Raw genomic sequence first — 65,158 nt, 5'->3', positions numbered from 1 at the left:
TTTTTTCACAAATTATTTTATTTATCTTTCATTGACTTTACCATCTTTTGATAAACTATTTTAGATTTTATTGTAATAATTAAATTTATAATTATCTTGTTATTAATGAATTGTATTATTTCAGGGATGAGGTGGAAGTAGCGTGGATTTGGAGCTTGGGACGTTTTATTTCAGACATTAAGTTTTATTGTCTAAACTTCCGGAGACATTTTTTTGTATTTCGGTTAGATAATAAGCTTTTTGAATGAAAGAAACTCCTCGGAGTATTGACGTATTCTCGATACGAGCAAGTGCATTTCTGTCAAAAAAAAAAATAAATCTAATTGTGTTGATGTGTCTCCTTTACAATACAATCAATAATCATGACTTGTGATACGAAAAATATTCCAATCAAAATTCAAATTTTGATAAAGTTGTGCCTGACATTTCTCCTACCGCAATCCAGTTAAAACCTCAACACACAAAAAATAATTAAATATTAAAAAACCATCTGCCATTATCAAAAAAAAAAAAAAAAAACCATCTGCCAAAAAGTATGTGATTGAAGTAAAAAAAGTTTAGGAAATGTCCAATTAAAAATACCTGCCCATTCATTAGCTAATTGACAGTTACACTTACTTTAAACTTTAAAGATACAAAAGCGGCTTTTTAAGGCATAGATCAAAGTGTATATTAGTAATAATCTGGCTATTTAAACTAGTATCTTAATGACTTTTGTCGTTTGATCTAAGAGTCTCGAATCGAGACAGGTTATGTTTTTATTCTCTCGTATCGTTCTGGAAATCTATATTTATGCTCTGTTGGTCCACCACCTTCACCTCTTGATCTAACAAGTGGAAAAGTAAAGATTAGTTTTATTAGTGACTAAGTAGCTCATTAGTAACGAATAGCTATTGTTGTTTTGCATAATTGTGATTTAAGTTTCTACCTAAACAAGTAATGTCTTCGATGGTGATGTGACAATTCTATTGGCGCATATTCATAAGCCATATCGTATCTAGTAAAGTTAAGCAGGTTAGAATAATACGATGAAACACTATGCCCACTCCTCAGGTTGGTTGTGGATTTGTATAAACTTAAAAAGATTATCGTGCACTGCCATAAGACTTAAAAAGTAGTGTTCTGCGGATCGGCTCAGACGATTCTCTGAACATTGTCCAAGCCTTGGACGACAATCAATAATAAAAAAAATTATTTTAGAAAAAATATAATAATAATAATAATAATAATAATAATAATAATAATAATAATAATAATAATAGAGTTAAAGAAAGTAAAGAGTAAAATGATGGTCGAAATCTATTCATGTTTGTGTTTTGATAGTCAGAATTTCTAAATTGCAATTTGATGACTATATATAATATATGGTTTTAATGCATCCATAAGATGTTCAATGACCACTTTTTTTAAAAAAAAGTATATCATTTCTCAAAAAAATGATATTTAATTAGTTTTTTGGAACATAAAAACAATATATGATCATTATATTATAAATTTGAAGTTCTAGCTATTAAAAAACGAATAAAATCCGACCATCACTTTACACTTTACTCAAATAATAACGAGAAGATATTAATTTTTTCACACGGGAAAACAACAGTAGTACTAAGGAGTAAGGAACATGCTAATTACGAAGGCAAGAATAAGCTCTGCAAATGGTCCCAAAATCTTTAAGTTGTTATAGTAAAACTTTAGCTGGATTCAGGAACCAAATTCATACGTACGTGGTGTGTGTCTGATCATTTTTATCTTGTAAGTGGAGCATCTACTTGGCCCTCGATCTATAGCATTTTACAAGAATTATGCTCAAACAAAAAATTCCTAACCAACTGCATGAAGTTGCAAATATATATTCTGCACTTTATGTACCAACAAATTCTGATGGATATGTTTGAGTATCCCCTGTATTGGACTTGGTATTTACCGCGAATAATAAGACCCAATTATATGGATGCGCTTTTGTAATTGCACATGTTAGAGGGATTTATGTAAAAATTCAATACAAAAATCAAAATGGTGCACCCAAATTTATATTTTATCGAGAATCTGTCACTTGTCATGCCAATATAAAGAGCCCATCTGCCCGTGCATGCCTTCTCCAGTGGAATATGCTTAGAAGATGATAGCCTTCCATCACGAAGATGAAGTCACTTCATCAGCAATCAACATATATATCAGATATTGTTTTCGACTCGATGTTTGATAAAAGAATCAGAGCTAGGGCGAATCCAAATCTTGCAACTTGCAAAATAAACATGGTGCCTTCTCGAAGCATTTTTCTCCTTCCATTTCTCTGTAAACAGGACATTGTTGTGTGACTTGTGTCCCACATTGGTCTCACTTTATGTCAAGGCCGAGCCCGACGCCAATATAAACAATTGAGAAGGATAGAATATAAACAATTGAGAAAGATAGAGTAAATATTATTTTAAAAAAGATCTTTCTAAAATGTTTGCGGGCACACACTAACAACTATTTTTTTATGGAGACGAAAGTTTTATTGATCATAATTTTTATGCATGAATGAAGGTTATAATTATTAATGAATTTTAGTTAATAAAAATTAACCATCTAGTCAAAAAATGACGGTTAGTATGTGTCATCTCCACACCTTAAAATCCGTTTTAGAAAATAGAGACCTCCCAATTTCTTTCCATTTATAAGAACGAGAAATGAAAGACGTACAATAATGGCAAGGCCCATTAGCATTTTCTAAAGTTTATTAATGTTAGTGGATGTTGAGTTGGAATAAGTATTAGTTCGAGTACGTCTTACTTTATTTCTTTTTAGCCCACTGTTTAATTGTCACCCACTTTTTGCTTCCCATTTATGCACAATTTCATGTTTGTCAAAACTATTTCCTCTTTCGTTGGAACATAAGTTAATGTGTTTATGGACTTGTAAACAAAAAAAAAAAAAGGTTAATGTGTTTATGGTCACCGAAGTGTGTCTATAACAATAATTTGTTTACACATTTAATATGTTCTTTTTACCGTACCAATGGTTCAATATTAGGTTAATTATATGAAAGAAAACAGCTTGAACAATTTTATCTACAACACATTTCACAATAATTCAATAATTTAAAGTTAAAATTATGTGTAAAACCACATTTATAAATATTTTTGACTAAGTAGGATTGAAAAAGTTACTTTAGGGGTGACTAGTTGAGCTGGACGTGACAAAGTTACTTTAAAGATGAAATGTAATTTCCACTCTTTTAGTGTGAATTGAATTATTTAAGGATAGAATAATTTTGTTAGTAATGCAAATATAGATCTCATTTGGGCTTGGTGGACGCGGTACTGCTAGCAAGTATAACAAAGGTCTCGACTCCATTTCCTCAGTTCACAAATATAAATGCATAAAGCCCACGAAGAAAAAAAGTGAAAATATTTGAGATCGAACTTTCCAGTAACATTGGACAAATTTGACCATTGGCCCAAAGGTCAAACACCACTGATCAATGAGTAAAATTTAAATATATAAACCAACTTTGATGTTTATTCCTTGAAGATGCCACTACAATTTAAAAACTGTGGGGATAGACGATAGTTTTAGTTTTACAAAAGGTTGGACAAGCCACGAGGGATTCCTCGGCCAGTTCCTCAAGACTCCATAGTCCATGGTTGACTTGGGTCAGGGTGCTTTTAGTTCAACAAGTGGAATATCAGCAAATAATTGAGTGGTTTCCAAGAATGCGAGAGAAATAAAGAAAAGGTGATAGACCTCAAAAAATTATTGCAATTTTTTTTTCAAATGATATGTTGAAATCTAATTGACTGCATTTAATCCATAATAATGGAACCTCTTTGTATATTCATTAACACCTAATCACAATTAATTTTTCACTTGTCACATCATTTGTTAAAGATTTTTGGGGCACCTAATGCTGTAATTTTTATTGATTCATAAATTCCGTTTTCTTATCTTTTTTTTCTTCCTATTTTTCATAGCTTGGTAAAAGATATAAAAAAACAATTCCTAATGTTTTACTTCTTTTTTTTTTTTTCGTTTTCCCAAGATATTTTAATTTTCTTCTTTAAATCTCAACGGAACGAGATACGCATAAAAATAAATAACATATAAGCATCATATATTACTAATTTATTCTTCAATTCGAACAAGGATATGGCTCAATAATTTTGAGTTTGGATCTGATATCGCTTAATTCTTTCAAATCCATTTAACTCTTAGTTGTGTTTGGTTGAAATGAATGGAATGAAATGAGTAAAATAATAATAATAATAATAGAGTGTAGGAGAGAAGACTTTGAGAAAAATGAATAAGAGCAAATATTCTATGATAATATTTGGATAGAAAATAGATATGATAAGGAATAGAGCATTCCTTAATCTTTTACAAAATGTAGGATTTGATATCTAATTAAAGGTGATAGGAATAAAATGATGGAAGGAATAAAATTATTACACATTCAATAAAATTATAGTTCAAATCTGATTTCATTTCCTCAATTTTTATTCACCCCATATGAACACATGTAAGTGACCAAGTCTTTATAAGAGGGGATCTTTCCAAGTGACCAAGTCTTTACAAGAGGGGAGCTCCTAACACTCGGTCATTGCAAAGCCATGGAAAAGGTAATCAATCAACTTCGACGAGTAATTCCGAAAGAAAAGTAATTTAAATGAACTTTGACGTTTATTCCTTGAAGAGATGCCACTACGATTTAAAAAAGGCTAAAACACACAATAACCCTCCAAGTTGACACCAATATGCAGGTTAACCCTTAAAGTACAAAAGTGACCGGGCCAGCCACTGAAGTTACAAAAATGTTATCACTAGTCATCGGGGACGGAAAGTGCATGCCACGCGGATTGGCCGAGCGTGAGAGCTATATGCTTTACTCGATGCTTGTATCTTGCCATCTTGCTTTCACCCTTTTTTTTTTTACAATGCAGGCTTATTTGCCTTACACATTACACATTAGTATCTGTTCTAATAATTCTCGGGGTGAGCCAGAGTCGAACCCGGGTGTCCCGAGACAACAGAGGATAAGCCCACCACTGGGCTATCCAATCGTGGTCGCTTTCACCCTTTTAATGTCTCTACAGTACCAGACTACCAGTGCAGCACTATTCTTTTTAAACCACTGCACACAAGAGTTGTCACAAAACGTCCTTGCTAAATAATATTAACTTATAAACCGTTTATGTGATTTATTATATATATTACTTTACTAAAATAATTTTTTTAATGAAAATTGTATTTCAAAATAATATATATTTTATGATCAAAAAGATTTTTATAATTAAAAATAAATGTGTTTGATATAAAATAAAAATCACTGAGTATCTTAAATCTTAAATTTATAATTTATTATAAAGTTAATCTTTAAAAAGGAATAACTAATAAATGAAATGTCAAAGGATTCTCCTAAGGAGCAAACTTGATGCTTTTATTTTCTTGTACTGTTAATACTTCCTCCGTACCCTCCAATTCTTATCGTTTGAAATGGAGTGTTCGGCACGCATTTTAAAACTCATATAAAATACAATTCTATAACTTATTTTTATAATTTTCTTTTTCTGAATAAAAATTTAAACATTAAATATTTATTCAAAAAAAGAACATTCTAAAAATTAGTTGTGAAACTACACTTTATATGATTCTTAGAATGTGTGCCGAACACTTCATTCTAACTGGAGGGGACGGAGGGAGTATATTTTATTCTTTCTTAGAAAAGCAAAGCAAGATGGTTTTCGTGACCAAGTAAAAGTAAAATTTCAATAAGAAAATCTGGTCTCGGAGTTAAGACAACCAGCAAACTCTGAAAGCCTGGTGTAGTTTTAACAACTACAGATCGCACACAAAGTGTATGTCTTGTTCCTCCTCTTTCCGAAACTACATGTTCCCTTACCTGTCTTACCCATTTTGCTAAATGAAGATGATTAGCTCTAAACCGTAGCCCCCTTCTGATATATGCAAAATAAAAACACGAACAATATTTGTGATAAAGCAAGTAAGCAACTGCAGGATACCAGTTAACCACGAACAATATACACAAATTGATAGCTGCTGTGTTTCGTGTTGTTGTGTTTGAGTGTCTATCAGTGGAGGAGAAGGAAGCAAATGGGAATGCTGGTGTTCAAGTGCAGTGCAACATCGCTTTCCTCCGATGTGTTTGTACTTCGGTGCTTTTTCATTCTTCTGTGGGAGGAACAGTGGTTGTGTCTGCTTGTTTAAAAAGGAAAAAATACATGCATCTGAGTGGGAGTTCACTCTCAGCCAGGATGTGTGGCATGCACTCTCCGCCCATTGTGGCCAGTAGTAACATTTCTGTAACTTCAATGGCTGGACCGGTCATTTTTAAACTTTGAGGGTTAATGTGCATATTGGAGTAAACTTGGATGGCAAATGGGGTAATAAGCCTTTAAAAAATGTAGGGGTTTAAAAAAGGTTGGACATGCTCCACAATGTATCCGACAATTTGACAGATAACACGCTTACACGAAATTATATCATATGTAAAAAAAATGGATATGAGTTTTAATTTTCGATACACGAAATACAAAAATACATAATAGATTTCGTGTCGGATATGAGTTTTCATTTTGTATACACAAAAAATAGAAAATTATACGAAATGTCTGTACATAATTTTTATGATATATATGTTATAATATATTAAATATATAATCATGTAAAGTTAGATATTTATATGTATATAGTCGACTTGGGCTAGTGTTTTTTTTTACAAACAGATGATTTTATTAAGATAAAACAACTATGAAACACAATCGGGACAAAAACTCGCACTGTCAACAACTAAACGGTGAACAAATAGTTTGAGTGGTTTCCAATTATTTGGGAGATATACATGGGAGCGGAAAAATTATAAATTTTATTATTTCATAAATTCTATTTTATTCATTTTTTCTATTTTCACGAGTTTGGAGAAAATAACATATAATAAGCAACTCCTGATGTTTTACTTGTTATCACCAAAGTTTTGCATTAATAAATTTATATTAAAATTTGTAAAAACTCAACAAATACAATATTAAATTTTATTGAAAACTAAAGTATTTGAACCGTGAAAACGTGCTATAGTAATACTCCCTCCGTCCCCTTTTACATGTCCATATTGCATTTCGAGGAGTCAAATTGATCAATTTTTGACTATACATTACAAATTATCTACTCACTATTTTTAAAATCTAAAAGTTGCATATTAAAATACACTAAATATACTTTCTATTGATATGATTTTTATTATTTTTATCAATTATCTGATACATATAAAGTTTAGTCAAAATAAAATCAATTTGACTGATCAAAAGTCAAAATCAACATGTAAAAGGGGACGGACTACGGAGGGAGTATTAAAAGTTACAATGACCTGAGTCAACTCGCGGAGTCTTTTGAAAGAGGCCAAAGCATAGCTCTCCGTGGTCTGTACAAGTTACCTCTCTGAAACGTTAACACAAATTTTAAACTTTTGTAGCATTTTTCCACATAATAAAACATTAAGTTGGTTATTCGATTGAATTTTTTTGTTCCTCAGGAGCCGGTCAGCAAAGCAGATTAGTATGCGGCTCGGCGTTAAAGACTCGAATGCACAGTCAGGACTCAGGACTATCGGCTGCACTCTTTCTCTTTTTCTTTTTTCGAGTAAAGGGACTATGGCTGTGTAATTTTTTTTTTTTGACTAAGTGTGTCAATTTGACTAAAATGAAATAAATAACCGAATGAAAAATTATAAAAAGTTTTGAAAAAAGAAGGTGTATAAAATTATAATGATTAAATAGAGTGAGCATAATATTTTTTGATGGAGATTGTGGAGAAATATGATGAATAAATAAAGCGAGCCTTTCTTCTAATTAAAATATGTGGGCTATATTTTTTATTTGAAATAATTTGGAATGAATTTTTAAAGAAATAAAATTTATATATATTTTTCTCCACTTATCCTCAAATTAGAGTACAAATTTCACTATATTCTCAATTGCTTATCATATTTTATCTCATCGAAGCGAACGCAACTAAAATACTAGCATGCGTTAGTTTTAAAATAAATTTAATATATATATATATATATATATTATTAATTTTAATAAAATTAACAGAATATTATTTAATATATCTAATCAAAAAAATTTATCTTTCATTAGATTAAGGGATCCCCTATATTTAGATTTTACTTTAACAACTTAAATTTATTAGAATGATTATTCTTAATCGAGATGGTATATTTATTTGAATATATATTTTATTCGAGACTTCATAGTATAATGTTTTCTATTCTATATTTTTTTTTTGACAAAATGCAAATTCATTCCATTAAATTAAAAACAAGTCTAGTCGGGACAACTCCCCAACTAACAATGCAATCAGGTTGATAAACAATAAAACGAGCTAAACAAATAGCCGCATTGTTTCCAGACTGCTTAACAAACTGAATCCAAAGATTCTTGAAATTGAAAATGAATACAAAGGCTTCTCGAGTAATCCAGCCTACATCAATCCCGAAAATGGTAGCTTCACAATTGACCTTCACAATAGTTCCATGGCTGTTGCGGTGTTCAGACGACTCAGTTGTAAAAACTAAGCAATGAGGAACAAGGGTCCTCGAATAATGAACAACTATAATTTGTGAAAGGTGAGCACATGCGATCGCCACCGTTCCAAGCATACCCCAGCTATCTACATGCCGGAAGCCAGCTATAAACATGCCGAAAGTATTAATGATGCGATAAGCCAGATCTCCCAAAACTCCATCACAATCATTCTCATTGATAACACAGAACGACATATCAACGCAGAATCGCCCAAGAATGGGGTACTAAATCAACACACGCCAAAAGGCGAGACGGGAAAACACAATCGGATCTTTGATTTCAAAAGATCTGATTTATTCAGAAAACAATCAAGCCCAAACTCAAATCCGAAATAGATCCGAGAATAAAACTCGATTGGAATCTTCGAGGTTTAAGCAACACTCGATTTTATTGAAAAACAAAAAACTAGTAAATAGTGGAGAAGATGGGAGAGCGAAAATGATTTGGTGGATGAAGAGGATGAAGGTGAAGAATGGAGAAGTGACGGCTAGTTTTGGGAGTCGACTCTCAAAACCCTAATTTGAGAGAGAATAGTAGAGATAAGAAAATTTCAAAGCGTTCTTGTTACAATATATTTTTCTATTCTATATTTAGTTGTCAAAAAAATTAAAAGTTTTGAATTTATCTTTACTTTGCTCGTGTAGTTTAAGAATTTCTATTTTCAGACATTAATATATACTAGTTTATAACTCGTGCCAAACACGGGATCATATAATTTTTTTAAATTTATTATTTATTAGAAAAATAATTTTTAATATATTTATTTAAACTATTATTACTGTGGCACAAAATTTATGATGTATTAACATATTAATATTTATTCATGTTTCAAATTTTATTTTCTTAAAATAATTAATTATACTCAAAATACATATTAACTCATAATACGAACTCATCTTAAAATGTATGTTTTATTTTAATAAAATCATTATGTTGTTTATGATTCTAAAATGATGTAAAAAAAAATATTTAACACCAAAACATATAAATTGGCTGGGAGGGTATTCAATCTTTAATGCAATTTAGTTTTTTTGATTCATAATTATTTTACATGTCAAATAAGTAATATTATGTGCGACGCTAATTGGACTTTTTGTGAATATCAATATATTTAGTAAATTATTATTGAATAGTAATAGAGGTTTTAAGTTAAAAAAATTAAAACTAATTTGTTATTAAGTTTTTTATAATATCTCGTGAGTCTTTTTGTCATGCCACTGTCACCATCATTCTTTATAACAATTTTGTGAAAGGCAGAGGTTAAATAAAATTTTGTATTAATATTAATTTGGCTAATCATATAACATGAACTCATTATTATAATTCATAATTATTTAGATGTGTAATAGGTAATGCTACATGTAACACTAACTTTAGTTTTTGTGAATCTAATATTGATAATTATTTGGTAAATTATTACTCCCTCCGTCCCTCCCATTTCTTTACACTTTCCTTTTTGGGTGTCCCATCCAATTCTTTACATTTCAAAATTTACCAAAAATAATTAATGAGTCCCACCACTTCTCCATTTTTCTTTCCTTTTCACACTACTTTTATTCCACTATCTTCTTTTTATACATTAAAAATCAATGGATCCCACCACTTCACCCACTTTTCTTCCGCTTTTCCACTACTTTATACATATTTCTTAACCTCCGTGCCCAACCCATTTCTTATACTTTATACATATTTCTTAACCTCCGTGCCCAACCCATTTGATAAGAAATGGGAGGGACGGAGGGAGTATTAAATAGTAATATATTATTTACAAAGCGCTGGTATCTTTTACTCCCTCCGTCCCAAAATACTTGTCACATTTCTATTTTTGTTGGTCAAATTGACTAAGTTTTGACCAAAGATTATAAGTCAATCACTCATTATTTTAAAAAACTGAAAATTACATCTTAAAGTAGATTAAAAGTTATTTCCGGTGATATATTTTTTTTATTTTATCAATTGATAAAATATTAATAAATTCCAGTCAAACTTTAGTCAATTTGACCGGCACAAAACCAAATGTGACAAGTATTTTGGGACGGAGGGAGTATATAAAGAGAGGGTATGCGCGAGCCGTATCTATAAATAACACTACAAGTCTAGTCTCCCGAATATACTTGCAAAGTATAACAAAAATGTACTTGCTTCTTGCCTTGCTTGTTTTTACTGGGAGGCTAGAAGCACAAGAGTTGGCCACTTCAGGTCATACTGCAAACACCAATTACACCATTATGAAGGCTGGAAAGTTTACAAAGCCAGGATGCCCAACCCAATGCGGAAACTTGACAATACCATATCCGTTTGGGATTAACTCTAAAGGCTCCGGCTGTTCCAGAGATTACTTGTTTGAGATCACCTGCAACCATTCTACCAACCCTCCCAAGGCCTTCGTACAAGATGGTAACATTCAGATTTTTGATATATCAGACAGCGAGCTGCGTGTTAGTAATTTTGTGGCTAAATATTGCTATGATCAAGGCTCTCTTGACAGTTGGAATTCTGCATCATTTGATTTAAGTGATACTCCATACACGTTTTCTGACGCCAATGTGTTCACCGTTGTTGGTTGTGATGACCGTGGAAGCATCTACCAGGCTAGAGATGATTATCTCCCTAAAGGATGCATAACCACATGCCACAATGCGGAGGAAGTTCGTGAAGGCGAGTGTTTAGGCACAGGCTGCTGCCAAGTATCCATTAAGGTTCTCAAGTACTATGATATCTACCTTGACAGCTATAACAACCATACAAACAGCACCTCGTCTTTTGATTCGTGCGGCTATGCATTTTTGGCTGAAAAAAACAAGTTCAACTTCGGTGGTCTTTCAGATCTTAATGATACATCCTTCAAAAATAAGACCAAGGCTACTGTCCCTGTAGTACTTGACTGGGTGATTGGTGACAATAAAACTTGTGCTCAAGCAAGGCAAGATTCTAGCTCTTACGCTTGCAGATATAACAATAGCCATTGCAGTGAAGCAGGTACGCGTTTTGGTGGTTACCGATGTAGCTGTAATAAAGGTTACGAGGGTAATCCATATCTCCGCCCAGGATGCCAAGGTAATTATATATTAGTGTTAGGAAGAGGTATAATTGATACCATATGTAGTTTCATGCCTTACAGTCTTAGGAGGATTAAATTGGATCATTTATCTTAAACCTATATTCTTATGTTTTTTCCTCTTCCAGATATAAATGAATGTGCAGATCCAAAAAACGATTGTACGATGACTTGCAATAATACTCCAGGTAATTATACATGTTCTTGTCCACATGGTTATGACGGCGATGGCAGGAAAAGCGGCAGCGGTTGCGTTGTTAGAAGTTCCAAATTCCCCATGCTCAAGTTCTTCTTAGGTAACACTCCTTCAGAAGTTAAAAATTGAGGCACCCCCAAACTCCCACAAACATTAATATACGCATGGGTTAGTTATGGTAGAAATTAGGATTGGCTCTTTTTCTGTTACGTTTTTTGCAAGATCTTAAATAGAATCACAACCAATTTATTCGCATGACAGAAGCAATTATATTACTTGGTATATTAGCAAAATGTTAAAACTCTTATCATTTTTTTTGATAAATGGAACTCTATCTGTATTCTTTACTCAAATTACTAATTAGAAAACACCGCACGTTCGGTGGTTTGCAAGGTATGACAATCGGTTTCACCTCCTTAATCGTTGCAATAAATGGGCTCTACTGCTCCATTAAGAAAAGAAAACACACCCAGCTCAGGGAAAAGTTTTTCCACCAAAACGGCGGTCTCCTGTTGAAACAGCAAAGCATTTTGAAGGAAGGCAGTGCTGTTGAGTCGACTAAACTTTTCACTGATGCAGAACTGAAAAAAGCCACCAACAATTATGCCGCTGAAAGGATCCTTGGCCAGGGTGGTTCTGGTGTAGTGTTCAAAGGAATTTTGCCTGATCAACGTGTAGTTGCTATTAAGAGGTCGAAAGTAATGGAGAAGAGTCAAATTCATCAATTTATCAATGAGATGATGATTCTTATGCAAGTTAACCACAGAAATGTAGTCAAACTTCTGGGCTGTTGTTTAGAGTGTGAAGTACCTCTACTGGTTTATGAGTTTGTCTCAAATGGTTCCTTATTCGATCATGTCCACAGTATAGAAGGAGGCATGTCGTGGTTGTCTTGGGAGAACCGGTTGAGAATTGCTGCTGAATCATCTGGCGCCCTTGCATATCTACACTCTGCAGCTTCCATGCCCGTCATTCATAGAGATGTCAAGTTAGCCAACATTTTACTGGACGATCATCATGTGGCCAAAATATCAGATTTCGGAGCATCAAGGCTTGTACCCTTGGACAAAAACCAAGTGACTACTTTAGTCCAGGGGACCTTGGGGTACTTAGACCCTGAATACTTCCACACAGGCCAGCTGACCGACAAAAGTGATGTTTACAGTTTTGGAGTGGTTCTCGCTGAGCTTTTAACAGGGAGAAAACCAATTTGCATGGAGAGATCCCCCAAAGACGTACATCTAGCTACATACTTCATCACCTCTTTGAATGAAAATCGCATTTTTCAAATTCTTGAGCCTCGAGTGGTAAAAGAAGGGACAATAGACCAACTTGAAGCAGCTGCACAACTTGTGAAGAGGTGCCTTAGCCTTATTGGTGAAGAAAGACCTACAATGAAGGAAGTTACAATGAAACTAGAAGGTTTAAGAAATTTTACTAAACATCCTTGGGCTAATCAGGATTGCTATGAAGAAAATGAAAGCTTGGCAAGTACTGCCGAAGCTCCATATTCAGATTTGTATGGAATCCAGTTAAGCTCTTACAACAATACTGTTCATGACTTGGAACAATATAGCTCGGGAACTGCTAGTTTGTTGCTCCCATCAAGCAGCCCGCGTTGAGACCTCATTGAGATAGATAGATCAATGATCATGATTTATATATGCATTAGTATTATATACAATAAGCACACAAGATGCATTTATATTATATTTTCTATCTCTGGTAGGATTCGGCACCAATCGTGTATGAATAATGTTGTTCCAGTTTTTAGCGGGTTTCAGGTGCACAGTTTAGACAGTTGGTTTAAGAAGTTCAGAAAGTAGTGATGTAGCGGAGTGTTTGTAGCTCTGTCGTTGTATCTTAAACTCGAGTTTATCACATGGGTTGCACAAGATTTTGATCTTTAAAATTATTTTAATAAATTCAGTAGCGGATGATATCGTAGTAGCTATCTCCTCAGATTTACGTGGTCTGGCCTGACCAAATCAAAATTACAGTTTACTTTAAGGCCAACTTTGCACCAATTGTTTGAAAAGAAAAAAAAAACCATTCTACACCAATTGCGAATTTACTTATTTTATCTTACATGAACCACGAGGCCGCTTATTTTATACATGAGGCTGAGGGTCCGTTCTTCTCTCCTCTCAGGTCTCATCACCTTGTCATGTTCAATTGTTTATTTACGCATGTCTTGTTCTTTCAATAATTCCAACATAAAAAATATATGTTGCAGTCTTACTTTACCTAAAGGTAATGTAAAAAACGTCTGAGCATATCATGTGAATGAGATTAGTGTAAGATGACTTGGCAAAAATAAAATAAAATCAAGTGTTTGGTGGATGGCAGGCCATTAGCTTTCGAGTATCTTAAAAACAGAGGCATATTCATGTACCATGCAGCCCTCTCCTGAATTAGAGTTCTGCAAAATAGAGAAGAAATGTACCTGCTCCTTGTTTTGCTTTTTTGTGCTCGGGGACTTGAAGCACAGGCCTCAGGGTCAGGGCATACTGCTACTATGGGTACCAACACCAATCACACCATTATGAAGGTTGGAAACTTTACAAAGCCAGGATGCCCAAGCCAATGTGGAAACTTGAAAGTACCATATCCCTTTGGGATTAACTCTAAAGGCTCCGGCTGTTCCAGAGATTCCTTGTTTGAGATCACCTGCGACCATTCTACCAATCCTCCCAAGGCCTTCGTACAAGATGGTAACATTCAGATTTTTGATATATCAGACAGCGAGCTGCGTGTTGATAATGTTGTGGCTAAATATTGCTATGATAAAGGCTCTCTACTTGACAGTTGGAAACCTGCATCATATAATTTAAGTGGAACTCCATACACGTTTTCTGACGCAAATGTGTTCACCGTTGTTGGTTGTGATGACCGTGGAAACATCTATCAGGCTGTAGATGATTATCTACCTAAAGGATGCGTAACCACATGCCATAATGCGGAGGAAGTTCGTGAAGGCGAGTGTTTAGGCACCGGCTGCTGCCAAGTATCCGTTAAGGTTCACAAGTACTTTGATGCCTACCTCGAAAGCTATAACAACCATACAAACAGCACCTCGTCTTTTGATTCGTGCGGCTATGCTTTTTTGGGTGAAAAAAACATGTTCAAGTTCCGTGGTCTTGAGGATCTTAAGGATACAGCCTTCCAAAATAAGACCGAGGCTACTGTCCCTGTAGTACTTGACTGGGTGATTGATGAAAATAAAACTTGTGCTCAGGCAGCTCAGGACTCTCATTCTTTTGCTTGCAGATATAACAATAGCCACTGCAGAGACGCAGGTAAAAGTTCTGGTGGCTACCGGTGTAGCTGTAATAAAGGTTACGAGGGTAATCCATATCTCAGCCCAGGATGCCAAGGTAATTATATGCTACATGTTATAATCTTGGCAAAAGCTCTCCTCAATCCTTCTTGAAGAGAGTTAACCATACAGTCTTAAGAGTGTTAAATTGGATTTTATATCTTCACAATAATCATTCAATTTTTTCCCGCTTCCAGATATAGATGAATGTGCAGATTCAACAAAGAACGATTGTGAGAAGACCTGCAATAATAATATAGGTAGTTATACATGTTCTTGTCCACATGGTTATGAGGGTGATGGCAGGAAAGGTGGCAGTGGTTGCGTTGCTAAAAGCTCCAAGTTCCCCTTGGTCAAGTTCATCTTAGGTAATACTTTGCTGTCTTTGCAAAATCTAATACGAATCACAACCAATTCATCACACGGCGGAAGTAATAAACAGAACATAATAGGAATCTGCTAATTAAGTCTAATGTGAACACCTTATCTCTTTGCAAAAGCTTTATCACACTATGTATTAGGAAAATGTTAATAGTCCACTTTATATATTTTTTTTGAAATCACTTTACCTTTATTCATAACTCAAATTATTATGCTTTGCAAGGTATGACATTCGGCTTCACCTCCTTAGTTATTGCAATAAATTGGTTATTCTGCACCATCAAGAAGCGAAAGCACACTCAACTGAGAGAAAAGTTTTTCCAACAAAACGGTGGTCTCCTGTTAATACAGCAAATCATTTCAAAGGAGGGCAATGCTGTTGAGTCCAAAAAAGTTTTCACGGATGCAGAGCTGAAGAAAGCCACCAACAACTATGCCGCTGATAGGATCCTTGGCCAGGGTGGTTATGGTGTAGTGTTCAAAGGAATTTTACCTGATCAACGTGTAGTTGCTATTAAAAAGTCTAAAGTAATGGATAAGAGTCAAATCGATCAATTTATCAATGAGATGGTGATTCTCACGCAAGTTAACCACAGAAATGTAGTTAAACTTCTGGGCTGTTGTTTAGAGTGTGAAGTACCTCTACTGGTTTATGAGTTTGTCTCAAATGGTTCCTTATTCGATCATGTCCACGGTATAGAAGGAGGCATGTCATGGTTGTCTTGGGAGAACCGGTTGAGAATTGCTGCTGAATCATCTGGCGCCCTTGCATATCTACACTCTGCAGCTTCCATGCCGGTCATTCATAGAGATGTCAAATTAGCCAACATTTTACTGGATGATCGTCATGTGGCCAAAATTTCAGACTTCGGAGCATCAAGGCTTGTGCCTCTGGATAAAAACCAAGTGACAACATTGGTTCAAGGGACCTTGGGGTACTTGGATCCCGAATACTTCCACACAGGCCAGCTGACTGACAAAAGCGATGTTTATAGTTTTGGAGTGGTCCTCGCAGAGCTCTTAACAGGAAGAAAACCAATTTGCGCGGAGAGATCCCCCAAGGATGTAAACCTAGCTACATACTTCATCACCTCTCTGAATGAAAATCGCATTTTTAAAATCCTGGAGCCACGAGTGGTGAAAGAAGGGACAGTAGACCAACTCGAAGCAGCTGCACGACTTGTGAAGAGGTGCCTTAGCCTTATTGGAGAAGAAAGACCTACAATGAAGGAAGTTACGATGGAACTCGAAGGTTTAAGAAATTGTACCAAACATCCTTGGGCTGATCAGCGTGGCCACGACGAAAATGAAAGCTTGATAAGTAGTAACGAAGCTCCAGTTTCAGATTTTTCTGAAATCCAGCTAAGCTCTTCCAATGATATTCTGGAGGACTCGGAACAAAATAGCTCGGGAACTGCTTGTTTGTTGCTCCCATCAAGTAGCCCTCGTTGAGACCTCACTGAGATAGAAAATCATATATCATCACGATTTGCATAAGTTATATAAACAATAAGTCGACAACGTGCAGTTTACATGTACATTAAGCAGACCTGTAGATGCATTTGTTAAAAGTTATTAGTGCAATTTAATCTAGTTTGTTGTGTTTGAATGATGTTAATGTTCCATTTTTTATGCATTAGTCGAATAAAATAAGGTCTAGCCAGGGCCAGGTTCCATGGGCCAGGTGGAGAAAATTATATACGAATTATTTGTTTTCAACATGATAATGTGAAGCTCAGCTTGATTCGAAATTAATCAGTATATCACTAAATATGGTATTCTGGAATCCCTTGAACAATGAACTTATGTCTTGCTTTAGGGACACAAGAACCATTCAACTCTTTCGTTTTTAAGAAAAAGTTCCATTTACCCATAGTTGAAAAGTCTGCAGAAACTAGTATTGTACAGAGGGTCTACTAAATCGAACACCGTGTTCTCTGAAATTTGTATGAGACAGAGTTGGCCACGAGAGGAATACCAAGTTTATTAAATTCATAATATAGAACTCATTAAACGCTAATGTCTGTTTACCTAATTATTCCGAATCAAAAATAATAGTTTGGTCAAAAATGGCTTCATTGCAAAATAATCAACCAAGAAGCAACACTAAATATAGTTTTGCTTTAGTTGCTAAAAAGTTTTCAAGATAAAGAACTTTCCTGTTAACTTCTACAAACAGCCTTTAATACAAGACCTCAGGAACAGGTAAGACTTTTCTTATCTTATTACTATAAACTCCGAATGTTTATAAATCAATAAACTCGGAAATACTATACTTCTTAAAATGAAAACCGAAATGCGGTTGGTTTTTGTCTTGCTTGTTTGTGCTGGAGTGCTAGAAGCGGCCACCATTGATAACAGCACGAGTCACACAATCATGAATGTCCAAGACATTGCAAAGCCGGGATGTCAAAGTCAATGCGGAGATCTCAAAGTACCCTATCCCTTTGGCATCCAACCAGAAGGGAACGAAGGTCCCAGATGTTTCAGAGATTTCGGGTTTGATATTATCTGCAACACTTCTACTAATCCTCCCAAGGCCTTGATAAGATCCTGGAAGAACATCGAGATTTTTGATATATCAGACAACGAGCTCCGCGTCAGTAATAACGTGGCTGAGAAGTGCTATAATCAGTCTGGCTTGGTTTACAGAGAGTCCCGTGGATCAACTGAAGTGGACGGAACTCCATACTCATATTCGAGTGCCAATTTGTTCACCGTTGTTGGTTGTGATGATGATGCGGATTTTGTAGCAGACGCTGGTCTGCGTAAAGGATGTGGTACTACATGTAGGAATGCGGAGGAAGTTGATAAAGATGGATGTTTCGGCACAGGCTGTTGCCAAGTATCTTTCAATATTTACAATTTCTTCAACATCTTGCTCAAAAGCTATGACAACCATTTAAATGTCTCGGCTTTTAACCCTTGCAGCTATGCGTTTTTGGGGGAAAGAAACAAGTTCAATTATAGTCTTCTTTCAGATCTTAAAGATCCAAACTTGAAGAGTAAGATCGAGGATACTGTCCCTTTAGTACTCGACTGGGTGATCGACAGACCTAAAAATTGTTCTGTAGCAGCTCAAGACCCTGATACTTTTGCTTGCAAACACGCGTATAGCTACTGCGTTGATACAGATGTGAGATCAGGTGGCTACCGTTGCAGTTGTGAACCGGGTTATGAGGGTAATCCATATCTCAGCCCGGGATGTAAAGGTAAGTCAGTGATATGTTTCATATTCATTTGGATTATTTCGTACCTGATTTTATCATAGCTGCATAATATAACATGACTTGAATTCTTACTTCTCCTTTCTTCTTTTTGTAGATATTGATGAATGTGCAGATCCGACCAAGAATGATTGTGTGAAAAAATGCAAAAATGTTGCAGGGAGTTACACATGTTCTTGTCCAGGTGATCATGACGGCGATGGCAGGAAAAATGGCAGTGGTTGCGTTGCTAAAAGCTCCAAGTTTCCCCTGCTCAAGTTCATCCTAGGTAACAATCTGTCATTAATTGCTTTGAAGGGGAGATAAATTCACAATGAGACATTATAATAAATATATTAGTACAATATTATATTCTGTTCATCACCCAAATTATCACGGGTTGCATGCAGGTATGTCATTCGGTTTCATATCCTTAATCGCTGTTGCTAGTTGGATATACTTTGTGATGAAGAAACGAAAATACACTCAATCAAGAGAGAAGTTTTTCCAGCAAAACGGAGGTCTTCTGTTAAACCAAAAAAATACGTCAAAGGAGGGTGTTACCATTGAGTCATCAAAACTTTTCACTGATGAAGAACTGAAGAAAGCAACAAATAATTATGCCTCTGACAGGATCCTTGGACAGGGGGGTTATGGTATAGTGTACAAAGGAATTCTACCAGATCAACGCGTAGTTGCAATTAAAAGGTCTAAAATAATCGATCAGAGTCAGATAGAGCAATTTATCAACGAGATGGTGATCCTTACACAAGTTAACCACAGAAATGTTGTTAAACTTATGGGGTGTTGTTTAGAGTGTGAAGTACCTTTGTTGGTTTACGAGTTTGTCTCAAATGGTACCTTATTGGAACATGTCCATGGCAGAGATGGTGGCATGCCATGGCTGTCTTGGGAAAACAGGCTAAGGATTGCTGCTGAATCATCTGGCGCTCTTGCATACCTTCACTCTGCAGCTTCCATACCCGTCATCCATAGAGATGTCAAGTTAGCCAACATATTACTCGATGATAATCATGTGGCTAAAATTTCGGATTTTGGAGCATCAAGGCTTGTACCTTTAGATCAAACTCAAGTGACAACATTAGTCCAGGGGACCTTGGGGTACTTGGACCCTGAATACTTTCACTCAGGCCAGTTGACAGATAAAAGTGATGTTTATAGTTTTGGAGTGGTCCTTGCGGAGCTGTTAACAGGGAGAAAACCAATATCTATGGACAGATCCCCTGAAGAAAGGAACCTAGCTACATATTTCATTACCTCTGTAAATGAAAAACGGCTTTTTCTAATCCTGGAGCCTCGATTAGTGAAGGAAGTGGCAGTCGAGCAACTTGAAACAGCTGCTCAACTTGTGAAGAGGTGCCTAAGCCTTAATAGTAAAGACAGGCCAACAATGAAGGAAGTTTCAATGGAAATAGAAAGATTGAGAAAATCTACTAAACATCCATGGACTAATCAGCATGCCAGTGAAGAGACCACCAGTTTAATTGGTCATACTGAGATTCAGTATTCGGATCTATATGAAATTCAGTTAAGTTCTTACAGTAATAATGGGAGTGAATCGGAACAATATAACTCAAGTACAATCAGTTTGTTGCGCCCATCAAGCATCCCTCGTTAAAATGTAGTATTTATCTAAACTTCTGTGTTTTTGAGCCATAAACTTATATTTCATCAATAAGTTTACATGAAGAAACATTTTTTATTTTGTAATCTAGTTAGGTAAGTGTATTTGATTAAAAGGTGATATATAGTCAGATGATTGAATTGTAATTTACAGTAACTATTATACTGTACATTGTTCATTTTTAAATTAAGTTATGCAGAAGTATAGTTGATCATGAGGCATTAGGAGATAACTGCGATACAACTTGAAATTCTTTTTAGAGTAGATGAATCAAAGTATATAAATACATGTTTCGTTTAACACTTCAACTCATAACAGTTATAGTTGAATCTTTCTCTTCAACCTTGCTAAACATATTTTACAGTTTTCAGATACAGAAACAAATGCAGTTACTAAAATACACTAGGTTTAAAAGTCAGAATGCAATGAAAGTGAAACGCACTACGCATTTTGCATCTGAAAGTGAAATGTATTATGTATGATTAATCCATGAACGTATTCTTAATTTTAAGTCTTCATAACCGATGCTCCTCCAATTAGTATTAGTAGTCACTTGATAATATTATACAACGAAGATTCGTCATCAACTAAATAATCTGTACTTCTTCCGTACATTAAAAGCACCTACTCCAGTACTCCTGCTATAGTTAACTCCAGTGCTGATGCAAGCTCATGCATATCTTCTTCATTGACTCAGTTGTTTAAAAAAGTCTTCAAATAACCTTTGCCTATATAAAACACCAAGAGCATTAGTGAAATCTATGTATACAATACTATAAACATCGAAATATTACCCTCTTTACAATAAAAGCAAAAATGTACTTGCTTCTTGTCTTGCTTGTTTGTGCTTTGGAGCTTGAAGGGGCCACATCCGAATGTAATACTGCCACTGAAATCGACAACAGTCACAGTATTATGGACGTTGGAGCCTTTGCAAAGCGGGGATGTCAGAGCCAATGCGGAAACCTGAAAGTGCCATACCCGTTTGGGATCATATCAAAAGGGCACGAAGATCGTAATTGTTCTTATAATGAGTGGTTTGGAATTACCTGCAACACTACTACCAACCCTCCCAAAGCCATGATGAGTTATTGGGATATTGAGATTTTTGATATATCAGACACTGAGCTGCGCGTTAGCAATGATGTGGCTGAAAATTGCTATGATAAATCTGGCGCTATTTACAGAACATACCAGCCGTCAACTGATTTGGATAGTACTCCATACGCATTTCCCCTCAACAATGTGTGGACCGTTGTTGGTTGTGATGATTATGCAGAAAACTACCAAGACGCTTTTGTGCCTAAAACATGTAGTAGCACATGTAAGAATGCAGAAGTAGTTGAGAAAGAAGGGTGTTTTGGCACTGGCTGTTGCCAGTTATCTCTTAATGCTGTCTGGTTCAGTACAATCGTACTTAAGACCTATAATAATCATACTAACACGTCGTCATTTAACCCTTGCGGCTATGCTTTTATGGGTGAAAAAAATAGCTTCAACACTAGTCTTCTTTCAAATCTTAGCGATGCAGCAATCAAGAACAAGATCATGGATACTGTCCCTAGAGTACTCGACTGGGTCATTTATAAAGAGTCTAAAAATTGTTCTGAAGCAGCTCACGACTCTAGTTTTTATGCTTGCATATCTGCAAATAGCACTTGCATTGATGTAGAACGATCTCGTGGCTACCGTTGTGTCTGTGAACAAGGCTACGAGGGTAATCCATATCTAAGCCCAGGATGCAAAGGTAGTTATTACTTGCAACTCTTAGAATTCACTTATTAATTGGTACATGAATATTAGTATAGCAACTAAATTCTACATGTCCATCATTTTTTTATTTTTTTTCTAGATATTGACGAATGTGCAGATCCAAAAAAGAATGACTGTCAGAAGACTTGCACTAATGTACCGGGGAATTACAGATGTTCTTGTCCACCTGGTTATGATGGTGATGGCAGAAAAAGTGGCACTGGTTGCTCTGCTAATCAAGTTTCAATTGTAAATTCCAAGTTCCCCCTGATCAAGGTCATCTTAGGTAATATTCTTTCACAAGTAAGAAATCGAGTCCCTGTATATATAATGTAGTATGAGAACTTATCTCGCTCAGGCGATTTGCTGAATTAGTTGTTCAGAGTGCACTCAGTTTGTATATAGTTTTCACATATATGTATGGGTTAATGGTTGGAAACATGGCCCCTAGTTGCTTCTTCAAACTACTTAGAAGAAAGATACAGATAGAACTAGATAATACTACTATGATTGAAGTCATAACAAGCACATATAGCAGAATTCCTGATAATTAACTAGAGTGTGTATACTTTATTGGAAAAATGTTAGCAAATCATAAGCAAATTTATTTTTATTCATCGCCCAAATTATTATGGCTTGCATGCAGGTACGTCATTTGGTTGCATCTCCTTAATTGTTGGAATTAATTGGTTGTACTGTATCAGCAAGAAAAGAAAACATACACAAGCAAGGGAGAATTTTTTTCAAGCAAAATGGTGGTCTCTTGTTAAAACAGCAAAGTAAACCACAGGAGGGTGTTACTGTTGAGTCAACAAAAATTTTTACAGATGAAGAACTGAAGAAAGCAACAAATAATTATGCCTCTGATCGGATCCTTGGACAAGGTGGTTATGGTATAGTGTTTAAAGGAATTTTGCCTGGTCAACGTGTGGTTGCTATTAAAAGGTCTAAAATTATAGATAAGAGTCAGATAGAGCAATTCATCAATGAGATGGTGATTCTTACTCAAGTGAACCACAGGAATGTGGTTAAACTTCTGGGCTTTTGTTTAGAGTGTGAAGTGCCTTTACTGGTTTATGAGTTTGTCTCAAATGGTACCTTGCACGAGCATGTCCACAATGTAGAGATGTCGTGGTTATCTTTGGAAAATCGTCTGAGAATTGCTGCTGAATCTTCTGGAGCCCTTGCATATCTTCACTCCGCAGCTTCCATTCCCATTATTCATAGAGATGTCAAGCTAGCCAACATTTTACTAGATGATAATCATGTGGCCAAAATTTCAGATTTTGGAGCATCTAGGCTTGTACCTCTAGATCAAACCCAAGTTACGACATTAGTACAAGGGACCTTGGGGTACTTGGACCCTGAATACTTCCACAACGGGCAATTGACAGACAAAAGTGATGTTTATAGTTTTGGAGTTGTACTTGCAGAGCTCTTAACTGCAAGAAAGCCAATTTGCATGGAGAGATCTCCAGAAGATCGAAATCTAGCAACATATTTTATCACTGCTGTAAATGAAAATCGACTTTTCCAGATCCTAGAGCCTCGAGTGCTGAAAGAAGGGACATTAGAGCAACTGGAAGCAGCTGCTCGACTTGTGATTAGGTGCCTTAGCCTTAATGGTAAAGAAAGACCCACAATGAAGGAAGTTACAATCGAAATAGACAGTTTGAGAAAGTTTCCTAAACATCCTTGGACTGATCAACATGGAATTGAAGAGACAACGAGTTTAATAGACCATGCCGAGGTTCAGCATTCAGATCTGTATGAAATTCAACTAAGTTCTTACAATAACTTTGGTACTGACTCTGAACACTACACCTCAAGTACTACTATTAGTTTGTTGCACCCGTCAACCAGCCCTCGCTGAGATATTTCAAGTTTTGTGAATTGTGTAATATATATACATAATAAGTACCCATTGCACATGTGCATTTGTATTTCTTTGTGCAAGTCCTATACAGCTTTCTAGTTTCTAAGTTTACTTTGTGATACATTGTTCATTTGAATCAAGTTATGCTTATGTAGTTGATTAAGAAGTGATGCATTTGGTTTTAATTTGAACTTCTTATGGAGTGTGTGAAATATCAAAGCAAGTAATACTATTTGAATGTGATTCTAAATTTTACATTTGAATCTTTCTGTTCAACCTCAGGTAACATGCTTATCAATTTTAGCAGGTACCTAATTATATAATGTAGTTATAAGAAATATATTGATCAGCAGTTGTAGAACACGATGAATGCCGCTGTAGTAGGTAAATTGTACTCTTTAGTTGCAAGTTGCATCTGAAAGTGAATTGTTTGATTGAATTATATGAACAATATTATTCATATCAAGTCTTCACAGTTGATGCTATCACAGTAGCTGACCTAGCTATAATATTTTTCATAGTGCTATCAACACAAATTTTATACGGTTACTATAACACAAATACAGTTGACATCAATCCAGTTGGGACTTGAAAAGCGATATTTCTGTCATTCCACCGGCAAGCTTCACGAAAGAGAAGTCTAATCATCTTCTACAAAACTATATTAAATTTATAAAAATTAACACACACACACGTTAATCTTGTTGAGAAAATAAAGACTCGCAACTTATTCAAGTTTGCATATTTTGGATTGTCTTTTATCCAACCTTGACACATTTGAACCTTTATACTTGCTAGAGTACTTGCTCAAACCAAGATCATCGGCGTTTTTAAATCGTCTTGATAAACATAAAGAAATTCTAAAATATAGACTTTTCCAAACCTGCGTCAATGAATAGGGACATTTAACGGGAGCCATACTTTTAAAAAGCGGAGCCAAATTTTGGCCACCTTTTTGAGAATTTGAAACCATGACCAACGTTTTGAAAATCGGTGTAAACTTTGGCGACAACTCTGAAGTTCACTCTATTATTGCATGTATTATTGCTCTTGGAATAAATATAAGAAGAAAATACTCCATTCTTTTAATGGAAATTTATCGTTGAATACAGACTTTTTCAAATGTGTGTTAATGAAGCTTTAATCCTATACGTGATCTGCGATTTTTGTGTGGGCACACTTGCGCACAGATCAGACGAATCTTTAACATGAATCCGCCAGCCTACCTGATGGGATTGTTCATACTTTTCAACAATTAGTGGCAAATATATAGTTAAATGTCTGCATCCCAGTATTGATTAGTTCACCATTCAAATTCTATCAAGAATCGGTCCAGTTCTGTCGAGGGCTTTTGATCAGACCACTATTGGAAGTGACTAGTGAGTCGTTCGTTAAACTAGTGATACCAGTTCTGTTGTAGCTGAGTGATACTATTGGAAGTTCAAATCATTGGGGCCGTTTGGGTTAGCTTAAAAGAAGTGACTTCTTGCTTATAATATAAAAGTGGAGTAGAAGTGAGAAGTAAATAAGTTAATAAAGTGTTTGGAAAAGAAGCAGAAGCTGTGAGAGGGAAGCTAACATTCTCAGCTTCTTAAAAGTGCTTCTACTTTTTTACACAAACGGGTCATGAGAAGCAGAAGCCAGAAGCAGCTTCTGCTTCTCTAAACCAAACAGGCCCATTAATTAGTGGCCGATGGCAGTTAAGCATTCATTACTTCCGCTTACTTGTTCAATTGTTGAAAAATCTTTGAGATAAGAACTCACCGATTATAAATCATTTAGCAAGTTAGCTCTTAGCTATATCTCTATACAATACTCTGAAATTTCAAACTCGGTAAAATGACAAGAATTAAGCACATGCTTGTCTTGCTTGTTTGTGCTTGGGAGCTGGAAGCTGCAACTTCTGAATATAATAGCACCAGGATTGATACCAACACGAGCAACACTATAATAAACGGTGGAGTCTTGGCGAAGACAGGATGCCCAAGTCAATGTGGGGATCTGAAAGTACCCTATCCATTCGGAATCATATCAGAAGATTCCAAAGGCCCGAATTGTTCCATTAATTCCTGGTTCGATATCACATGTAGCACCACTACCAACCCTAAGGCCGTCATAAAACTAAACGATGTGGACTACGAGGTTTTTGATATATCAGACTCTGAACTGCGCATTAGTAACCTTGGAGCTGAAACATGCTATGATCTCTCGGGCTTGCTTTACACAAACATTTACACGTCACTTGATTTGAGGAACACTTCATACACATATTCTCGTGCAAATGTGCTGACCGTGGTTGGCTGTGATGACTGGGGAGACTTCTACCAGGCCGATGATGAAGTTTCGCCAACAGGATGCACTACCATATGTCGCGATAAGAAGGAAGTTAAGGAAGGCGAGTGTTCGGGTGCTGGCTGTTGTCAAGTTTCTGTGAATGCTCTCAAGTACTATTATGTCGACCTTGGTACCTATCGCAACCATACTGACAACATTTCATCTTTTAACCCTTGCGGCTATGCCTTTTTGGGTGAAAAAAAAGCCTTCAATTTTCGTGGCCTTTCAGATCTTAAAGACATTGGAGCCTTCAGGACTAAGATCGAGACTACTGTACCTATAGTACTTGACTGGGTGATTGATGAAAATAGAACTTGTGCTCAAGCAGCTCAGCACCCTGATTTTGCTTGTAGATATGCACATAGCTATTGCATCGACGGAGGTAAAAGTTCTGGTGGCTACCGATGCAGCTGTAATCAAGGTTACGATGGTAATCCATATCTCAGCCCAGGATGCAAAGGTAACCGAATGCTACATGCGTTCCTTTCTTGTCTGGTTCCTTTTATCGATTAAATTTATTTATTTTTTGTATTCTTGTTTCTAGATGTGGATGAATGTGCAGATCCAAAGTTGAATGACTGTGAGAAGACCTGCATTAATATTCCAGGAAATTACAACTGTTCTTGTCCACACGGCTACCACGGTGATGGCAGGAAAAATGGCAGTGGCTGCGTTGCTAGAAGTTCCAAGTTCCCGCTGATCAAGTTCATCTTAGGTAATATATAACCTAATGCTTTATGTTATGTGTCCAGTTAGGTAATATATAACATATTACTGACAGGAAAATGCTTTATTTAGCAGCATGTAAGATTAAATTTTATTCGTGCACAATTTCTTACAAGTTACATGCAGGTTTGTCATTCGGTTGCTTCTTTTTATTCGTGGGAACTATTTGCGTATACTGCATCATCATGATACGAAAACATACTCAGTTACGGGAGAAGTTCTTTGAGCAAAACGGAGGTCTGCTATTGAAACAACAAAGCAATGCAATGGATGGCAGTGGTGTTGAACCAACCAAACTTTTTACAGACAAAGAACTGAAGAAAGCGACAAACAACTATTCCTCTGATAGGATTATTGGACAAGGTGCTTATGGTATAGTGTTCAAAGGAATTTTACCAGATGAACGTGTAGTTGCCATTAAAAGGTCAAAAGTGATGGATATGAGTCAAGTGGAGCAGTTTATCAATGAGATGGTCATTCTTACACAAGTTAACCACAGGAATGTTGTCAAACTTCTTGGTTGTTGTTTAGAGTGTGAAGTACCTCTATTGGTCTATGAGTTTATTTCAAATGGTACCTTATTCCATCATGTCCACAACATTGATGGAAGCATGCCATGGTTATCCTTGGAGAATCGATTGAGAATTGCTGCTGAATCTTCTTGCGCCCTTGCATATCTTCACTCGGCAGCTTCCATACCCATCATTCATAGAGATGTCAAGTTAGCCAACATTTTACTGGATGATAATCATGTAGCCAAAATTTCTGATTTCGGAGCATCGAGGCTTGTTCCATTGGATCAACCCCAAGTGACTACATTAGTCCAAGGGACCTTGGGGTACTTAGACCCTGAATACTTTCACAAAGGCCAATTGACGGACAAAAGTGATGTATATAGTTTTGGCGTGGTCCTTGCCGAGCTCCTAACTGGGAGAAAACCAATTTCCTTGACGAGATCCCTCGAAGACAGAAATCTGGCTACATTTTTTATCACCTCTGTGGAAGAACATCGAATATTCCAAATACTAGAGCCTCGATTGGTGCAGGAAGGGACGTTAGAGCAACTCGAAGCAGCTGCTCGACTTGTGAAGAGGTGTCTTAGCCTTTCTGGTAAAGAAAGGCCGACAATGAAGGAAGTGACAATGGAAATAGAAAGATTGAGAATATTCAAGAGAACTCCATGGGCTAATCATCATGTCAATGAAGAGGCCACACGCTTGTTGGGTCGTACTGATATTCAGCATTCGGATCTCTATAAAATTCAACTAAGTTGTTACGATAATGTTGGAGATGACCCGGATCACTATCATTCAAGTACAAACAGTTTGTTGCAACCCTCAACCTACAGCCCTCGATGAGATATATCAAGCTTTGTGATTTGCATAATATACTACATGATAATAAGTATATAGGTATACCACATGATACAATATTGTTCACTTGTCTCACTGAAATATTTATCTGCATTCGATCAATATAGGATAAAAGGTGGTCTATGCCGATATATTTAGAGCTAGCTTGCGAGTAATGTAAAATATGTATGGAGTACATGAATCAATTTAAGCATACTTCCATATGTGTGTTAGATTGTCTTGAATTATTTAAGCACTTTGATAACGTGCTAGTCAGTTTGTTCCTAGGTTTGCGAATGAGATAGCTCATAAGTTAGCTAGAGCCCTCCATTCTTTGTCAGGCATTTCCAGGAGTGGGTTGATACTCCTCCGGATTTTCTCTCTGATGTTTTGATTGTGGATTTATCTTAATGAAAGCAAGTATGTTTTATTCAAAAAAAAAAAAAACTGCTTCAGCAAAAATGGCATCAGACCAACGTTTGGAAGGAAATGAATAGAACTTAGAAGGAAATGGATACAATGAGTTACGGTTATGAAGTTGCTTGAAGCACACTATCAACATGTAACCAAAGGTGCTAAATCCCCTAGTTCATTAGAAGCTGATCCTAAAGGAAAAACTGTTAAAAGCGACCGACGATATATGGCGGCTTTAGGCTACAAGCGACCGGATGTAGTCGCTTTTGATCAAATGGCCGCTCCTGAACCAAGTTGTTTAGCTCTCCTCAGTTCTCATGAATGCAAGATCGCGTAAAATGTTAAAAATAAACCACCATGCACACGTTAGTAGTTAGAGTAGTGCGCAGTTATATTTACAGACAGGATTGTAAAATACTATCCAATCATATCACGCTATAACAAAGTTGTTTTTGATTGCGTTCGGGGGCCATTTGTTTGTCTCTTAATTATTAGTGCTGAATGAGCCATGTTGCTGACCGCAGGAGACATTCAAATTACTTGGGAAGGATTTTGAAATAAGCAGTATGAATGAGACAAAGCTCAACGATTTTGAAATAAGCAGTCAGACAAAGCTCAACGGTTCAATCATAAAACTACAACTCATTCATTCAGCAACTCTTTTTTACCTGTATAAGCAAAGAGCAGTCAATAATTTTATATTCAGAGTACTGTATACTTAGGAAAGAATATTATTATACATAAAACTAACCCACTAAAGCATCAAAATTTTGTAAAACCGTGGAGTTTAATATAAAATTTGAAAGTTTGAAATTATCTAATCAATACCCTTTATTAATAAGCGAAAGCACGTTTCGATGGAACATCAGTGCAGAGTACCAAAATTTGGTCATCATATATTATACTTAATTATTATTATTATATTATCATATATTATATTTAATTTTTATTATTATATCATTATTAAACTCCTATTAAAAGTATTATACTCCTATTAAAAAATATAAGACATATATATTGATCAGGACTTTTTGACATAACGATTATTCATGATATAAAATTCTATCCCAATATAACTAAATATTTTAATTTTTAAAATCGAAACAATTTAACTTAGAAATTAACTCTATAAAATCCTTATCACATAAATTTGAATTCTCTATAAAATTTCTATCAGATAAATATAGGGAGTCAACAGAGCTTTTGTGCGGATCCGAGAACATAAAATAAATTAAATATTTAAATAATGAATTTTATTTATAAAACATATTTAAGTTATTTAACTTAAAAATTCTTTCAGACTTCTATATTAGTTTGTCATACAAACAAGTAATACTCTTAATTCTAAAAGAACTTCATGTTAGAATTACCTATTCTAAATCTAAAACAATTACAGATTAAATATACGCAACACATATATATTATAACTCTAAATTAATCACAAATTATAGATTTATCGAACAATTTAACATAGGAATTAACCGTCTAAAATTTCTATCAATTAAATATGAATCAACTCAATAAAATTAAATAACATTAAACATACCTATTATAAATCTAAAACAATGACAAATTATTAATATAAATTTTAATTTATTCCATACTCTTCATAAGATTGCGATAAAGATGAATAAGGAGGGGTAACACTGACTTGACAAACAGAAACTCGAAGAGAATGAAGTCATTGTCCATATTGCTAACATATAATAAAAAGAATCGAAAAACAAGACACCCGTTAATTTGATATCAAATTAGTTTTGAAAAGTTAATTAACTTCATCAAACTACAATATTAGTTTGTCAAACAACGACAACACCAATGTTATATTTACAAAAACTCCAAATATAATTATATATAACGTTTGCCTATTAGATTGAATATAACAATTACGACTTAATATTTTGAATTTTATTCGAGATTAAAGACGCTATAAACAGACTTATGTGTGTTGATCTTGAATATTATTTTCACAATTTAAAAATCATCAAACAATATAATGATTTTACTAAAATAAAACATATTGTCAAAGTTAAGTTCCATAAACTCCACATTTAAGCTGTAGTAAGTACCGGTCATAATCTTTTGGTTTAGTCGAAAATAATATTTTTAATTATTCAAATTTATATATAGTTTATCATCTTTAAGTAGTTTTAAATATAATTATCAATTAATCATTAACATCTTTCAACTCCAACAATCATTAAGATCATTATTCTCTTATGAGTTATATTTTAGAACATATATAGTGTTTAGTGATTTATAAAATAATTTTTTTTATTTTTAGATTGCAACAATTATATCGTAGAATATAATCTGCAGATTGTCAGATATTTATAAATATTGTAGACTAAACAAATTAAAATTAAAATGAATATATTATTTTTAAATAATTTTGGACTCCAATACTCCTTATTTTGTAAACTCCATAGAATGGGGACCCATATTGTGATGAAATAAATTTAAAATAAGATCAAATTTTAATATATAGAAAGTCTTATTTTTAAATAACAATAATTTAAATATAATTTAAAAATAGTAATTTAAAATTATAATAAAAATATGATAATGTAATTAAAAAAACATTATACTTTCAATAAATAATAAATTTTTAAAAATTTATTTAAACCCGTGCTTGACACGGGTCATAAACTAGTTATATTATAATGTCAAATGTTAATTTGTTTACATATTTTAATTCTGACAGAAAAGATATTTAATTTAGTTTGACTTTTATTGGTTTATAATCAATTAAATTCAATGTCCTCTTTAAATACGATATTATTAGATGTATAAATATTTTATATAAGACACATTTATTAATTTAACAAAGTAAATTCATAAATTAATTTCATTCAGATATTTTAAAAATTATTTGTCAAATGACATTATTGATTTTGAATTCAGATAACTTATCAACTCACATGATTCAGATTTGTCAAATGAGCCCCGCAAAATAAAATTTCAATTTTTGGAAGTAGTTTTCCTCAATGAAAGTTCACATTAATTTAATTTTTTAGTTCAAGGGTCAGAAATGCATAACATTTTAACGTATGCGTTTGTAGTTTTCGCAAATATTACACTGCCGTTTTGGTACGTGTCATTTTCATCCATTTTATAGTTTTCTCCGCGCATTATCACATGCTATGCCATTTAGCCATTTACTCAAGTTAACCAATGGTTACTTGTATTCATAACATAAATCAAACAAATATATGTTGTCAAAAATGACTCGGTTGCATTGTAGTCGGCCATAAGCATACAAAATGGTCCATTGAATACTCTTCCAATAATCTAATTACTGACCTTTGTCAAGAAAAGAACTTCCCAGTTAACTTGATCCTACATGCAACTCTGGACTAGTATTCCATACGAGATGAGAAAGAAAATGCAGCTGCTTCTTGTCTTAATTTGTTGTGCTTTGGTCTTGAAGCTACCACTTCAGCATATAATACCACCAGTCACAGAATTATGAATGCTGGAGACTTTGCCAAGCCAGGATGTCAAAGCCAATGTGGAAACCTCAAAGTACCATATCCCTTCGGCATCCAATCACAAGGCCAAGATGATCCAACTTGTTCCATAAATTACGAGTTTGAAATCATCTGTGACGCTTCTAGTAATCCTCCCAAGGCCTTCAGCAAAATTTGGAACAACATTGAGATTTTTGATATATCAGACAATGAGATGCGCATTAGCAACGTTGTGGCTGAAAGCTGTTACGATGAATCAGGATCTTACAGGAATAATTCTGTGACAACTGAATTGGATGGAAACTACGTACACGTTTTCTAGCGCAAATGTGCTGACAGTTGTAGGCTGTGATGACTATGTAGACATCTTTAAAGGCTCTTCTCTGCCTAAAGGATGTGGGACTACCTGTCAGAGTGAGGAGGAAATAGATAAAGATGGGTGTTTTGGCACTGGCTGTTGCCAAGTATCCATTAATGTTCTCGATTTCTATATAATCTTCCTCCATAGCTATCAGAACCATACTACAAATAACATCTCCTCTTTTAACCCTTGCAGCTATGGTTTTTTGGGTGAAAAAAACAGCTTTGATTTTAGTCTTCTTTCAAATCTTAAAGACGCCGCCTTGAAGGATAAGATACTGGATACTGTCCCCATAGTGCTGGATTGGGTAATTGATAAGAATAACACGTGTGCTCAAGCAGCTCAAGACTCTGATACTTTTGCTTGCAAATATGCAAATAGCTATTGCATTGATGCAGGGATAAGATCTGGTGGCTACCGTTGCAGTTGTCAACAAGGTTACGAAGGTAATCCATATCTCAGCCAAGGATGCACAGGTAACTAATTACCAAATTTTACAGGTGATGGTCAGTTTTTATCTGAATATATAAATTCTGCTAATGAGAAAGGAGTAACCCTGAGGCTACCAGCTAAAAAGATCCCCAAAGAAGAATCAGAGGAAAAGACCAAAATAATAAACCGACCAAGGCATCTTTCAAAGTCTTTTTATAGTAACATGGGCTAAAACTGAACCTAGATTATGCTGCAATAACACATTCCTGACCATCTTAATGGCTAAAGAAGCAAACCACAACCAGTTCCTTACTCCCAGAAACATCCTGCTACAACGAAATTGCCAAATTTATAAACCTGGACAGCCAGATTTTGACTTGTGCATAAATTTTTGTACAGCAACTTAATTTATATGGTTAAGAATCATTTTTTTCTTCTTTTTTAGATATCGATGAATGTGCAGATCCTACCAAGAACGACTGTCAGAAGACTTGCATTAATATTCCAGGGGATTACAACTGTTCTTGTCCACCTGATTATGACGGTGATGGCAGGAAAAGTGGCAGTGGTTGCGCTGCTAGAAAGCCGTCCAAGTTTCCCCTAATCAAGTTCATCTTAGGTAATAATCCTTCACAAGTGAGCAATTGAGTCCGCATATTTACAATATCTATAGTCACTGAACTCATCTATATCAGATAAATTAAAAAAATCCTGCTATTCTAATGACACTGGCATTCACATATATGCATGGTTTAATTGGAGCATTTTTAAAAATAAATAGATTAAAGAGTAAAAATCACATGGAGCTTGTACTATGATACATAAAAAGGAGCCATAAGGAGAATATAGTAGAAATTCAGATGAGTAATTGCAGTGCAGATCCATTATAGGAAATATATAAGTAAAATGTCAAATTCCATCTATATTCATTACCCAATATATTGTGGTTTGCATGCAGGTGTATCACTCGGTTCCATCTTCCTAATTGTTGGAACTAATTGGTTATACTGTGTAATTAAGAAAAGAAAACATACTCAATTAAGAGAGAAGTTCTTCCAACAAAATGGCGGTCTCCTGTTAAATCAACAAAGCATCTCGAAGGAAGGTGTTATTGTTGAGTCAACAAAACTTTTCACAGATGCAGAGCTGAAGAAAGCAACAAATAATTATGACTCTGATAGAATTCTTGGACAAGGTGGTTATGGTATAGTGTTCAAAGGAGTTTTGCCTGACCAGCGTGTAGTTGCAATTAAAAGGTCTAAAATAATGGATAAGAATCAAATAGAGCAATTTATTAATGAGATGGTGATTCTTACACAAATCAACCACAGAAATGTGGTTAAACTACTAGGATGCTGTTTAGAGTGTGAAGTACCCCTGCTGGTTTATGAATTTGTCTCGAATGGTACCTTATATGATCATGTCTACAATACCGATGGAGGCATGTTATGGTTGTCACTGGAAAACCGGTTGAGAATTGCTGCAGAAACTTCTGGTGCCCTTGCATATCTTCACTCGGCAGCTTCCATACCCGTCATTCATAGAGATGTCAAGTTGGCCAATATTTTGCTAGATGATCGTTATGTGGCTAAAATTTCAGATTTCGGAGCATCAAGGCTTGTATCATTGGATCAAACCCAAGTGACTACTTTAGTCCAAGGGACCTTGGGGTACTTGGACCCTGAATACTTCCACTCAGGCCAGTTGACAGACAAAAGTGATGTTTATAGTTTTGGAGTTGTCCTTGCTGAGCTTTTAACCGGGAGAAGACCAATTTGCATGGACAGATCCCCTGGAGATAGAAACCTAGCTACACATTTCATCGCCTCTGTGAATGAACATCGTATGTTTGAAATCCTAGATACTCGAGTGGTGAAGGAAGGAACATTAGAGCAACTTGAAACAATTGCTCAACTTGTGAAGAGTTGCCTTAGCCTTAATGGTAAAGATAGACCTACAATGAAGGAAGTGGCAATGGATATAGAAAGTTTGAGAAAATTTACTAAACATCCGTGGAAAAATCAACATGAAAGTGAAGAGACCACAAAATTGATAGGTCATACTGAGGTTCACTCAAATCCGTATAAAATTCAACCAAGTTCTTATAATGGTACTGGGAGTAATGGGGAACAGTATAACTCCGGTAATATCAGTTTCTTGCACCCGTCAAACTGCAGCCCTCGTTGAGGTATTTCATGTTCAGGATTTGTCAAATATGATAGAGAGCACATATTTTATCACCTCTTGTGAAACGTGATTCTTTCCGAATCCCGGAGCCTCAAGTGGTGAAGGAAAATCATAGCAACTCACTTGAAACAGCTGATCAACTTGTGAAGAGGTGTCTATCAGTTATATTGTTACTGAGAAGTGGCTCTAAATACTAATGCTCTGGTTATTCCTTTTGGTTCACCTTCTAGAGATATACTGTATATAGCAAGAGAGAGTGTACCTACTGTTCTATAATGTCTCTTTCCCTCCAACCTTCATCTCTAATCTGCTCCTATTTTCAATTGTAAATGTAACTCAAATTCTCATATTCATTATCAATTTTGTGCACGTAGTACTACTCTATTCATAAACTCGTCATCACGGGTTTTGGTTGTGTCAATTCATTTAAACTGGCACTCTGTTCTCTTTACTCGATTTACAAAGACAATCCTAGATAAACAGGCTCCAAATTCGAGAAATTTATGGATTTTAGTGAGCATCCTGTCCAATTACCATTCTTGCAGATAAGTTGTACATCAGGTCTAATCACTTGCATTTTCAGCCAAATATACTTCTATGGAAGTTTCAGATTATTGATTATAATTTGATATTAAAAGAGAAATCTAACAAGTGATGTGAATAATGTCATTGCAAATCCATATCTTAGTGCTATATAATACACACATTATTCCACCGCCCCCCCCCCCCCCCCCCTCGTATTATTTTGGTCACATGATATATTATAAAAGTTGTCGCCCATCACCTCAGTGCTACATAATTCACACATCACTTTTCCTTTTAACGTTAAGTATATTGGAAGAATTATAAATTTGTAAGTATTATTTTATTATTTCATATATTTTTGTAAACACATTGGAATGTTTAACTCGAATTTCAAATTCAAAATACATGGATGGATTATTTCGAATATATATACACTAACTTAACTTTATTTGCACGAGTAATCTAGGATGAAATCTAATAACGTATATTATTTGTTCATATAAAATCCGACTATAACATATAAATATAGAGTTAAGATGCATTACATGTATCAGTAAAATATTTCAAAATGATGCACAAATAATATTTTTTAGGGAGGGGTTATGATGTCGCATAACGATACTCTAACTGTTATCTGTCATTTATTGAACATTAAAAATTTGAGTTGTATAATTATTTTGGTGGTTCTGCAGATACTCCATTTATTAATATCATTTGAGATTCGTATAGGGCTGACTTATTAATTTAGTTGCGTTACACTAAATTCGCCTTACTTTTTTACACATATATAATTAGAAATTTATTATGTGTGTTTGTATCATATCATTGATGTATTCTATATTTAAATGAATTCTAATTTTATGTTATCACAAATTTGATGAAATCATTTCATTATATAAAACCTATATGAACAAATAACAAGTGATGTTGACGAGCCTAATATATTGACACATTTACACTTTCGACTTGAACTTTTCGTTGTTTTATATTGCGAAATTAATGTTAGGCCATTGACAACTTCTTCAACAGCTTCACATCATGATATTGAAGATCAACACAAAATAAATAATCTCCGAATGGACAATTATAAATTATGTGTGATATGATGTGTTCCCCGTAAGAAGATCCAAGTAGTTAATGATATATCTTTGTCATTCTATATTTTTGGTTTGACAATCATTTAACTGTGAGATATATATTGAAATTAATTATATTTTATAAGTTTGTAAGCCCCTATTGTCAATATAAATCAACAACAGTCATGGTTTGACTTTATTTTATGTTTTATTATAAATTTCTAGATTTTTTGCTAATAAAAAATTTATAAAAAAGGAAAACTCTTATACAAGATCCAGAAGGAGCAAATCCTTAAAAAAAAAACACACACACACAAAATTCTGCCTAACTAGAAACATGTAGATTACAAACAACAAGATGATTAAGTACTCATCAACATAACAACATTACAGCCGACCATCTAATAGTTTTCATAACTAATAAAAAAAATGGGACGATGCATGGCTGCTTAGCAGCCATTTAACACACATCTGGATTATCGCTCGATAGTTATATTTACTAACATTATCAATTCTGAAATTTCTCTCTTTTCAAGTGTGGGAATAACAACGGCAATAAACAATCCACATGTCCTTTTCCAAATTTTGCTAGTGTTACCACTAAAGAAAGCACCAGTTCTACTTAAATTCCAGTCAGCATTGAACTGAATTGGACTCTCAGCATGCAAGACCGCAAAGAAAGAACATATTGAAAACAAATGGTGCGAAGATTCAAAACCCCCATTGCATAGAACACATACAAGATCAACTTGCATCTCAAACAACTTTCATTTTATCCTTAGTTAACAAGCGATTCCTAATGGCCAGCCGAACGCACATTATAAAGTAGTCCCCAACAACATTGGACCAAGGACAAATCTGATCAGAGGTTCGAACAGATTGATAAATGACATCACGGAAAACAGATAGCACGCAGATCATCCAAGTGATTTGCTTCAATAAATTAAACAAGTTTATTACATTGATTAAATTTTGCATCGATCTTTTATTTTAAAACTATCTCTTATTTCTTAAATAAGTTTTTTATCATATTATTAAAAATATAGTCAATTTTTAACTTATAGAAGTTCACAAATCAATAATTTAATAAAATTTACGTCTATATAAATATATGTTATCTAAGAATTAATTTTGGCATCTTAGACGATTATCTTATTCATTGTCTAATTTATTATTAAGACATATTTTTAACTTGTTTTAAAAAAGACATATTTTTAACAACTCGTATAATAACAAAATTTTGATTATGAGTTAAGTACATTTTCTCGACAGAAACTTGCCCACATATCAATCCTTCATATATTATAACTAAATTATTTTTTCGAATCTTACTATCCTTCTCAAAAATTTATATACTTTAATTTCACCGACTTTCTAATATATCCCATTAATTATTATTTTCCAACCCTAAAATCCAATTTCTTTAATTATTGTATTAGAAAAATAAATACATACATACATACAATAATACAACAAAATAAAATAAGTTGCACGGTGAAGGATCGATACATTGATTGTGTACAATATATAATCCAAACGCTGCCCTCCAGTCCCCTGAAAAGCCCCAAACCCTAACTCACCTCCCTGCCCTTTCACCCAAACAGACCCATCTCTCATCTCCTCATTTCTAGGTTCATTTCTTGCCCTCGATTTTACCCTTTTCACTTTTTAATCTGCCATTACAATCTGGGTTTTTTTTGTTCTAATTGTTTTGTTGTTCTCTTTGCAGGTTGATTAGATTGATTGAACAGAATCAGAAGCAGCCATGTCTGATGATGAGAAGGAGCTTGATCTCACCTCACCTGAAGTTGTGACCAAATACAAACTTGCCGCTGAGACTGTTAACAGTATTTTCTCATCTTTCTCGTCTACATACACTTATCTATGTGTTTGTATGTGTGTGTTGTTGTATAGTACTATAGCTGAAATGGGATTTCTGAGGATGTTAATTAATTAATTTCGTTTGATGTATGTGGATAGATGGATATGATCATGTGATGAAGCTGAATTTGGGTAGTTTTGGGCTTTGTTGTTTTTGGGTTTTTATGGGTTGATTGATGTTTATGAATGTGTAGATGTTGTGATTTATTGAATGTAGAAGTTTAGTGATGGTGGTGGAAATGGATAGTTTAGGGCTTTTTTTGTGTATTTTTTTTTTTTTAAATTTATGTTGGGTTTGTTTTGAGGTATTTTTATGAATGTGCAGAGGCTATGCAATTAGTATTGGCAGCATGTAAGCCGAAAGCAAAAATTGTTGATATTTGTGAGAAAGGGGATGCTTTTATTAAAGAGTAAGTGTTCACTGTTACATGTGTGTTTTTTCTGTTCTTGGTAATGAGCTTTTCATGTATGAAATATGTTGGTTTATAGGCATACCGGAAACATGTATAAGAATGTGAAGAAGAAGATTGAGAAGGGTATTGCGTTTCCGACTTGTCTGTCTGTGAATAATACTGTCTGTCATTTCTCACCGCTGGCTAGTGATGAAGCTGTTTTGGAAGAGGGTGATGTTTTGAAAATGTGAGTTTTCTTGAATCGTTTGTTTTGTCCCGACTGTTTACCTACACCTTCTATGTTATGTTTGGTGTTTTTTTATCTCCAATTAAGTCATTAAATTTAATTTATAATGTTTGTAGTGATATGGGATGCCATGTTGATGGATTCATTGCTGTAGTTGCACACACTCATGTTCTTCAGGACGGAAAAGTGACAGGTAAAGCAGCTAATGTTATCGCTGCCGCAAACACTGCTGCTGAAGTTGCTCTAAGGCTTGTCAGGCCTGGGAAAAAGGTAATAATTATTTATTATTTATTTTTATAAACTGTTATCTGAACATTTTTGCTTTCTTATCAGTTTAATAGTCTCTTGAGAATGTGCATGACTCTACATGAAGAAGATACTAACAGGCAATGGAAATTTTATTTCCCGTGAAGCCAAATACGTCATAGTTACACTGATAGATGTCATGCTTTATGGATCGGGAAAATGTGTTATTCTTTATGTGCATCTTTCCTATTAACTCTTATAATTATCATCCTACCGGAATCATATGTGATATTTAGAAGCTTCAGTGGCTGTTGTCAAAAATTAGGTAGTGCTTAATATTCCTGGTTCGGTTATATTAAATATTGGTGCAGGCACTTATTTCATTTTTTGCCGACGGTTATATGAAAATTGAGTAGAAGGTTTCCTTATATTACTATTTTCCAATTATTTACGCTAATACTTTCCTGTGTGGCAGAACAAAGACGTTTCTGAAGCCGTTCAGAAGGTTGCTGCTGCCTATGACTGTAAAATTGTTGAAGGAGTTCTCAGTCATCAGCTTAAACAATTTGTGATTGATGGAAACAAAGTTGTTCTGAGTGTCTCAAACCCTGATACAAGAGTTGATGATGCAGAGTTTGAGGAAAATGAAGTTTATGCAATTGATATAGTTACCAGCACAGGAGAAGGGAAGGTAAGATTTAATCTCAGTACTCTATGAAATTGGTATGCTGTGTACAACTTCTTAGTACTTCTCAGATAGTAGAAAACAGATATATGTGTTTTCTATAAAGGTAAAAGCATGAAATTCGTAAATAGGTGCCCTAATTGTAGATAGGTTCCTTTCTCATTTGCTGACATAGAGAACTTAACTGGTGAATATTTTTTCCTAAAAAGGTGTATCTGATAGTAGTTATTTGCGCTGAAAGTTTGTATCTTCTTTCACTTGGAGTAGAAAGTAGTAAATCTTATATGCTAACTGCCGTTTAATATTTTATTGCTTCTGTAAATGCCACAACTTCAGATAGGGCCCTCTCTTGTCATTCCCTGATATAGTTTAAGTGTACTGGTTGGATATTTTAGCTTAAAGCAATATTATCCTGAAGTAGTTATTTGCTCTGGAAATGGAACCCCAACTATCTAATTGAGTAGGAAGTAGTTGTTCTTCCATACTGATAACCGTTTGATGTTTCAAACTTGTATTTGTTCTTTGCTTACACATTGCAGCCCAAGTTGGTGGATGAAAAGCAGACAACTGTCTATAAAAGAGCTGTGGACAAGAATTATCACTTAAAAATGAAAGCATCAAGGTTCATATTTAGTGAAATAAGTCAGAATTTTCCGATTATGCCGTTCACGGCAAGGTTGGTCTCTTTTTCACACCTTCCCTTGCTATAGTTTTCATGTGTTTTATTGACATCATGAGTATCACATAGTAGACCACTAAAATGATATTTGACAGAGCTTTGGAAGAAAAACGAGCTCGCCTTGGATTAGTCGAATGTGTGAATCATGATCTTTTGCAGCCATATCCTGTTCTACATGAGAAACCAGGTAACATTTTATAAGACTGATGTTGCAGAATCTTACCCTTGTAAGCCAGCTCAAATTGGCTTGTTCTTTTCCATGATGATAAAATTTCTCGCTTTTTCTGGTGTGCAGGCGACTATGTTGCTCATATCAAGTTCACTGTTTTGCTGATGCCAAATGGATCAGACCGGATCACTTCTCACCCTTTACAGGAGTTGGAACCTACGAAAGCCATAGAAGATCCTGAAATTAAAGCTTGGTTAGCTTTGGGGATCAAGACAAAGAAGAAAGGCGGTGGGAAGAAAAAGAAAGGTACCAAAGAGGAGTCACAACTTACAAATGTGTGTGTGTGTGTGTGTGTGTGTGTGTAATTTCTCTTTCACGTCTACTTATTATTTCGTTGCCTCCTAAGTTACCCTGCTAATATTAGGATTAAAAAATGGATATTTATTATTGCTCCCCATACAGGGAAGAAGAGTGAAAAATGTGATGATTCGGCCGAGCCAGGGCCAGTTGATGCTCCTCCAACAAATGGCAGTGCACCTCAAGAATGAAGACATAGGTTTTGTTAACCTTCTGTAATTTCAGTTTTTCCTTTTTTCTTTTGTGCCCTTTTAAGGCCACATCAATGTACCTGGTACTGTTGCCTATGGGTTATTCTAGCTGGTACTGGAACGCCAAGTCCCAACTGTACCTGGATTGCCTAGTTCTTAGACACAAATGAATTATTAAGCCTTTTGGTCTTGAAAGACATGCTTTTTGACCAATAAGTAGAAAGTGAGAAATATGAATTTGACAGAAGATGGAAGTCATCTCACTGGTATTAGGCCTTGCTCCCGAGTTTTTTTAGGAGAGAAAGCAAGTGAAAGCAAATGTGTTGTCACTTTCATCCCACTTTTGGAGTGAAAGTATGCTATATTTGCATTCACTTTCACTTGCTTTCCTCTTTTTAAAAAACTCGGGAGTACAAACAGGAGTGAAAGTTACCTAACTTTACTTCCTTTTTACTTGCTTTCCTCCCTAATTATAACTTGGGAGCAGGTCGTTAGAGTAAGATATTAATCAACATAGGCCTTTAAGTGATGAAATTTCCTTGAGAGCATATGGGGTTGTTTGGTTCATGGCTAATGAGTCCGGTTAATAGGAATCGGAATCTAAAACTCATGTGTTGGTGTTTGGATTAGTCATTTTGTGGTATGAAACGAGAATCTCATGCCCACTTTGTGGACAAATTATTCCTTCTATACACACCTTGGTTGTCCATTCTCATATCACTTATTTCTATTTTTAAATTCCCATTCTCATCTACCATCCAATTACCTCCTATATCTTTAGGGAAAGATAATGTTGCTTCAAGTTTTCTAGCATGAACTCTTTAGTTTACGAAATCACACCTCTTGTATCTTGCCTGACTTTAAGTTCTCTCTTAAATTAGAGGCATTTTTGTCGGGCAAACTATTGTTTGCTCTCATGAATTTTGAGTAATATTAATAATAAAATTAAACAAGGAGTGCATACAAAATCGTATTTTTGAACTCGAATACTCAATGGTCGTTTGGGAACCTAGATATAATTTGAAATTCTAAATTTGAATAAATAACATATTGGGAATATGAACGTGGATTTCATTTGGAATGCAAGACATTCAAATATTAGTATGAACATGAGAATTTGAAATGACAAGTAAAGTCTTTTTTCAAATTCAATTATTTGAAATTGAAATGAAATACACATTTTCCTCGTAATTAAATGGTGTTTAAAATTACTTATCTGTTCCTGTTTGCAATGCACGGAGATGCTATAAAATGAAACCTGGCTGATGTCATCTAAATCTTTTCATAGTATAGAAGTGATTTAAATCAATAGACATGTATCAGTACTGTTAAGTTATTTGCTAGGAAACATATAACAATTAAACTTGTCACTGGAAAAACGAAAACAGCAAACGTAAATGACACTAAGTTTAGTGTTTATATTTGTATTTTAAGAACACAACATGAAAGATATACAAATACGAAACACACAATCGAGATGCAGTATTAATTTTGAGTTTATATTTCAGATAGACGACACGAGTTACATAAAATAAATAAATAAATAAAAATCAAAATTTAATATTCAATTTTTATATAGGGAATATAATTTATTGTTTTCAAAATATAATTTTATAAATTGTGAGGTGTGTAAATATGAGTTGTGACAATCAAACAAGTCAATATTTTTAACAATGTAGACCCATCAATTTTGACTGAACACAAATATACAATATATAAATATATATATAATATAAATACACAAATTTGTACACAATTATACGCATATATAAACATTTAATATATATATATATATATATATATATATATATATTATAATATAATACATAAAAAATTATTTTTTCAACATATTTTAGTTAAAATTTTATTATTATATTTATATTAAATGTACACGAAAAACATATGACACGTTTCAAATGAATATAGATTTGCGAATAAATACACAATTTCTAAGAGAAAAGGCCCCAAAATTCACAACTACCACCCAAAATAACATAGTTTAAAAAGATGACCACAAATAACATTTATTAATACTGGATAGCAATTTTAAATTTTTTGAAAGAAGACGCTAGATCATGTGGCGTTTTAATCTGAAAAGCAATACAAAACGTAAGACAATTTTATGTTTTGGGAGTAAAACACTACATTAACTAGCGTTCAAGATTTTAAACACTAGATCACGTAACGTTAAAAAATAACCGTTATACAATCCATTGTTTTGAATTGCAAAATAATAACTGACAGTCATCTTCTCCGACATTGATATTTTAAGTCATTTTCTTCCAATACATGTCCATCAAGACCAACACCCAAATTCTAAACTGAAATGATTTGTCAGGTTCAACTGATTTTATATCCATTTTTCCCAAGCTAAATGTCGGTGTCATATCTCCTGTATAGCTCTCTGTCCATCGTGTTGCAGTCGGTCTTTCTTTTTTTCTGTTTTAACAATTTCAGATTGTAAAAGTCTCTTGCTATAGAATATGTGTAGTGCGTTAATGATAATAACAAAACTGAAACAACAGAACATACAACAAAAAACTGTGAACACTTGATCATTTCACTGCCTCAACTTCCAAAATTTTGTTTAAAGTACATAAATTGCACAACAAAAATCATGGAACTGATCATTGCCAATGTATACACTCGACAGCCCTACCCTCCAACACATGTATAAAACTTGAGAAACTCAGATGTGCAAATCCCCGTATGCCTTAAAAAATAATGCCAAGAGGACCGCACTATTTACAATATATTGATTTTTTTCAAAGACCTGTACAGAAAGCAACTTTGGTCGATGAAAAAAAGAAAGAACAAATCTCAGACCAACCAATTAACGGATATCCAAAACTGTGGCAAACCCATGCCCAAGCCAAAAAAAAACTAGTTGCCACCTGGCAAAATTGTAAAATAAATTTTTCATCAGATAGATTACTATTCTTACCCGTATATGGACTCAGAAAGTGAAAATGTAATAAACCTTAAATCAATAAAATGCATAAGTCATACTCAATACGATTTCCAGAAAATTAAAATTCTAAAGCTACTCCCTCTGTCCCAACCAATTCTTTACCGTTTCTTTTTTGAAATGTCCAATCCAATTCTTTACGGTTTCCTTTTTGGAATGTCCCATCCAATTCTTTACATTTCAAAACTTACCAAAACTAGTCAATGGGTCCCACCACTTTTCCTCCTTTTTCACACTACTTTTACTCCACTATCTCCCTTTTATACATTAAAAATCAATGGTACCTACCACTTCACCCACTTTTCTTTCTCTTTTCCACTACTATATACATATTTCATAACCTTCGGCCCAAACTAAACGTAAAGAATTGGCCGGGACGGAGGGAGTATTTTGCAAGTTGCAACAACAAAAAACCTGACATATCAATGTCGGACAAGAGCCCCATTATTTTAAAGAAAAGCTTGGCAGGAAAAGGTTTGCACAAAAATCGTATCAAGGCAGCAACAGATAGCTAGAATGCATTTACAAGACAGACATGATTATGCCAAGGACTACCGCATGATCATGTCAAAAACAGAATTTCAAGACAGACATAATTATGCCGAGACTACTGCATGATCAAATGCCAAAATAAGATTTTCTCAATGTGCATCCGTTGGGTTTTGATTTGTGGTGCATGATCATGCTCAAAGCTGCATGGTCACACTGTTTTTATTGTTTATTGATTTTAATTAGGATTTGTTATAAATTCGTTTTAGGATTTTCTGTCCCTATATAAACAATATAGGATGTATTGTTCTATAATCTTTGATAAATAAATTTAAAAAAGAACAAGAGAGATTTCTTATCTTTTTTGGTGGATTCCAAATTTATCTTATTCGAATTCGTGTTTACGGATTCATGTGTTCTACTAAGGATTTGAGTTTGTCAATCCTAACTTCCTTTCTGTGTCATATATACACGAGAATATTAAGAGGAAAGAAAGTTTACCCCCATATGAAGTCCTTTATACGATGACAGAAACACTGGAGATTGAAGACAACAAAAACACAATACCACCAATTGTCTGGTATATCAGCCAGCTTTGGCTCATGTCATATTTAAAGCCTGCTTCAATTGAGAAAAAGCTGCAGGATGCATCCTACCAATTGCGGTATTGAAGGACTCCCCATGAATGGCAGCACATGTTTGAAGGTTTTCTCGCACAGAGTTCTCCAGTGACGAATGGTGTACAGGGTCAGATAGTTTGATCTACAAAAAAGAAACCCAAAAAGTCCATAGATTACACAAGATATATTATTTCCGATGTGTTAAATTTTGAATATCTACCTGTCTCTTTCTGTACTCTTTGCTGGGGAACTGAGGTCTGGTAGGGCTCATATTGTCGCTACTGTTAATTGATTTCATATAATTTGAGATATAAAAACAGGGAAGATTTTAGTTATCATTCTAAAAAGAACTAACCCGAACATTCATGGAATAGTTAAATACTTTAAAATCTATCCAACCTGGACTCTTCTTCACTTATGTCTTCGCTTCCACCCAGTATAACACTTGTACAAGCACTATTAAATTCAAGATGCAACGAGGTTTTTAAAAAGAAGATATGTCTAAAACTTGAATGCAAATGCACACGAGTAAGAAGCAAAAAACATATACTTTTACAATTTAACATGCAACAAATTTATAACATCTTAACAAGTAGATTATTGTTATTTTTCTTTGCTTAGATGAAAATGCCTACAGAATAACAAGATTAACAAATACCTCAAGATCTGATCAAGCTTGTCAAGTACTTGAGGCGATCTTACAGTCAATATAATGGAAAGTGCCAAACCCAATGTCTTTCTCTGAATCAATGTTGCATTGTCAATCTGCAGTCGAGCAAAATGTATAATAAGACCATAGTAATATATAACTAAGTGCAGTATCATGATGACAATAGAGCTTGGAATAACTCCAAATACAAGCAGTCAATGTTACAGAGATGAAGAAAAATGATTGTAGCGTATCCTTTAAGAGGTATTGCAGCAAAGCATACAGGTAAAACATATATCTCTTGCATCAACTGACCTTGTCAAGCCATACGTCAACCAGACAAAGAAGTATGTTTTCTTCAATTGGGAAGCCTGCTTGCTGAAGAAGTGCCAACAATACTGGCTGTGATGTTAACTGTGCGAGGTAGTTGGTGTTCATTACCAAAATCCTTGCCAGAATGGCTGCTGAAGATGCTTTCACGGCTGTCTTGGAAGGATCATGATCATCTCCACCAATTAAGCATATAACAATCAATTTCTACCAATATTTAGCGAAAACACAAGTCAGTGAAAGTGCATATGTATGCAGAATATGTGAATGGTACAAAATAATTAAGTCTGTACAGATGGGAGTACAGCAACTACCTGAAGAGTGCTGCTAATTAACTGGGGTACCTCCAAAGGGAAACACTGCAAGAAAACATATGCAAATAAACAATGTGGTCATTTAGTGTAAAGAAGCCGAATATTCTGCCAGGATCACTTATTGCTCTTTAATATGTCCTAATTTGAATGAGTTGGTTCTAAACTTATTATTCCTCTCACATGTCTTTGTTTAAAATATTACTTTTATAATGCTGGAGATATGCATTTTAATATCACTTTCCAATACAAAGATGTTATGAAGATTTCAACTTTCAACCAACTCAATGGTAGTAGTGGAATTGTATTACAATTCTATAATTCCCATACTTGTTAAAACTGGCACCAGCCCAGAGAAGCATCTGGTATCCGCTTCATCATTAAAAAAACACATTCACACACTATTCGTCTTAGAAAATGGTTTGAATGTGTTAAATAAATTTCTGTACAGAATTCACTTTGCTTTGCACTTAAGCTATCCAAGTCCTATTCTTCACAGTTATTCCTCAAATTCGATTTGGGAAATCTACAAAAAGGAAAAGGAGATGCTAAAATTCGGGACTTACGGCATCTCTGTCCTTTGACTGGGTAAAATGTTGCAACCAAACTAACAAACTGTTATGCCCAAAAAGAGAGGTTATCATCTTGTAAAACGTACCTGAATTAAAAGGTCGACAGTTGGAAGAAGAGATAGCAACCCTTTATCATTGCTATTTTCTATAACAAAATCCAGAAGTTTGGCAACACTAGATGCATGAAGATTCAAAAACTCAGTACCACCCAGTATTATGTATCCCTCAGTTATATTGGCAGCAACCTACACTTGACATAATTACCTTCATCATTAAACATAATTTAATTATTAATAAAAAAATAGACTTAACAAAATTCCTGTTTGAACCTTTAAGTGATCAAAACTTCTATTCAATATTTCCACAAGACGTGGGAAGAGACCTAGCAACTGAGGTACCATTGAAGGAGAGTGAGAAATTGTGGCTTCCCAAACCTAAATATCAACACATTACTGTTAGTAACATATTAAAGACGTAATACAATGGATCTCTAACTTACTATTACTATTATTCTATGATACACAGAAACGACTAACCAGCATGCTGTCTTCCAGAAGTTCATCTGGGCTATTTTCGCTGAGTCCACTTTGTAAAATGGGCAGTAGCATGTTGTAACACAAAGGTGACTGATAGCCCAGTGCAATAACAAAGTTCTTTAGAGCAGTAAGAAGTTGAATCTGCAGAAGGTTTTCACCAGAAGATTCCTCCCATGCCTTGGAATGGAGTGTAAGATTCGATCAGCACAATGTAAAATTTGATCTCATGTATATATTATGGACTAAAAGTTATACTTGCTAGAATTCAAAAATAAGAAAGTAAAAATTTAAATGAGACCAGAGAAGTATATACAATGCATCATCCAGCAGAAACTACAAGCAGAATGTGGCAACTTATTTTCACCTAATATGCTAACAAATAGTGTTTATCATTTACAGCTTGGACATTTTTATATGGATCAGCTTTGCAGCTCATTAAAGATCAGAACTTTTACTTGCATCATTTTTTTGTATCACAAAAAAATACCAATATAAGATTATGATCAATAATACATTCTGTACAAATCCTTAAAACTTGTCGAAGTGCCACAAAAAGCATCTTCATGAAATAGACATTCCAGGTACAATCTCAAGATATTTAACATAAATCTTGCATAATAATTTAGATACTCAGCCAACACTGTATTTAGGACATGTCTTGCACAAAAAAATTAACTACTAGGTGAACGCTCCAACATACACTCTAGATAAGTTTGCTAAATCTGTGAGGAATCAGAAATGTCCGTTTAAAAAAATAATCATCCTTTGAGTGCATTGGAGGAAAGAATTGGCAATTTGGCATCAACTAATTTGAATACTTAACTTTAATTTCCTCAGTAGGCACTTCTTTTCATGATAACTCCAATAAAATGGATGACACGGTAGTTAAGCATAAAAAAAAAGTAAATTAAAATTCATCAGAGTTACCAACTCCCTTTAGGCTCCTAAAGTATCTTGGCCATATACAGCAAGAATTTTCATATCCAGATAAGGTAACTGATCTTTAAAAATTACAGTTGTACCTTCTGAAAGAATTCCACAAGCTTCTTGGCATATGGAGCAACTCCATTGCCATGTGCAATTAAAGCCGATATTGTATTAAGAACTTGAACCTGAAACATAATTGCAGAATAAGTTTCTTACATATATAACAGGTGATAAATTTGAAACAGTTTAAAAATTCAAAGCCATGATAAAATGCAGCCACCATGCAAATACGAAATTGTATCCACTTCCATTTAAGGGTCGCGCTCAAGAGAGAACCAATGCTTAAAATAGAACCATACAACCACTAAGGTTCTGCTGCAGAACCCTATATTTTTCATAGATTTTCAGGATCTAAATCTAAATACATGGTTTTTTGCATCGTTGTGTGTGTTCAAAAGTAATTTTAAAATATACTCCCTCCTTCCCATTTTAATTGTCCACTTTGCTCAAATCACACATATTAAGAAAAATTAAATATGATATGTTGTTATCATTGTTATGCATTAATTATACAAAAACACTACTAAATTTTCATTCATTTTGTTAAAAGTCAACATAGTTTGCATTGTAAATCATGAAAATTGTACATGCTAATAAATGTTAACATTGAAACTTGTATAAAATTGTATTGGACAAAGAAGTAGGACAAATAATATGGGAAATTTTTTCTTTGCAAAGTGGACTATTAAAATGGGAAGGAGGGAGTAATACATAAATAAGACATTTTTTTCATGTGCAGTTCTGCTGCAGAACCCTAACTAATACTAAAAATAAGGTAGTGGTTCTAAGGGTTCTCTCTCCCTAATGGTTCTCTCTGGAACATGACCCTCTATTTAATCAATATAATATTATTAAAAATGTAACCAACAAAAAAGGAGAGAAATATATCATGTCATTATTACAATTAGCAACCATATTTTCTACAAGAATCTCCACACAGTAACCGACAGACTGCTTCTGCCTTCCCGTAAAATTGACATTAAAACTTCCAAACTCCGCACAATGATCACTATTGTAGGTTGATGCAAGATAAATACATATGTTCTTATTGGTTCAACCAGGAAAAAATTTGAACTCAATAGCATATTTGTCATATTATTTAGAGTTAATTGCAAAACACATCCCTTTAGTTCGGCAAATTGCAATTATTACCTAAACTTTAGATAATTGCACAATGCAACCCTTAGACATATTTTAGCACCACATGTTGAAACCTTTTGGCCCAATTTCGTCTGTTTTGACCTATCACTATAATAAATTAAACAGGTAAAATAGACTTAAGAGCCTATAACGTTACAATTTAGTTAATTTTTAAGTCTATTTTACCCTTTTAATTTCCACTCTGATAGGTCAAAACAGCCAAAAATGGGCCAAAAGGGTTCAAGGCGAGGCGCCAAAATATGTTACAGGATGCATTCTGCAATTATCTAAAGTTTACGTAATAAAGTGCAGTTGACCCGACCTAAAGGGATGCGTTTTGCAATTAACTCTATTATTTACTAGGAAAATAAGAGCTGCTCCCAGACATGGAAAAAAATGTAAGAAACAAGTTGATTGACTTCAGCCACGAACCTGTGTGAAGAATTAGTGAGATTTTCAATTGATCCAGCCACATATCAGCCTATGTCTCGTAAAAAGGATGTATGAACGGTTGGGTAAATAAATTAACCAAGTCAATGGAAATGAAGGGATGCACCCCCATACTAAATACACAATATTATATCTCCGCCACATAAAATACAGAACAGAATTTTCTATTATGAATTAATATTAGACATACAAGGTACTTTTGTAGGGAAAAGATGAAAACTGACAAAATTGATGATCAAACAGTAAAATTACACCTCAACATCGTCCAGATTGTAATTAGAGGTAGAGAGTCTAATATTAAACCCCATTGGTGGCATGTGTTAGGATTTAATTTTCTGTAATTGACCCTAACTAAGAGAAAAAATTATTACCTTGGAGTCAAACTCCTGAACTTCCTCTACTAACTTAAAGCAGGAGTCCCAACATACTGGAAGAAGATCAGAAAACTCCTGCTCTGAGAAAGTTGCATCTTCAATATGAAAGTACAATGACCGAGCTGCTGATAGCTGAAAGGTTGAAGAATGTGATAATAAAAAAAAGACAGCTTTAGAGGGATTTTGTGGTGGGGGGGAGGGAACTGGGATGTGCTTTGATTAATACATACCCTGACACATAAATCACTGTCCTGAAGCAATCTAATTAACGCACAGTACACCGCTCTTCTGGTATCATCTTTAATCTGTAAAGAAGCTAGCCTCAGTTAGAGATTTCTTATGCTAGCTATAAAGCACAATAATGTTATCCAAATGTTGTAACCTCCAAACAACTTTTATTTTGAACAATATTAATGCAACCTTGGGATGTTACCAGTAAATTACTTACAACTGTCTTTTCGATGCTCTCTTTTTTCAACTTTACATAACTAATAACTGATGCACAGAACCTAAACACTTTTTGAGCCAAGAAACTAGCACAAATCATACAACACAAACATTATGGGGGGAGACCAAGAAAGCGGTCTCAACACTCAGGATGTAGAAAGAAATATTAATATCTTGGGACATCTAATGTAATGTTCATGTTTAATCACATATCATGTGTAATGCTTAATATCTATCTATCTATCTATATCTATATATATATATATATATATATATATATATATATATATATATATATGTGTGTGTGTGTGTGTGTGTGTGTGTGTGCAGTTGCTAATTCTTCCCTTCACAGAAAATATATAATATTATCTACACAACAACTAGCGAATGTTTTTCAACAAGTAATTATTATTATAATCTATGTTTATTGTAAGATGTCTATGTTCTATTGAATCACTTTTATTTTCATTAAAAGCTTATGTGCTTTTCGTGTCTGTTCACGCTTATTATTCCCCTCCCAGTTCTTGTTTGTTTGTTTTATATCTGAATACATATGATACAAAGTACTTGCAAGTTAATTATACTATATCACAGACATGGTAATAGTTGAAGTTCATTATTATTATTTAAATTTTAACCAGAGTGCGATATATCACAAGCTTAAACTACAAGCGTATAAATTTTTCTATAACAGACATGGTAATACTTCTTTTTAATCACATGTGTGGTATAGCTCATATGGCAACTCAACTTATGTAAACTCATAGCAGCTGATGATCAGAAATATGTATAAAAGAATGACTGTAAGAGATAATAACAAAATATATCTATATATGTACAAAAATTTATCTATTAATTTTATTTTTAAAGCATCATTAGATTATAAGTGAATAAAAGTAATACTCATATAGAACTTACATGCATAGAATACCGAGGGAGTTAAAGAGGGTACATAATAGACATTGCAATACTGCATACACGATAATATGGGGAATAACACAATAGAACATTCCTCATGAAGACATGAACCAGCTCAAAGAGAAGTTATACCTCAGATACCCACTGCCCTAAAATAAGTGCAACTTTTCTATGGATGATCCGCATATTAGGATGATCATTTGACAACTCTAGTGATAATGCACCATTAAACCTGCATGAGTATCAGAAGTGAGACGGTGCTGGGCATCCACTTGACAGTAAAACATATCGCCTCATAAATCAATGAAAAGTTCAAAATGTTGCAACAGCAAGTCAAAGATGAAAGGATTTTAAAAACAATTAACAAATAAAAGTAAGTCCTCATCAAAGCTTTGAGACATTAAACATGTATGCTTGAGGCTCTCTTTGTTTGGTACGGTAAACTATTTCCCTAGTTTTCATATGTTTCTTTGCTTGGGAAATAAGTCAATGGAAAATTTCGTCCAAGCAAAGGCCTAAATCAATAAATCATCTTCTTCTGGGCAATCACTCATTTTCTTTTGATCAATGACAGATGATCTATGTGGAGGTGTCTATCTACCACAGAAGAGGACTCGATACCACATACCAGCCTACTCTATTTGGTGATACAGCATATATACATCTATACTCGATTTAGGATGCTTTTGTAAAGTTAACTTGAACTTTGAGTTCTCGACAAACTTAATTGTACCTTTTCTAAGATATAAGCAACAGAATCAGGACTGCACACGTGCGGGACCCTATGATTTTGATGTCCCTTAACAAGTTACAAAAAGAAAAGAGCAAAACATAAAACAAATATCCATCAGTTGAAACCTCTAAACATTAAATTGGCTCAAACTAAAGAAACCCCAAAGGCCCAAGCTAATAGCTTCCACTCTCTTTCCTCTCATGTCTACTGTGGGTGCAAATTTTCTTTTTGTATAACCAGAGGACAAAAGCGACGAGCTAGGCAAGGACAAAAGCGATGAGCTAGGCAAGGACAAAAGCGACGAGCTAGGACAACATGTGCAAATTTAGAGGTTGACAAACAATTATTTAGGACCTTAAGTACACTCAATGTTATCTAGAGACTAGATCATGCCTAGCTTGAAAAACACCACCATTTGTTTTTTAAGCTATATGTTTATCAACTGGCCAGCAGATAAATACGAGTAAGATAATGCAAACAGAGATTACGAACTCTATCCATTTCAAAACAAGAGTCTACCTTGAGTTGAAATATTGGAACAACGCACTAAAATTCAACAACTAAGTCATCATCTTCGTTCTGGCCAAATATAAGTTGAAATCTAACTTAAAGTGAGTTGGAATCAAATTTAAAGTGATGGAGGCTCAATGTTCCAGCTGGATGATGCAAGGTTTCGGTATCTACTATACAGTTCACATAGAAGTTTATACCCTCATTTGTAGCAATAGTGGTGCTAGTGCTAGAAGATTTTGAGTTCGAACCTCGCCTTCCCCACCCTTATACTTCAGAATTACTACTACCATGATATTTGAACATCACTTGGACGCATATGTTTAACTGCAATTCAGGTATGGTTGAAACATAATTGCAGTAACATGACACCTTATACATAAGTTTCCACACAATTTGTCATTGCTGGGTGTCAACATTTAAGCTAAAAACTTGTCCAAACATAACATTCAAGCAAAGAACATTAGTCAAATGCAAAACTGAATAATGCAAGGAAAGAAAACTAATATATAAGCAGGTAAAAGAGGAAAAACACACCAGTCCTTGAAGCTCAAGTAATTTGATAGTTCATAATACACATATGCAGCAGCACCATAAGCAGCATCTTTGAGTAGTAAACCTTGGGTGATTTCAGATACTGGAGAGGGACACCCATTCATTGCCTCTTGAAGAATAGAGACCACAACAGGACCTAAGAGCTGAATAGAAAGATTCTTAATGTGCTTATTGGGGGAGAAACTTGTCATAATAATGGTAAAATGTCTAGGGACGTAAAGATAATATGACAAATAATTATTCCCACGTACTTGACTATAATTTTCAAACAAAACAATGTATAGTGCTTCAGCACATGGCCTCAGTTTTTCGGACCACAGAACAGAATCCTGTTCGTGATAAAAGCACTCTGGATTCTGATACCATTCCTCCACATCACTTGCTGAAAGTACAAAATACCTGTCACAGGTGGCAGACGTAGCTAAGAAACAACATAATTAAAATGGAGGCACTGCAATAAGAGACGTTTTACAAGGAGAGTTTCGAAAAGCATTCTGAAACAAGTTAGATTAGGGATTACATGCACACACAGATGCCGTAGAATATTGATATACCAAATTTTATCCTTGGTTCTTAAGAAAAAATATATATAATGTCGATATTGAGGTGAAATGATCAATAATTTCCCATCAATTATGTTAAACACTGCGGAAAATTGAACAAAGTGAAAATGACATGTACCTCCTTATCAACACATTACACAAGATCACCACTCGGTCACTTGGCAGAAGGGAAGAAACCACACCAGCAACGAGACTAGACATGTTCTCTTTCATCTTCTCAAATGTAACTCCATTTTCACCCATAACACGGCCAGTCAAGTTTGGCTTGTATTCTTTACATTCAAGAATGGTTTTTACCATTGACATACACTGAATAAGGAATTGCTCGAATGATATTAGCTCTGGTCTAGGATCTACGATCATATTCAAGCAGAAGTCTGTCACAGGTGGGAGTACGCTTTTATCACCGAAGGAATAAGGATGGCACTTTTGAATTGTAATTAAAATCTTTATCAACTTGACACATGATTTTTTAAAGAAGTCCCAAAACTTAGGATGCTTGTCCTGGAAAGACGAATCTGCAGCAGGGACAACAGCTGATCAGCACACTACTATAATAATGAAGGGTATGTGATATTTAAATTTCCATGCAAAGACACAATACAATCACTATACGACTTAAATTATCCATTTCTTCTAAAAATCCATAATATGTACGATCAGTTGGCTTTAGCAATAAAAGGCCATCCTTGAAACCATCAATACTTTCAAGTGTCATCAGGACGTCCAAAAAAGTGTTCTCCTTTCAAAGGAAATACTATATAGAAAGTGTGAATTAAGAACCTATTTAGTATCTTAATGTTAATGGCCATCGTTCAGAAGATGGTGATTGGCGATGTACATCCAGTCAAGCTGATGAGAAGTAAGATTTACTACTTATATCAGGAAATTCGTATGTTTTGCCACATGCAAAATAATTTCAGGACATCGCACATTTGCACACAAGTTTATTACCATAAAAGATGTGCCTTCCTAGTGTTTGGATTTTTTTTAAAAAAAATAATGGCAAAACATTAGAAGAATGATCACGTGTGAGCATAGACATGTTAAATGAACAATTATAAATACTACAGAGCTACAAAAAAATGTGCAATGGTGATATCTCACAGTATGGAAGAAATGATTCAATGGCCTTCAAAAACAAAGGACAGACATCTTTGACAGGTCGAACCTCCTGAAAGAACAAAGGAACTTGTTTAGATAGATAAGATAGCAAGGGAAATTCCTAGCTGAAAACATTATATGATGCTCAAGAGAAGCAAGTTTGACGGCATGGGTACCTGCATAGATTTTGCGTCACCTGGGAACCCAGCGATAATCAATTGGCGTATTATCTTTGAGCATAGAAACCATCTTTGACATGTTAGATAAAGATCATTATGCATCTCTGAATCATCTGCACCTAAACTTTGAGCAACTGCAGAGAAACCATGCAGTATTGACTGGGCATCCCTCTGCCATAGCTGCCAGCTATAATCAAAGAATTGGGACGATATCTGTAAAAGAGAGAATTCGGGAAACCGTGATTTAGGTACATGGTAACAGTAGTTGAATCACATATATTATCTAAAGAACTAGACCAGGGAACAGTACAACAGAAAATAAATGGAAGCGGAATACTGAAGAGTGGAAATAAACATCATTAGCATCAATAGCATTAAGGTCCAGTAGCTATCATTCTTCTCTGTCTACTACTATACCACCATAAGCAATTGAAAGCATTATGACTTCCGACCTTAAGTCTCAAATCAAAAGCCTCGTTTTATATTTATAATGAGACCGATATCAATCCCACGACAATATTATATAACTTCTGTTTAGTTTATATACACAGGACACATCTTCCGCATCCATAATTGCATCACATGGCACATAAGAAAACAGTATATACACATCACCACCAAGTACATATACAACAGATAATCAAAATTTTAATTCTTAAAAAAAAATAAGGCATCAAAAAATATTAACATTTTCAAAAATATCAGTGAATGAGTAATAGTAACTAAATATTAACACTGCATTAAATTTGGGGGGAGAAGTGAGATTGCCACAAGCATATATTATGGTGAGTGCATAATAGTGATAACTGTCAAGTATGCAGTCACAAACAGTGAAACACCTGCTCACAAACAAGGAAATCTGCTACCTTGACAATCAAAGGTATTGCAATGATGCCAATAATATAAATTATAATTTTATAATTATATTGAATTTTGAACAGCAATTTAAATAATTAAAAAGAAGTGGCATAACACAAGATGCTAAAAAGGAAACAATTCAATTTCCAAATATATCAAAAAGAGTTGTAGACTTTCATCAATACATAAGAGGGACATTAGTACGTTTTGTTTTTTTTAATCTATAGTCTGGGTCCAACATGATGTAGATGAGATTAAAATTCTAGTTACATGGGAGGATTGTTGCAGAACAATGCCAAATCGAGTCTTGACACCCAAGTATCTTCGAGAGAAGTCTGTCTGAAAAGTCGCCCGACTAGTTTTCAGAGGTGAAAAATTGCTCATATACATATTATACATATAATTATCACTAGACATCAATTTCATGATTTAAATCAAATGTAATAAAATAATAGTTTCATATTAAGCATTGCTACTACATAATAACATCCAATACCTATATATTAAACATGTCTAAGCAAATAAAAATTCAGGTGACAAAAATCAAGCAAAGTCCATCTCAATAACAAAGCTCATTTCCATCTCCTTGTGTGTCATCTTTAGGTAGATTGGGCCATTACATATGGCATACCAAAATCATGGATATCAACCGAGTACCTTCGAGAAGATACTAGTCGACTACTACTCATTATCATCAAAAGCATGTTACAAGGAAAAATAGATTCTTTTGTCACTGAACTATCACCTCTTTTAAATATTTACCTCCAAACAATTATTTTATTTATAAATTATCACTAACATAAAACACACCATTGGAGAATCAAAATTATCTCCAGTCTAAGATATCTTGCTCGAAAAAACATACATAAACTTTTGTGTGTGTGTGTGTGTGTGTGTGTGTGTGTGAGAGAGAGAGAGAGCGCTTTTAGTATAAAGTGTATACCTTAGCAAAATTCCTCTGGTCTGCAGCAAGACGTTTCGTAGACAACTCCTTTAAAGTTCTGAAGAGAATCATAAAGATCCTATGTGAAGTAAGGACGTCTGCAGACTGAATTTGGTGGGACAAAGTCGAAAATAACTCTGGCCTGTAAATTATCCAAACAAGTGATAGATAACTAGATCCAGACCAATAAAAACATATACTTGATAGAATCATCACAACTCATAACCACAAAATAACAAAAGATAATATGCCATAGCCTCAAGGTATCAAAAGTTCAGGTTAACATCAAAAGGTGACTGAATTGGAATGTATAATCTTAAGGTTGCTCCATCAATGACAAAGGATATTTAGAGAACTCTTTATGAATAGACGCACATAAACGTATAATTTTCTAATAAGATTTTACTAGAATTGGACAATATTCTAGTATGGGTACCCTCATTTGTCTTGTGGTCTTGCCAAGTTGACTTGCTAAGCATAATCAATCAGTCATCCAATTTGGGAATACAGTAAAATGTTTCACTACATGCTAGTTGATTGCCCAAAGACAAAGTTTGCATTCGTAATTCATATTAAAGATTCCATTATGTGGGTGGGTTTGCATATGGAGCTTCTATATATTTCTTTCACATTCTTCATCTTTTGCAATTAATTCCTAAACTCATTTCATCCACATTACTCGGTATATAATTATAACATTGTTGGCTCTAATAAGTAATTACAATATTAAGGGGGACTATCTAATTGAAAAATTAAATAAGATATAACAGCTATGCACATGTTTAAATAGATGATAAAATAACTACTAGCAAGATATGTCTATCATCAACTTCAAGATCTCACGAAATGTTTCTCCTAACACATAATTAATATCATTTCATGCACGTGATTGAGGATTGTTACATTTTAAAAGGAATCAAGACTCCATATTCAAGTGCAACATGTACAGTAGTACAAGTTGTCCAGAATTGACTTCATATTTTTTTATTGTTGCTCTTGCACATAATTAGGATCAAAAGTACACATAATAGGATATGCCACGTACCATTCTTTAGGATAGTCAATCCGAGCAATCTTTGAGATGAGCACAGCTAATGTAACAGCAATCTGCATAGAGCAAAAAATCAAGCAAAAAAAAACAATCAAAACTGAACACCAGTGAAACTAAGTTTGATAGTCTGACTGCCCAACAAAAAATGGAATACTGTGATCTTTCTTCCAGGTCAATAATACATGATTCTTAATAGCCAAAGAAGAAACGGGAAGTGACAATTACAAGCAACCAAATTTAGACACAGCAGAAGGATCTGAGATTTTGCTCAAGAAATAGATGTTAAATGACAGAAGGAAATGAATTTGATAGAAACATTTTAGACAATGATACTAGCACATAACAGGGACATGTAGATATTTGTAAGATATGAAAGTTTACCTGGTAATTTTCTTCTCTCAAGTGAGACAGCAGTTTTTGTCTTAAATGTAGTTTCTCCTCAGTGCTAATTCCACTGCAGGCAATAATAAGGAGAAGGCATCAATCAATGCATTGAACCCCCAAGCAGTAACTATTGCTAATAGGACATATTAGTTGAGTACCATCATATTCATACGCAAACATAAGATGCACACTGCTGCAGCAATGCAAGATTACTGCATTTTCTTTTCTTTGTTGAGGCTTGATTTTTCAATAACAGCTTCTCTCCAAGTAGGTATTACATATCACAGTATACTACTTTTTTAGCTAATAACTTGCCGGTTCTGTGTATAACCTTTTTCATTTCTTTCAGCTCCCGAGATGGGAGTTTATTGTTGCCATTATATTCACATAAGCAGTCAAACACGATACTGATTGTGACAAGTCATAATATAAAATGATATGCTTAAACTCAATTAACCTATTAGAGAATCCTCAAACCCATTATTGTCAAGTTAAACAGCATGGATAAATATCTAATACAGACAAGTGGAAATCAACTTACGAGGAATCACGCCTAGTCCTCCAGTATCTGCTAACACTATTCTTAAAATACACTGATGCAAGCAAACGAACATCTGCCTGAGCCGCCAGATCACTGGCCGTAATCACTTCCTGCATCAGTTCAAGCCAAAATTATATATCACATATATTAACCTTAACAGCCTAAACCCTAAAAAGTGGTGTTAGGTCCTTGAAAACAGTGAAAACACATTATGAAAGCATCATCCCGCACCAAAATTTTATAAATAGCACCCTTAGGTCCTAAAACAATTTTGACAAGTCTACAAAACAGTAGAAACACACAACTAAAGCATCATTGCACACCAGAATTCGTGATCGCAATTCACACACACACACACATATATATATATACATGCACAACATCAACAAACTAAATCCTATAAACCACTGCCAGGTCAATAAAAACAGTAGAAACACATGGCAGAAGCATCACTGCACACAAAAATCAGATAATCATATGTAAATTCACCACATTAGCCCCTACAATAGTGTCCATTCCTCAAAAAGCCGAAATGCACAATTAAAGCATCATTTCCACCCCAAAATTACATCATCAATATATATTCATAACATTAGCACCCTGAAAACCTAGAAAATTCCATTCCTCAAAAGCAGTAGAAATGCACAGCGAAAGCATCACTCCACACCAAAAATACATCATCAATATATATTCATCACATGAGCACCCTAAAATGCTAGATGATAATGTTCATTCCTCAAAAACAGTAAGGTTGTGTTCACTTGGAGTGAATGGGATGGAGGGAGAACGGAATGAATTTTGTACTAAAACATGGTGTTGATCAAAGAAAATGTATACAATTTTCATTCCTTCGATCATTCCATTCTTACTATTTTTACTATAATTCTAACCCGCATGTTTTGAAAGAAACCCTCATTCCATTTCTACATCATGTTTTCTTATAATCTTTCTCACAAGGATTTTGAGTACATTCATATTTTGTCACTATTATCTCATACTTTCTTCCTTCTCCTTAAAACTTCTAAATAATTTATCATTCCATTCTCCCCTCATTCCATTCCATCCAAGTGAACACAGCCTAAAAATGCACAACTAAGGCATCATTCCCCGCCAAAAATACATAATCAACATATGTTCATCACATTATCACCCTAAAACCCTATAAAACAGTGATCATTCCTTGAAAACAGTAGAAATGCACAACGAAAGCATCATCCCACAGCAAAATTACATAATCATGGACTAATTCGATTCGATACATAAGAGGCACATTAGCACCCTCGAGCCCTGGAAATAGTAATCATTACTCAAAAAAATATATAAGCACAGACTTAAATTGAAAAAGAGTATGGAAGAGGCCATACGAGTAGACAAAAGCAGAAACCAGGCCGATTCTCGGACTGCGAAAGAGCGGCTTCAGCAGGCTTGCGCAGGCTATCATCGCCGCTGAGTGAATTGGAGAGGAGCGTATACATAGTAGGTAGGTCAGCTTGTGTGAGCGCCATCGTAGTCGCTTCAATTTGAAGCAATGAGATGGTTGATTTGTGAGAAATTACAGATCGGTGGAGTGTGAGAGTGAGGAGAAGTGTGTGATTGTCTGGTGCGATAGAAGAACAGAATCGAAACGATTTATGATAAGAGAATACTGTATTATGTGTGCGCGTGCGTATTGAATTGAGTATTTGTGAAGGTTTTGAGGAGTTTTAGCAGAGGGACAGGTGAAGGAGGAAGAGGTGAAAAGCTTTGGGGTTTGATGGGTTGTTTATACGCTTCTCCTTCCTACTTTTAACTTTTTTATCCCCATTTCCGTCTTAAATTTGGCGAAAGGAATGTTTAAAAAGAATATATTGGTGAAGGGAATGTAGTTTATAATTTACAGTAGAAACTCTTTAAATTAATACTCGGTAAATTAATAAACTCTCTAAAATAATAAATTTGTCCGGTCCCGACTTGGGCCAATGTAAAAAATTGGAAAACTCGATAAAATAATAAGATAATAATTTTTCGGGAGATCCCTTTATAATTTTTGGTCCCAAGAAAATCATAAATTAATAATTCACAAAAACTAAAAAAAATATTATACTCTATTGAATTATATTACATTTACTGTACAGTACTTCAAAAGTCATTATTGATTTCTAATACATTTGAACCCAATAGTTACTAATTTACGTTGTCATTATTGATTTCTAATAAATATATGAACACAGTAGTTACTAATTTACGTTGAGTCCCAAGGTTCGCTGTAAGGTAATTCTAAGAGGCATAGACTAATTAGTCTTTTTGTTTGGTATGTACGGTGTAATGGGTTAAAAACTCTTTAAATTAATAATTATTAATTTATCGATAAATTAATAACTCTCTAAATTAATAAATTTCTCCGGTCCCGACATTATTAATTTATAGAGTTTTTACTGTATTTATAATTTGGAATGTAAGGCCTCATTTGTTAACGAGTGAACGAGACAGATATAGCTGGACGAGAAAAAGGTTAGCTATTCAGATTGTTTGTTGCTGTCGTAAATCAACTGAACGACTGGAAAATTCGCTGGACGAAAGAGGCTACATAACTTCGCTGGATGGTTCATATACCTTGCTTGTGTAAGTGTGTTGATGAATATGTGTGCTAATTTAACATATATTTGCTTTATATAATTACTTCTTATATTATAATATATTTATGATTATAAAATTAATAAAATAAATAGTTAATTTTAATTAACAATATTTGAATCTTATAAAATAGTGGCTTATATATTAACACATCGATTATTATTTTAAAAGAAATGCATTTATTATTATATAGAGATAATTGATAAGAAATTTGTATTGTAAATTTTTTTCATGTTAATTTAATGAATTATCAATTATAAATCTTGTTTTCTAATAAAAATAATTATTAAATAAATTTAATATATAATTTTAAGTCATTCAGATTTAATTTAACAAATGATTCAAAAATACAATCATCCAGATATTTACTCATTCAGAATTTTCATTCATCCAGAAAATATGATCCAGATTTAACAAATGACTCCTAACTTTAAATTGAATTGATTCATATTAATAAGTATAAATAGATTCAATTTATGTTTAATATTTAAATTTAAAATTCATATTTGAGTATATGTCTCAATTTAGTAAAGAATTATAATGAGTAAGTTTTTTGAATTTTTTTTGACAAAAAGTTTTTTTATTTTTGATATTAAAAGATGAGTATGTAAACTTGAGATTATCTTGTGAACACATCAACATTAATAATTGTTTGTAATTGTATTCAAACATGTTAATGACGCCTGAAAGAAAAAATATGTTAGTGACAAAATTTTGAAATGAGGGAGTAAAGAATATCAAAATAAAATATTTACACCCGGATAATAAATTTTGAATCGGAATTAAAACAAGTTCGTTGCAAGCGAGTAATGACGATACTCAAATCAGGATAGTCTCAACTAAATAACCAGTGCAAACTAGATACAAACATAAAACGGATAATATATAATTTTCATTGCTCCTTGAATCTCAATATTAATGCACTAAAATGTAAATCAACATCAACACAAATTTGATATAATCGAGACACAACTTAGCTTAAATTATAATAATCATAAGTGCATAACCTCAAATATGAATCCATGTTAAAAACAAAACGAGTTTAATATTAAAGAACAACAATTAAGCTTGAAATAAAAATAATCATCCTCAATATAAGCATGTCAATACATAATGTATAAACACATATATATACACAACATATAAACACACACATATATACACAACATATACACACACATATATATACACGTATAAATTAAACTACAAAGCAAAACTAAAACATAATGAATACATTTTTTTTTTGACAAACAAAAGATTTTATTAATACGAATCACAAACCCAGTCGGGACAAATTCCCAAACCGTCAACTACAATCTGATTGTGAAACAAAGAACGACTAAACAAATAGTCGTTTTGTTTTTAGATCGTTTAACAAATAGAATATTCATATTCTTTGATCTAAAAAGTATTACAATAATATCTCGAGCAATCCAACCTACATCAGTTATGAAACTAGTAGTCTCGCAATTGACCTTCACATAAGCATCATCTGTAGCCCAATGTTCAAAACTATCAGTCAAATCAGCTGATCCTGGAGCACCAAACGTCCCCAAAATATGAACAATTATTTGTTGTGAAAAGTGAGCTCTTGCGGTATCCACCATCGTTCCGAAATCGATGCGAGTTTTACCGATCTCCCAAAACACCGTATAAATCCTTTTCAGATTGATAATCGAACGACACATCAAGACACATAGAAATACGAAAACATAACACACTGACATCCCAAAAATATGGGCACACACTGACATCCCAAAACGATGGGCACACAACCTTGATAACAAGGTACTCAAACAAGATTAGATCTTGATTTTATTAAAAAACTAGTAAAATAATAGAGGGGATGAGAGAGCGAAAGGGTTAATTGATGAGAAGATGAAGATCTTGGAGGCGGAGAAGTGACGGCTGAAACCCTAATACGGGAGTCGACTCTCAAAACGAGAGAGAAAAGAAAACGGGAATCGAAGGAAATAAGTAAGTTAACAATATGTGTGTGTGTGTGTGTATAATGTGTATACATGTAGTTAAACAGTAAATTAAATGGTAAATGAAGGGACTGAATAATGAGATAAATTAGAAACTGCAAAAGTAAAAATTTATCAAATACATCACAATAGTACAATAATGCCATAATTTACTAAAAGAAGGTCAGTATGTCTGGCTCAATCCTTCACTTTATCTTCTTTTTTTTTTGTTATAAGATACTTTTTCGTATAAGAATACAAAAGCCGCTACAAGGAGTTCCTTCCGTTCAAGAAAATTTATCATCTAACTCTCGGACATGCAGAGATGACCGGGGACACTTAGACAATAAAGTTTTAATATTTGATAAGAAAACACCCATAAGAGGTCCTGCTATCATTCTTTCTTCCACTCGGTACCCTGAAAATATACGAAATGAATAAAAAACATAATAAATTCATATAGACAGTAAAATTATAAAACTATCTAAAATGATAGAGGGAAAGAGTTAACAAACTCATAATTAAAAGATATTAATATAATATTTTTTTTAAAAAATAAGGAAAGTAACATCAAAATCTTATGAAAAACAAATCATTAAAAAATCTACACCAAAGAGATAATGAAAT

The 65,158-nt window shown here is 34.2% G+C and overlaps 6 protein-coding genes and 1 pseudogene across 8 annotated transcripts; 6 read left to right on the top strand and 1 right to left on the bottom strand.

Annotated features, from left to right (window-relative positions):
- Positions 1–10,674: 10,674 nt before the first annotated feature.
- LOC108220907 (wall-associated receptor kinase 2-like) lies at positions 10,675–13,775 on the top strand. The gene is made up of 3 exons (XM_017394796.2): positions 10,675–11,639; positions 11,769–11,936; positions 12,230–13,775. Exons 1-3 carry the CDS (start codon positions 10,715–10,717, stop codon positions 13,456–13,458), a joined length of 2,322 nt encoding a protein of 773 aa, XP_017250285.1. The 5' UTR covers positions 10,675–10,714; the 3' UTR covers positions 13,459–13,775.
- Positions 13,776–14,170: 395 nt separating this feature from the next.
- LOC108220976 (wall-associated receptor kinase 2-like) lies at positions 14,171–17,148 on the top strand. Its single transcript, XM_017394878.2, has 3 exons — positions 14,171–15,213; positions 15,353–15,523; positions 15,760–17,148. Exons 1-3 carry the CDS (start codon positions 14,277–14,279, stop codon positions 16,986–16,988), a joined length of 2,337 nt encoding a protein of 778 aa, XP_017250367.1. The 5' UTR covers positions 14,171–14,276; the 3' UTR covers positions 16,989–17,148.
- A 580-nt stretch (positions 17,149–17,728) lies between these two features.
- Positions 17,729–20,601, top strand: LOC108220611 (wall-associated receptor kinase 2). Its single transcript, XM_017394419.2, has 3 exons — positions 17,729–18,748; positions 18,861–19,031; positions 19,153–20,601. Exons 1-3 carry the CDS (start codon positions 17,821–17,823, stop codon positions 20,379–20,381), a joined length of 2,328 nt encoding a protein of 775 aa, XP_017249908.1. The 5' UTR covers positions 17,729–17,820; the 3' UTR covers positions 20,382–20,601.
- Positions 20,602–21,128: 527 nt separating this feature from the next.
- Positions 21,129–24,130, top strand: LOC108221712 (wall-associated receptor kinase 2-like; annotated as a pseudogene).
- A 1,640-nt stretch (positions 24,131–25,770) lies between these two features.
- LOC108221063 (uncharacterized) lies at positions 25,771–35,431 on the top strand. The gene is made up of 7 exons (XM_017394962.2): positions 25,771–26,809; positions 26,894–27,064; positions 27,202–28,430; positions 32,202–32,556; positions 32,600–33,148; positions 33,550–33,723; positions 34,063–35,431. The coding sequence occupies exons 1-7, from the start codon at positions 25,855–25,857 to the stop codon at positions 35,289–35,291; spliced, it is 4,662 nt and encodes a 1,553-aa protein (XP_017250451.2). The 5' UTR covers positions 25,771–25,854; the 3' UTR covers positions 35,292–35,431.
- Positions 35,432–38,384: 2,953 nt separating this feature from the next.
- On the top strand, positions 38,385–41,938 carry LOC108224052 (ERBB-3 BINDING PROTEIN 1). Its single transcript, XM_017398598.2, has 10 exons — positions 38,385–38,523; positions 38,622–38,739; positions 39,099–39,183; positions 39,263–39,412; positions 39,529–39,682; positions 40,134–40,349; positions 40,883–41,019; positions 41,118–41,209; positions 41,318–41,497; positions 41,654–41,938. The coding sequence occupies exons 2-10, from the start codon at positions 38,658–38,660 to the stop codon at positions 41,737–41,739; spliced, it is 1,182 nt and encodes a 393-aa protein (XP_017254087.1). The 5' UTR covers positions 38,385–38,523; positions 38,622–38,657; the 3' UTR covers positions 41,740–41,938.
- Positions 41,939–43,902: 1,964 nt separating this feature from the next.
- On the bottom strand, positions 43,903–61,730 carry LOC108223298 (uncharacterized). 3 transcript variants are annotated; one of them, XR_010292051.1, is made up of 24 exons: positions 61,316–61,730; positions 59,952–60,061; positions 59,408–59,480; positions 59,021–59,082; positions 57,976–58,117; positions 56,172–56,387; positions 55,999–56,065; positions 55,010–55,409; positions 54,580–54,727; positions 54,311–54,471; positions 52,663–52,762; positions 51,396–51,470; positions 51,163–51,297; positions 49,237–49,326; positions 48,215–48,391; positions 48,008–48,112; positions 47,765–47,923; positions 47,110–47,154; positions 46,781–47,002; positions 46,475–46,581; positions 46,216–46,272; positions 46,037–46,097; positions 45,698–45,958; positions 43,903–44,178 (listed from the first exon to the last, which is right to left on the bottom strand). XR_010292051.1 is itself a non-coding variant. In XM_017397472.2 (23 exons), exons 1-23 carry the CDS (start codon positions 61,454–61,456, stop codon positions 45,797–45,799), a joined length of 3,015 nt encoding a protein of 1,004 aa, XP_017252961.1. In that variant the 5' UTR covers positions 61,457–61,602; the 3' UTR covers positions 45,693–45,796. The 3 variants fall into 3 exon arrangements, 2 of the variants coding, with proteins under 2 accessions (XP_017252961.1, XP_017252963.1); XM_017397472.2 differs by lacking the exon at positions 43,903–44,178 and having other exon boundaries at positions 45,693–45,958; positions 61,316–61,602; XM_017397474.2 differs by lacking the exons at positions 43,903–44,178; positions 46,037–46,097; positions 46,216–46,272 and having other exon boundaries at positions 45,693–45,958; positions 61,316–61,602.
- Positions 61,731–65,158: the final 3,428 nt, after the last annotated feature.

Source organism: Daucus carota, chromosome 5, assembly GCF_001625215.2.
Source record: "Daucus carota subsp. sativus chromosome 5, DH1 v3.0, whole genome shotgun sequence".
NCBI lineage: Eukaryota > Viridiplantae > Streptophyta > Magnoliopsida > Apiales > Apiaceae > Daucus > Daucus carota.
The sequence above is the reverse complement of the archived record's forward strand: the minus strand, read 5'-3'. Positions and strand labels throughout refer to the sequence as shown.

Bases quoted from the DNA above. Each gene is read 5' to 3' on its own strand.
- LOC108223298 (XM_017397472.2), bottom strand. From the start codon at position 61,456: ATGGCGCTCACACAAGCTGACCTACCTACTATGTATACGCTCCTCTCC. The intron at 59,481-59,951 runs GTAAGTTGATTT...TATTGCCTGCAG, and splicing joins AGGACTAGGCGTGATTCCTC to TGGAATTAGCACTGAGGAGA. The intron at 46,098-46,215 runs GTTGGATAGATT...ATCAATTAACAG, and splicing joins ATAAGTGAAGAAGAGTCCAG to TAGCGACAATATGAGCCCTA.
- LOC108220976 (XM_017394878.2), top strand. From the start codon at position 14,277: ATGTACCTGCTCCTTGTTTTGCTTTTTTGTGCTCGGGGACTTGAAGCA. The intron at 15,214-15,352 runs GTAATTATATGC...TCCCGCTTCCAG, and splicing joins TCTCAGCCCAGGATGCCAAG to ATATAGATGAATGTGCAGAT. The intron at 15,524-15,759 runs GTAATACTTTGC...ATGCTTTGCAAG, and splicing joins CTTGGTCAAGTTCATCTTAG to GTATGACATTCGGCTTCACC.
- LOC108220611 (XM_017394419.2), top strand. From the start codon at position 17,821: ATGAAAACCGAAATGCGGTTGGTTTTTGTCTTGCTTGTTTGTGCTGGA. The intron at 18,749-18,860 runs GTAAGTCAGTGA...TTCTTTTTGTAG, and splicing joins TCTCAGCCCGGGATGTAAAG to ATATTGATGAATGTGCAGAT. The intron at 19,032-19,152 runs GTAACAATCTGT...GGTTGCATGCAG, and splicing joins CCTGCTCAAGTTCATCCTAG to GTATGTCATTCGGTTTCATA.
- LOC108221063 (XM_017394962.2), top strand. From the start codon at position 25,855: ATGACAAGAATTAAGCACATGCTTGTCTTGCTTGTTTGTGCTTGGGAG. The intron at 27,065-27,201 runs GTAATATATAAC...AGTTACATGCAG, and splicing joins GCTGATCAAGTTCATCTTAG to GTTTGTCATTCGGTTGCTTC. The intron at 33,149-33,549 runs GTAACTAATTAC...CTTCTTTTTTAG, and splicing joins TCTCAGCCAAGGATGCACAG to ATATCGATGAATGTGCAGAT.
- LOC108224052 (XM_017398598.2), top strand. From the start codon at position 38,658: ATGTCTGATGATGAGAAGGAGCTTGATCTCACCTCACCTGAAGTTGTG. The intron at 40,350-40,882 runs GTAAGATTTAAT...TACACATTGCAG, and splicing joins CCAGCACAGGAGAAGGGAAG to CCCAAGTTGGTGGATGAAAA. The intron at 41,020-41,117 runs GTTGGTCTCTTT...GATATTTGACAG, and splicing joins ATTATGCCGTTCACGGCAAG to AGCTTTGGAAGAAAAACGAG.
- LOC108220907 (XM_017394796.2), top strand. From the start codon at position 10,715: ATGTACTTGCTTCTTGCCTTGCTTGTTTTTACTGGGAGGCTAGAAGCA. The intron at 11,640-11,768 runs GTAATTATATAT...TTCCTCTTCCAG, and splicing joins TCTCCGCCCAGGATGCCAAG to ATATAAATGAATGTGCAGAT. The intron at 11,937-12,229 runs GTAACACTCCTT...GTGGTTTGCAAG, and splicing joins CATGCTCAAGTTCTTCTTAG to GTATGACAATCGGTTTCACC.